At 34.8% G+C, this 72,089-nt stretch overlaps 2 protein-coding genes across 2 annotated transcripts; one reads left to right on the top strand and one right to left on the bottom strand.

Moving 5' to 3' along the window:
• Positions 1-24,061: 24,061 nt before the first annotated feature.
• Positions 24,062-24,436, bottom strand: LOC128211730 (fibropellin-3-like). The gene has a single exon (XM_052916759.1). It carries the CDS (start codon positions 24,434-24,436, stop codon positions 24,062-24,064), a length of 375 nt encoding a protein of 124 aa, XP_052772719.1.
• An 11,229-nt stretch (positions 24,437-35,665) lies between these two features.
• On the top strand, positions 35,666-55,681 carry LOC128212402 (cerebral peptide 1-like). Its single transcript, XM_052917850.1, has 2 exons — positions 35,666-36,307; positions 54,904-55,681. The coding sequence occupies exons 1-2, from the start codon at positions 35,687-35,689 to the stop codon at positions 54,970-54,972; spliced, it is 690 nt and encodes a 229-aa protein (XP_052773810.1). The 5' UTR covers positions 35,666-35,686; the 3' UTR covers positions 54,973-55,681.
• Positions 55,682-72,089: the final 16,408 nt, after the last annotated feature.

Here is a 72,089-nt window from a genome sequence, read left to right as displayed (position 1 = left end):
GATTATGTTTTGCAGTAAAGAATTCATTCTGAAATCAGGTTGAGAGCTTTTAACTCAAGACAATTGTAGAAATGATTTAGTTTTGCTCTCAGATGATTGCATCAAAAACAGCAGGAAGTAAATTTGAATGAAAACAAAAGATACAGGAAATGGGATTGACAATTACCATGTGTTAGAGCCTCTCGTATTTTTTAAACGTTATTAGTATGTATCCACCAACATAAATGGTTAAATGCAACACATGTCGCACAGCACAACTATTTAATGTGGTTAACTCTTACTCTCCAGCTTAGAGGTCGAGATTATGCATTTGCAACCGTTGTTCAGATTACGACTCGTTTAAAGAGTAACAATGTTCACACGTGTTTTGTTCATTGCTGTTACTTTGTTTCTTTTTAATATTATTACATGCCTACAATGAGAATACATGATAAGTAAATAACCAATTTTCATATTGTTAACGTTATAAACGTATTGTAAAGTAGTCATGTGAAATGTTAACAAAGTGATTGTTATAATTATAATATGTTATACACAGTTTTATTGAAAGCTGTAAATTTATTAATTGTAAATAATGTCGACAGAAAATGCGATATTTCGCCGGAATGCGTTAGTAACGCTATTGAAAATTGAATTATTTTATGCTTGGCTTTACACAAAATTCGGCTCAAATGAGGAGATATCAGTGTCTGATAGGTGTTTATGCATTGAAATAAGTAACCTAACCCGTATCAACAAAATACAAATAGAAAACAATACCAACAACATCCGTCTTTGAGCGAATATCTTTAAGAGGGATGATAATAAAATTGTATTTAACTTCACATGCTGCAGACTGTATGCATCCAACATAATAAAATAATGGGGCAATATCATCAACAACTGTACGATCAAATATCGGAAAATCTGTCTCGTGTTTTAGTTCCAGTATTATCATTTATTTCAAAATACATCAAAGTACGACCAGGAACGCAAGATTCGAAATATCTTTCAATACGTCCGTTGATTAAGATGGTACCAGTATGTATGAGCGAGCTTTAATGCTCTTTCATTTTGTTCATAGTTTATACTTCCAAGGAGAAGTAGAATCTTGTGGCTTGTCTTAAAAGTGATATCCAAATAATGGACAGAATGCTAAACATTTACTCTACTATAGGTGTAATAAATGAACTAATTATTAGTGTAGCAAATGGGCATGACCAGATTAGGTGTATTGTTTTCATATGTGGCGGCCATCTTGGACGCCATGGATTATCGTAGACTCTCGCACCTTCGGTATAAATTAAATCGTGTTCCATATGCAGGCCCTATCGAACTATTTGATATATAAAAGTTATTGTTATCAGACGTAGACCGGTCGGGTGCACCAAAACCGCCATCCGTTTGCTATACTTATCTGTCTGCACACAGTAATATAATAAATGTTGATTATAGCTTTAAAATCTGTGTGAAAATAGTGATGATAAATTTAGAACTATTTGTCAAGAACATGTCATATGCATAATTCTGTATTTCACATACCGACTTTTAATGAGTAAACATAGCTTGAATACAAAAATAACATGGACCAGCCCGCAAAATGAAATAATTAAAATCTTACTTATGCCCAGTCACTTCACAACCTGGGCCAGCCCGTTGAGTTATTGATTAAAACCCTTAACTATGTCCTGTTTTATATCACTTATCAACATGATCCAGACCGCCAAAATAAACTATAAAATCCTAACCAATGCCTAGTTTTATGATACCACAACATGAACCAGTCCGCAAATTGATAATTTTTAACTCTAACATAATCTTACTTTTATGGCATGAAACAAAAATGACCAGCCCACCAAATGAAAGAAACAAATCTTTACAGATTGTTAATGGTACCATGCGTTTATGGACCAACCAGTCAAACGATAGAATAGACATGGGAAAGACACATTTAATGAAAGTGGACTTTCGTGAAAAGTTCTAGTTTGTTTCGTCTTACCCCCTTTGGTCATATGGCCTTTTACTATTTTACCACCATGCATTTTTATGCCATTTGCATGTCCTTAAGACTCAATTTGGACATAAATCTCATCAATATTTTCGTTTGTTGATGCGTCGTATATATACTTTTCAGATTCAGGCATGACCGAATACATTTCAACCTTTGAAACAGCCTCAATTACATTAAAAAGAAACCCAATCAAAATAAAATTGAACAACAGTGTGTATGAGTAGCTTGCAACAAGCGCATAATAACTGAAAACTCATTCAAATGACGAGAAGGTGACATGATGTTTACATAATGGAAATACTGAAACACAATAATGTCATTTGGAACATGCATTGAAAAATACTCCAGGTTTGAAAGAAAGTAAACTAGTATCTGATGCGACAGACTCATATTGAAAATGGCTTAATGATAGGCTTAGTTTTTGATTGGAGTGTCTTAAGATTAAATTAATTCCGGAAGCTGTCTTGTATGCAAACGTGTCGACAACTTTGGAAGTGTCTGTGGACAAAACAACCACAAAACACTTTAATGCCTTACAGTTACTGTCTACGAACACGATAACGCAATCGAATATTAAACTGTTTTTTTTAAGCTTGTGTTCGCACTTGTTCTTCTACGGTGCTGGAGTCATCATCCTTGCAAGCTCGCTGGATTCAGAATAGTAGCAATGGTATTCGAAAAAAAATGAAAATACCAAACATTATAAGCGGCTAACAGAAGGGTATCGCTATATGCAGCTCAGTGCGTAGGATTAAAAATATGTTAAGAAAGATTATTGTAGGGTTACAGTTAAGCCCTCAACTCATCAATATTTGTGATCAGTTTGTTGTATAAAGCATTTCACATGAATTTTATAGAACTTTTGTTCTAATGAAGAAATCATTCAAAACACTATTACAAAACGCTCTTGTGATAAGTTTGTTGCATAGAGTTTTTTCATGCATTTTATAGAGTATCATGATTTTCTTTGAAAAGACAGCTGTCATTCCGCCTTGTCACTAAAGCATTGTGTTCAGAGACATTTTGCTAGTTGTTTCTATAATTGATTTGTTATGGTTTTTAATGGTATCTAAATTGAGGCAATTACATGATCAAATATTCACGAGGGGTAAACAAAAACTTCTGTAAAACTAGTAAATGGCTCTCTCTATGTTTCTTTTCATACCTTACAGAAGGGTCATCATAATATAACTGGTTAAATATACAAATATGCAGATAAAAGTCAATATATATTGTGAAACAATACAAAAAGATGTTTGTGGGTGGCATTGCCGTCGCTATTTTGTCACTAAAATATTGACTACAATCATGCTATAATAAACTAGAGCTTAAAACAAGTAAATATTTTAGCATACAATTATATCGAGTCGTTTTTCTGTAGAAAATTCGCTGATCGAAAACATATTATAATTAAAACATTTTTTTATAATAGTGAATGCTTTTGTTGTTACATAGAATATAGCAGGTAAGTGTTGTATCCACTATGCTACGAAGGCTTACCCTAAACGGTTGGAATATTTAAGATATATACCAAACATGGTAATATCACGTGATAACACCGATTAGCCAATCACGGATAAGGAATGAATTCTACTAGGAAGACATACCTAGTAAACTTTTTTTAATGAAAAAAATACGAAATAACTACGAAAAATAAATTAATTGTAAACTATGTGGTACTTCAGTTAGTAAGTTTCAATGCATTGTACACATCGATACCAAGTTTATGTTAGTTTTCGACAATTTTCTCTTTTTTTTTCGCTATTTCATCATACGGAATACAGCCCCTTTAATATCAGTTTTCATAATTTTGACGTATATAAATATTCCAATTTTAAGTTGTAAGTTGAACGTCATAATTATCCTGTGACACTTTCCACTGAGTCGTGATTGCTTAGTTAATGATGAACCAGTCTGTTCTTGGCACTGACCTACCAGTCCACTTAAATATTTGCAATCACTATTTACTTTAATTGCATACTTGTCCATTTGGAATTAGGGGTCATTCACCTTTGGCAAACATTAATTATATATCCATTACGTTAGTTTTTGGTAAAAAGAATCATGATGTAATTTAAATTTACATATTGAAGGGATTTTACTCCCTCGTGTAATTATTCCATTTTGGGGATTTGATCACTTTTTGGACTAAGAGTGAGGTTGTGCACACAAACTGGTTTAAGCCCCCAGTAAATTTACATTTTACTGACCGTTCCAAGGCGGTACCTAACAATCCTTGATAAACATATCTAGTTTTTATATATTATAGTATGTATGCACTGTGCTGTTTGTGGAGTTTTGTGTTGTTCTTCCATGTTTCTTGTTTGTGGTTTTATGTTCTATGTCTTTGGCGTTTACCCAGTGCCATTAAACTGGGTTTATGTTTAAGCTTTTTGCTACTGAGCTTGTTTCTGTAGCTTTTCGCATAAATATTGCTTTGATTTATATCTTAATATCATGAAATAATATTGATTATGAGGTTATTTTCCATTATCATTCAGGTAATATCGAGTAATAATTTCTTATTAGGTGTTTTCATTAACTGGATTTCTTTATGACATTTCTCTGTGGGAAGCTCTCAGGTAATTAATTTCCACCGGACAACAAGGACTTCAGAGTCAACTCAACAGGATCTTATACAACACCTTGTAATTTAACAACAAGAATAACTACAAATGATCACATTTCCCAGAAAACCAGAAGCAGAATATAACTTTATAATAAGAAGATCAACTTGACTAGGAGAAGAAAAATATAACAGGAACGAAGATTAAATACTACACAACAACTGGTTGTCACTGTTTAAAAATAGAGCTAGATCAACATTAGAGCTATTTCAAATGTCTAGATTTCTTATGCTATGAGTAAATGATAATATTTCTAAGTAACTCTGAATCTACAGTCTAAATTCTAAGGCTTACAACAATGGCACTTTTGTCTGTAGAGACTATTCTCAACATGTTAGGAAGAACATCGCGTAAGTTGCAGTAGTATGAATATTGATTAGCTTTGATCTACAAAATCTTGTTCAAATGAGTAAAATTATCAGTTACTGTTTGGTGTATGTTCATTAAAGTAAATAAAGGATCCCATTTACTTTGAAAAATAGGGTAACCGACATAAAATCTGTGAACTGCATTAAGAGAAAAAGGTTTGACTTAATATCTATCAATTGCATTGCTGCAGATTACTTGCATCTAAAATACCAAAAGCAAACTGTATACAGCTCGATACGTTTTAGACAAGTGATCTTTTAGCTTATGAATAATTGGAATAATAAATACAAAACGGCAGTATAATATATGGCTTTTGTACCTGCTGGTCACAACACAACCATGCATGAGTGAAAATAGTTTATATTCTTGTATTTGTTTGAGAATTTGAAACGCCAACATAACGCGGAGTAAAAATTTGCGGCAGGTTTTGAAACTGATATGCAAATAATGGACATGATGTTAAACAGTAACTGTATTATCTGTCTTCAGATAGTAATGCAATAAACGTTGATGATTGTGTTAACATCCATGTGCAAATTGCGGTGATAAATTTAGAAATATTCGTTAAAAACATGTCACATGCGTAACTGTACTTGATTACTCATATCGACCTTTAACGAGTAAACATAATTTGAATACGAAAATAACAACATATACTTGCCCGCCAAATAAAATGATAAAACCCTAACCTATGCCTAGTTATATGACACCAAGACAATATGACAACAGGAAATTACACACATGAAGAACTCCATCACGTGCTGATACAAATGCAAAAATTCCATACTTTAATAAATATTGGGTTGAACCAATTGGGTTCCAATAAAACCATTGCCTTGTCAGCTGACAAACTAAACTGATCCTGGTATTCGTAAATAAACCAAAAAGACCAGATGCTTCGTACCAAAGATCACACAGCCAGTGAACTTACATGACACAGTTAGTAAGTGGGATAACAACAGAATCTGTGAGTGAATCAATTTAAGAGGGATGATGATACACTTGTTTTTAACTTCATATGCTGCAGACTGTTTATATCCAAGATCCCAGAATACTTGGGCAATATTATCAACGACCTAACGATCAAATATCGGAATATCAGTCTCGTCTAATATTTCCAGTTCTTTCATTTATTTATAGAATTATACATGTTGGACCATGGCTTTTGGTTGATAATTGCCCCTGTGGTAGGAATAATTGTCCGAGCGCAATTATTTTCACTGGGGCAATTATCAACCAAAAGTCATGGTCAACCTTGTATTATCCTGTATAATACATATGTTTTGTCATTTGTCAATGATTTCAATAATTTTTAATAACATGATTTTGTGGAATAATGAAGGATATGTCATATAATTAGTATGTGGTCTTAAAGTCTTAAAACTGAGATATAACAAAATGGTTTTGAAAAACGAGTGACTTGAAATCAAAATAGCAAACCTTTTCGTGTTTGTTTTCAGAATAAGCCTGCAATTTTTCCGTTCTTCAAATATTTACGGTTTTACATCGGCTGATTGTGATATTCATTTCAATCGGTGAGCACAGCTAGGGTCGATCAAGCCTAGGAGCAGTTTCATAAAAATCTCGGCTTGAATGACCCTAGCCATTTTGCTGGAATAATTAACATTTCTCAGCAAATAAAGTAAAACAAAACGTTTCAACAAAACATTTCCTTGTCTCACTGCTTTATGACCTTTACCGAATGTAAACATCCGGTACGGTTTCGGGTAGTACTCGTTACTGAAACACGGAAGATGTCATTATTGGTAAAACTAATTTCATTATTATTGCATCGATAGTTCAATTGTAATCCCTTTAAAGCTTTTAATGTTTAAATGTTTGCCTACCAAGTATACGGCGGCCATTTTTATTTTCGTGAAAATGACGTCAGCGTGCACGTTTTTGTCTTCGTCATGCCATAATCGCCCTGACGTGCCGTGATAATCTCACGAGCGGAGACGATAATCATTATTGCGGGAACGAATTTCTATAGTAAAATATTACTATTTATAGTAACATGTGTATTATTTTAAAATATATCACATTACGACCAAGAAAACACGACTGGAAAAATCGTACGATACGCTTGTGGATTAAGATGGAGCCAGTTTGTATGAGCGAGTTTTTATACTCTTGCATTTAGTTCATTATTTATACCTCTGACGCGGAGTAGAATCTCGTTGCTGGTTTTGAAAATGTGATGCAAATGATGGTCAAGATGTTAAACATTTACTGTGTTATCTGTCTTCAGACAGTAATGTAATAAACGTTGATGATAGCTTTGAAATCCATGTGCAAATTGCGATGATAAATTTAGGTTTTGTTTTAGGAACATGTCTGATATATTATTGTACTCTATATCACATATTGACCTTTTAGGAGTAAACATTGCTTTAACACAGAAATAAAATGGACAGCCCGAAAAATGTTAGAATTAAACTCATACTTAACAACATGTATCAGCCCGCTTAATGAATGAATACAACCCTTTCTATGCCCAGTTTTATTTTACCCAACAACATGGATCAGCCCGCTAACTAAATTCATACAACCCTTTCTATGGCCGGTTTTATGTCACCTTACAACAGGTACCAGCCCGATAAATGAAATGATAAAACTATAACTTATTCCCAGTATTATGTCACCAAAACAGCACTTACGAGCCCGATAAATAATAAATGAAAACCCTTACCTATGCCGAGTTGTATGCACCAAACAACATGGAATAAGACGCAAAATGAAAATATAAAGTCCGTAACCGTTGCCCAGATTTACGTCACAAAAACAACATTGACAAGCCCGCTGAAAGAAAATACAAAAGCCTAACACATGCCCATATTTTTGTCACCAAAACAACATTGACCACCCGGCCAAATGTAAATATAAAACCCTAACCGATGCCTTGTTTTATGTCGCCAATACATGTACCATTCGCCAAATGAAAAAAATAAACCCATACATTATCTTACTTTTCTATAACATTAGATAGGCATTTCCGGTGAATTTAGCCGTGCTTGAAAATTCCATCTAGTACCCCCCCCCTCATGCCAGATGAGTCACGCGCTGTGACGTAATACTTATATTTATTTTATAATGCACTTTATGTAACCATTATTATGCGATTTCAATAGATAAGTTCCATAAACATTAACTTGACAAAAATATATCTTCAAAACAAAACAAAGTAACCCTTAAAAGACGTGATATCGTAGGAACTTATTGACGTATGCAGTAAATACAAATTACTGCGCGTCATGACGTCAGTGAACCTCAACGCATGCGCATTTTGGTGAAATGAACAAAAATGCGCTGTTTATGTATTTTCTTCACAAAACAATTTGAATTAAAGTATGCTAGAAAAAATATCTATCATGTGTGTCCGTACCGGATAGAAAAATCCGACCCTCGAGCACGCTGCGTTGCCGATAACTCGGCAAGCCTCGTTACCTGGCAACGCAGGTGCCCTCGGGTCGGATTTTTCTATCCGGAACGGAAACACATGACAGATATTATTAATATGGCACTGACACCAAATGGCCAGCCCAACATTGGTCACATGGTCTTTTGCCATTTTACCAACATGCATTTTTGTGCCATTTGCATGTCCCTAAGACTCAATTTGGAGATAAATCTCATCAATATTTTCATTTGTTGATACGTGATATACTTTTCAGGTATGACAAAGATACATTTTCACGTTTGCAACAGCCTCTATTACCTTACGATAATCCATATCAAAATCAAATTATACAACAGTGTGTACGAGTAGCTTGCAATGCGCGCGTAATAACTAAAAACTCATTCAAATGATGAGAAGGTGACATGATGTTTTCATAATGGAAATACTGAAACACAATAATGTCATTTGGAACATGCATTGTAAAATACCCCATGTCTGAAAGAAAGTAAACTACTATCCGATGCGACAGATTCAGATTGAAAATGGCTGAATGACAGCCTTAGTTTTTAACTGGCGTGTCTTAAGATTAAATTAATTCAGGAAGCGGTCTTGTATGCAAATGTGTCGACAACTTTGGAAGTGTCTGTGGACAAAACAACCACAGAACACTATAATACTTTGCAGTTATTGTTTATGAACAAAAATCGAATATTAAACTGTTTTCTGAAGCTTGTGATCGCATTTGTTCTTTTAAGGTGCTGAAGTCACCATTCTTGCCAGCTGGCTGGAATCGGAAGAGTAGCAATGGTATTCGAATTGTTTTTAAAATACCAACAATTATAAGCGGCTCTCAGAAGGGTATAGCTATATGCAGCTCAGTGCGTAGGATTGAAATATGTTAAGAAAGATAATTGCAGGGTTACAGCTCAACGCTTAATTATTCACTCTTTAATACTGTGTATTAATCAAATGCATAAAGACGCTTTGACGTTTTGGTATCATCATTTTTAAATGTTTTGACTAATGAAAAAATCATTCAAAAAAAAAACTTTTCGATACACTCTTCTTGTTTGTTTGTTGAACTTCATGATTTGCTTTGAAATGACAGCTGCCATTTTGCCTTGTGAAGCATTGTGTTCAGAGACACTTAGCTGGTTGTTTCTATTATTGGTTTGTTTTGGTTTTTAATGGTATCTAAATTGAGTCAATTATGATGATCGAATATCCACGAGGGGTAAACAAACACGGAAAACATCTGTGAAACTAGTATATGGCTTGCTGTATGTTCTATTATTATACCTTACAGAAGGGCCAGCACAATACATTTAAATATACAAAATATGCGGATTTACATTAATATATTCTTTAAAACAATACAAAAATTGATGTTTGTGACTGCTACTGCCTTCGTTATTTTTCATGAAAATATTGAAATAATCGTGCTAAAATCACTTAAAGTTTTAACAACAGGGAACCGTTTTAGCTCTTTAGTAGTGTGTTGCCACGAAAACTAAGTTGTTATTATAGTATTGTTACATAAAACGATAAAACTCCCACAATAAGGCTTAATAATGGATTTTTGAATTGTGAATATTTGGTAATATTGAATTCCTTTGAATGATTAAAAGTGATACTCCTATTTAAAATTATTACATACACATGTAAAACAAACATAAATTTTGGGTGATAAACCTTTTACTACTTACTAAATAATGCATTTATGGAAAATAATAATTACTGATTACACGGTTGTAACCGTCTATTTAATAGCTAAATACGCACAAATATGAAATGACTGGTGGGTCCTAAAATATTTACAGTGATCATCAATCGTCTCATAAGGTAGAAAAGGTGTTTTAGCATCTTTTCTTTGAATTTAACACGGTATCCTTCATCAGAACCGTTATTTTCGATATGAATTCATTCATCCTTATCATTAAATTAAAACAACTGTATGAATTGTGGTACTGCTCGTTTGAGAATAAGAGAGCATGTTTAAACGAGGGCATTTTTTAATGTGGATGTTGTAAAAATTGTAGGCATGCTTTGTACACGCCTAGACTTTTTCTGTATTCTTCGGCATTACTCTTTATCAAAGCATTATGTTGAATCTTTTTCTGTAGAGAATTCTCAGGTGGAAATCATATTATAATTTAAAAGGATATAAACTGCATGCTTTAATTGTAACTTAGAATATAGAAGGATAAATTGCATGTTATATTTGCTTAATTTTATGTTATTTATATCAGTTTTCATAGTTTTGACATAGCCTACCAATCGCGCGTTTTTTTTGCACTTTTCGAACATCGCCGTGATTTTTCCTTGACCTTATAGAGATATTTTAATATTCACTGCTGCATTAAGCAATAATCTCTATTAATTGATTATCATTAGCCGGATTATTTATGGCATTTCTGTGAGGAGTATTACTGAATATATATATATGTCTATGATGTGTTTAGTTTGATGAATACTTGTTGTAAAATGCAAAGTAATATTCACTATTACAGTACATTTTTTTATGATTCAAAGTAAAACAGGGCAGTAATCTTATTCAATGCTGAGCTTCTGAGTATACACGTATAATGCACTGCATTTATGTTTGAAGCATTATTGTACTGTATTTCAATCTGACAGCATCACAAATACTTTAGAGTCAACTCAACATGAACGTGTACAAAATGTTTATATTCTTGTATTTGATTGAAAATTTGTGACGCCAACATAACACAGAGTAGAAATTTGCGGCTGGATTTGAAAATAATATGCTAATGATGAACAAGTTGCTAAACATTAACGGTGCTATCTGTCTTCAGACAGTAATGTAATAAACGTTGACGATAGCGTTGACATCCATGCGCAAACTGTGTGTGATCAATTTAGAAATATTCGTTAAGAACATATCACATGCTTGATGATACTCTTTTACTTATATCGACCTGCACTCTCACAGATATATCATTTTTACAACTTTTTTTTATTTTTTGTCTTTGAAAGAGCAAGTTTTTGCGTTAATATCTGCAAACCAATTATATAAGATTGCTGACAAAAAATCAGATCGTAGATTTTCATATTTCTGTTCGAAAATTAATGTTTTATTGCTTAAACCGTTACTAACGGTTTAAGAAAAATGCATAAAACATCAATTTTTGAACTTAAATATAAAAATCTGCGATATAAGTATTTGTCAGCAGTCTTATATAACTGGTTTCTATGGATTTTCGCAATAATTGGCTCGTTCCAAGACGAAAAATAAAAAAAAGTTGTCAAAACATTCAATGTGAGAGTGCAGCTTTAACGAGTAAACATAACTTGAATACGAAAAACAACAACATGGACGTGTAAATGAAATAATAAAACCCTAACCAATGCCTATTTATATGCAATAATTCCATACCCTTATAAATGTTGGGACGAACCCCCTCCAATTCAACCAGTGCAATGTCAGATGGTAAGCTATACTGTTCCTGGTGTGTGTAAATAGTCACTTTTAAGACCAGGTAGTCATTTCAAAAGAATACATAGCCAGCAAACGTACATAACAGTACATAATAAGAGGATGTTAACACTACAGACTTCTTCTAACTAGAACATACTATGAAAACACTTTTTTATCTGGCGGGGAATATGACATGCATAGATAATGACATCATTTCTGGATCAACAAGTATTTCACTAGGTCTAGTATTAGATCTTTATGGATGTGCTTATAATATCTGGGCCATCTACGATAGTGGGTTGCATTGTAATAATGATCATGTCTGATGGAAAAGAAGCTATAGTTTTCATCCATTTACCCAGATAACATAGTTAGGGTTTCCTGAATACATGCTATTACAATTAAGATATTAGTCATGTTCGACAAAATATGCAACACTGCTGTTTTGTTTTAATGCCTAAAATATTATTCCTCTTTAAATGCCATATATGCGATAATACAATGAACACTACAGGGACAAGCCCAGCCGTCGTGCGTTTAAAACTAAACCAAAGCAATGGCCCCAACGACAATGTATGAGAGACACAAACGTATACACCACAACATACACAAACGTATACACACAACATACACAAACGTATACACGCAACATACACAAACGTATACACACAACATTCCTAAACGTATACACACAACATACACAAACGTATACACACAACATACCCAAACGTATACACCACAATATACACAAACGTATACACACAACATACACAAACGTATACACCACAACATACACAAACGTATACACACAACATACACAAACGTATACACCACAACATACACAAACGTATACACCACAACATACACAAACGTATACACACAACATACACAAACGTATACACACAACATACACAAACGTATTAACACAACATACACAAACGTATACACACAACATACACAAACGTATACACCACAACATACACAAACGTATACACCACAACATACACAAACGTATACACCACAACATACACAAACGTATACACACAACATACACAAACGTATACACACAACATACACAAACGTATTAACACAACATACACAAACGTATACACACAACATACACAAACGTATACACACAACATACACAAACGTATACACCACAACATACACAAACGTATACACACAACATACACAAACGTATACACCACAACATACACAAACGTTTACACCACAACATACACAAACGTATACACACAACATACACAAACGTATACACACAACATACACAAACGTATTAACACAACATACACAAACGTATACACACAACATACACAAACGTATACACACAACATACACAAACGTATACACACAACATACACAAACGTATACACACAACATACAGAAACGTATACACCACATCATACACAAACGTATACACCACAACATACACAAACGTATACACACAACATACACAAACGTATACACACAACATACACAAACGTATACACACAACATACACAACGTATACACACAACATACACAAACGTATACACACAACATACACAAACGTATACACACAACATACACAAACGTATACACACAACATACACACACGTATACACACAGCATACACAAACGTATACACACAACATACACAAACGTATACACACAACATACACAAACGTACACACACAACATACACAAACGTATACACCACAACATACACAAACGTATTAACACAACATACACAAACGTATACACACAACATACACAAACGTATACACACAACATACACAAACGTATACACACAACATACACAAACGTATACACACAACATACACAAACGTACCGTAAATGACTGGGTATAAGACGATAGGGGGTATTAGACGCAGGGAAAAAATCTGTGAAAAATCCGAGAAAAAAACTTTTAATCTATGTTTTTGGTTAAAAGACGCATAGAAAAAATGTCAAAATCGTCCGGCATTTTCAGCCACCATGTTGTTGACAGTGACAAAAAAATTTTTTTTTTCGTGAAAATGGCGATGGTTATCTTTAAAACCATACAACCATACTGTCGAGAATGAAAAGTTATGTTATGCAAAAAATATTTTGACAGTGCCCAACTTTGCTTCTTTATATGTAAGTTTGATTATTGTTTAATTCAATTTATTTTTCAAAATAATATTGAATACCGTAATTCACAAGAGTTCGGACACTATAAATTAATTATTTTTTTCGCTCTCCGAATACATAGAAAATTATCATTTTTACATTTTATTTACATGTTTGTTTAACCTGTCTTTTTTCTTCATGTTTGCTTTTTACCACTTATTAATTTATCCGTAGTAATCAATGGTCATAAACTTATTTATTACGCCTATAAGTGTAAATCCTTCTTGAAGTTAATTAAAACACGATTTTATACATGCACTGAACTGAATAAACACATTCTATCGGCTTCAGATCAAAGAGTCACACTGTGTGACGTCACATAACTTACAGTTATACCCACGAGGATCTCGTGGAGAGCATGGACATTGCTATGCAGGATTAATGTATAACTGTACGATTATTGCTTCATATAGTCTATAAGTGTGGTACAAGTTTGAAAGCTTATTGGCAGATCGTTTTACAAACATGCCATGTCGATGTTTTCTTAATCCCTTGATTGCCCTTGTTGTTTGTTTAATCCTCAAATAAATATATCACACTTCCTTTTCAACAGGCAATAAATCGTTTAGGATGGGTAGTAACTAATTAAATTGTCACAGTGGTGTATACGGTTAGGTAATCTAGCCAGGCATTGTAAAGATAAAAATCAATAATCTTCGTCTGTGAAACTTGGTAACTATGAAAGTTATGATTGATGTCCTTTGGGTGTCCGAAAATTAGGTACGCAAAATAAATTATTAATTAAATTAGGTGAATTACGGTAACTTTAATCGAAAAATATTTTTGTTGAAATTATAAACGTCTTACGATATACCGTATCCCGATCTTCAACTGCCGTTTTAACCCGTATATACTCGATCAATATGACGCTAGTAACATCCCTTTCTACATAAATCTAAACAAACCCTCGGCTTGAAATTGACCTCAGAAAAAAAGTTCAAAAAATTGTTACTGGGTATTATACGCAGGCATTTTTTTTGCATCAAAATCTGAGGGAAAAAAGTGCGTCTAATACCCAGTCATTTACGGTATACGCACAACATACCCAAACGTATTAACACAACATACACAAACGTATACACACAACATACACAAACGTATACACACAACATACCCATACGTATACACACAACATACCCAAACGTATACACACAACATACCCATACGTATACACACAACATACACAAACGTATACACACAACATACACATACGTATACACACAACATACACAAACGTATACACACAACATACACAAACGTATACACACAACATACACAAACGTATACACACAACATACACAAACGTATACACACAACATACCCAAACGTATACACACAACATACACAAACGTATACACACAACATACCCATACGTATACACACAACATACCCAAACGTATACACACAACATACACAAACGTATACACACAACATACACAAACGTATACACACAACATACCCATACGTATACACACAACATACACAAACGTATACACACAACATACACAAACGTATACACACAACATACACAAACGTATACACACAACATACACAAACGTATACACACAACATACACAAACGTATACACACAACATACACAAACGTATACACACAACATACACAAACGTATACACACAATATACCCAAACGTATACACACAACATACCCAAACGTATTCACACAACATACACAAATGTATACACACAACATACCCAAACGTATACACACAACATACTCAAACGTATACACACAACATACCCAAACGTATACACACAACATACACAAACGTATACACACAACATACACAAACGTATACACACAACATACACAAACGTATACACACAACATACACAAACGTATACACACAACATACACAAACGTATACCCACAACATACACAAACGTATACACACAACATACCCAAACGTATACACACAACATACACAAACGTATACACACAACATACCTTAACGTATACACACAACATACACAAACGTATACACACAACATACCCAAACGTATACACCACAATATACACAAACGTATACACACAACATACACAAACGTATTAACACAACATACCCAAACGTATACACCACAACATACACAAACGTATACACACAACATACACAAACGTATTAACACAACATGCACAAACGTATACACACAACATACACAAACGTATTAACACAACATACACAAACATATTAACACAACATACACAACCGTATACACCACAACATACACAAACGTATACACACAACATACACAAACGTATACACACAACATACACAAACGTATACACACAACATACACAAACGTATACACACAACATACACAAACGTATACACACAACATACCCAAACGTATACACCACAACATACACAAACGTATACACACAACATACACAAACGTATACACCACAATATACACAAACGTATACACACAACATACACAAACGTATACACACAACATACACAAATATATACACACAACATACACAAACGTATACACCACAACATACACAAACGTATACACACAACATACACAAACGTATACACACAACATACACAAATATATCACACACGCATCCCTATCAGTGGAAATCCGTTTGTTCGATTTCGCCTGGCTCGATTACCTCGTTTACTCGACTTTGAAATAAAGGACCGGATAATCACTCTATGTAATCATTTCCGCTTGGCTTGATATTTGCTTGAGATACAAGGTATTTTGGCACACTATTTGCTTGATCTATATTTTATCTATCAGTACAAACATCACGTTTCTTCTATTAACACGATTTTCGAAATAGATATTCTCAAGGTGCTAGAACTCGTAAAATAATTATCAGTAAGCCTTACTAATTACCTCTTAAATTCTTGGCACGTGCGAGAGCATGCATATGAAATATCAAATAGATATTTGGTTAGCATAAAACACGTGCATTGTGTTTTCGTAACATGGTCATCATTATTAATAGATGGATCTCATGTACCAAAGTATTATAGAAATAAACCTAGGACAAACTTAACGTGAGGTGGTTCTTTTCCATATATGCTCGTATAATTTCTTTTCAACTTGAGTCAAGTCAATATTTGTTTATTGTCGGATATCACGCACCATTCAAACGTTAAAACATAAGCTATGTATAGCTTTTTACCGACATAATAATATTATTTTAAAATATAATAATGATTAAAGGCAGCCAAGCGTTAATGCTTCTACCAAGCGAAGTAAAGTACAAGAAAGGTATTCACTTCTTGTACAGTACATTTGATAGCATAATCAGGGCTAAAGTTACAAATGATTTACAAACTAAAGAGACACAATGAAACACATTTAGGCTAAAATCACTTTTGTTTCGCAGGCATTTTCTTAAAGAAATGCGGCGGGAGTACTCATTATTTTATTTGCCCATATGTTTTTTCATCCTATTTTGAATTGAACACATGATAAAAACAGTGTATTTACACATTTCATTGTACAAATGGCTCATTTTCATTATAAATATAGTGTCTAACATGCATTTAAAATTGTACATGGTTGTTAAAATTGATTATTGTTTATGTAATACAGCCTTAATAATTGTTATGTTCAACCTCAACTATCATTCTTTTTAAACTATAATGTTTTAACTGTTTTTGATCAACAATATTTTTTTTTTGTTACACAACACTCATGTTAAATCATTTATGGCGCACGTTGACATATTATACCTAGCTTTAATGAAATATTCTGTACATGTGTACAATAAAGAATGGAATACAAAAGTATTAATTCATAATTCTCCAACCGTGTTGAATTATGTGTAAACATAAAAAAGTAAAAAGACTAATTTTTCTAAAAAGATGAATGATGTTGTTGGACTAACATAATAGCTATCATAACAAATTTCAAAAATCTGGTTTGAATGGTTACATTTATATTAAATTTTAACCGTAACAGTCTTCAAATTTAAATTTAGAATGATGCGGAAAATTGTCCGTGACATCCCAACTTTTGCCCTACACTGTATTTGGACGCTTAAAATTGACATTTTCTTCCGTTTTTCAACTCACGATTTTTTCTCTTTGATCAATATCATGACGACGCTAATAAAAACAATGGAATACTGCGTTTCAATGATCCAGACTGTTTTTGAGGTTACACTACACTAAAAACCGGTTGTGATTGAGTGAAAAAAAGATTTGTAATAATAAAAAAATGCAATCTGAAAAACTGAAGCGGGTGAAAAAACGAGGGGGCTGCCTAATAAACGAAAGTGTATTTTTTTGGCCTTACATAGTTCATGAAATATAAGACATCTTAAATACGATCAATTCGATCTTAGCCAGAAATTGAAAAAAAAACAACATTTCTTGTTGTATTATAGGGGTTTGGCCGATTTCGCATTTGAGTTTTGTCATACAGTTCTGTTACATAGACATGAATAGTCTTTCTATATTTTAAAAACGAAATCGGTTGCATTTCAGGTTCTGCACACTAATTGGTTACAACGGTCAATATATTAATAAAACAGTTGCAGTGTTGGTGAAGATGTCAGTACCAGAAGACCCATAGTTTTTTTGTAAAAACAATACCCTTGACTTCAACTTGCTTCTTTGTAGACCCCTATACAAGACACTCTTTAAACGATAGATTTATCTCTGAACCTGGAAAAAGGAAATTATCTACAAACACAATGCTTTACAAGTCAGAATGACAGTTGTCTTTCTAAGGCAATGCATTAATCTTCTTAAAGTCATATAAAGGTCTTAACAACCAAAATTACTGAAGAATGTATCGAAATAAGGTTTTGAATGATGTCATCATTAGCCAAGGTGTTTAAAAATAATAAATTACAATCTGTACAAAGAAACCAAGTCTGTTGTATGAACTTGATGTAAACATAAAACTATTGAATGATAATTTAAAGCACTTGAACAAATCCCAAAACAAAAATTTATTAATATATATTTGAACCTCTATGCACTGAGTTGCTGCAATCGATATAATTCTGATTGTTGGAATGTCCTGTATTTTTGATGCAGTTTCGAATACAACTGCCTCCATTCTGAATCCAACCAGCTTGCATGTAGGACGAAGCCCACACTTGAAAAGTAGACTGATGCAGAAAACCAAAGCATACACACACGTTTAAAGCCATATTCGTATTCGATTGTTAAACTTATGTTTGTAACACGTGACTACTCCGTAGTTGTTTTGTCCACATACACTTTCGAAGTTATCGACACATTTGCATAAAAGACCGCTTCCTGAATTCATTTAATCCAAAAACTAATCCTGTCATTCAACCATATTCATTCTAAATTGGTAGCATTGGATACTTGTCTACTTTCTTTCAGACCTAGGTTATTTTTAACTGCATGTTCCAGATTGTATGACTGTGTTTCAGTATTTCCATTATGTAAACATGTAAACATTATGTCACCTTCTCGTCATTTGAATGAGAGTGTTCAGTTATTGCGCGCTTGCTTGCAAGCTACCCATACACACTGTTGTACAGTTTAATTTTAATACTGGTTTATTTAAAGTAATTGAGGCTGTTCCAAAAGTTGAAATTAATCTCGGACATTCCGGAATATGAAAGTTTTAGTATCTTAGCACGAATCGTTCCTGTGATAGTTGGTTTTAACCTACATGTGAAGCTTTATTACCGTGAAACAATAACGTGTAGGCCCTTAGCAAACTTCTCCATCATCGTTTATTGTTAAATGTCAAACATATAAAATTTCTAAATATTGATGCAATTCAAAAACGAATGCAATTTCGGCGCTATATTACACTCGTAATTTGGTCATATTTTCTATGCAACTGCAGTCTAATAATCGTCTTATGGTATGGATTTAACTGCCGTTTAATTTTATTTCCTCAATTTGACAATTATTCCAATTTATTCAGAAATATTGTTGTATAACAAGGGCAGTAATGTCAGGTGCTTCCATGCTTCCCGGTTCATTGTTTTGAGTGGAAAACGTCCTCGATTCGGTAAGTATTGCCACTGTTTTCTATATGTTTCAACGATAATTTTAAGATTTGTATAAGCTCGTCTGTTTTACAAAGATATTTAACGTGGAATGGCCATTGCCTAGGTATTCTCATCATCTGAGCGTCATCGTCGTGCAATAACTTGACTGTTAATACTGTTAAAAGTATTTATAATAAATGAAACTCGGTATTCATGTTTTGTTTTACAATACGTTCATGCGTATCTCGTTCAATGTTGAATGTTGTTCGACCTTTATTGGACTAAAAAACGGACGTGTATCCGATAATATTTGGTAAGTAATGTAGACCTTGATGCGATTAAAATCGTTTTAATATTGGTCGCATTTATTTCTATGATTTAATGCTGTACGAATGCATGAAGTGCGCTAAAGTGTTTTGTTTATTCAGCATCGATACACGAAATAAATGCGATCAATCCTTAAATGAATTTAATTGCATAGAATTTGTAAAATCTCCTGCAGTTAAAGAAAGATTTATCCAAAACATACGTTTGTACAAAAGAAAAAACCCTGATTCTTATGGCGTCGTATACCATCGATTAAATGACGTCGCCCTTGGCCAATAAGAGCGCAATAATTTAGATAAACAATGATACTAGGCAAGGTCAATATTTTTATTATAAGGTATGCCTTTACATACTGTTTATCCAACAGTGAAATTACAGCACATCGTATTAAAACAATCCATATCATGCTACTATAATTTTATGCACACCGAGCTGAGTCTGATCACGTATTATGCTAATGCTTTGTGTTGAGTGCTTATTTACACACTGATTAGAATGATTAACAAATTGTATCTAGAAACGTAGAGCGTTTATACAAGGAATTACTCAAAGGGGGCATATCATAAAAAAAACATTCCTACAAATTTAAACACTTTTTAAACTTCCCACATCACGTCTCGCTCGATGTATACACACGCTGTCTCGACACGCAGTCGCAACGGAATCGTGTTTACACACCGAAATCGACGCGATTCGTCAGAAAAGGGTCCTATCAAAATATTCTCCAGACATTGTACATGTATCATAACCTTTATCGATATCAAAACCGTACGACCCTTGCACAGGCCAGATCCTTCCATTTCACAATTCGCAGTTTTAGAAATGTTTTAATGCAACTATTAACATGTTGAAGATATGCTAAAAGAATTTCCACACCTAAACTGTCTTCAGCAATTACTTTGGCGATGATATGCCATTCGAGAACATCTTATATACCATATTTCTGATAACCAGGTAAATGCTTTCACATTTTCAAAATCTTTTTATAATATTGCACCGTTTCTCTCTTTAATAATTATTGTCTTCAAAATAAGCATCATCTGTATTAAGAATCATTCAGTATTAATTTCGTTATGCAAACCTTCTGTATAAATATGTGTTTGTTTTTGACAGGTGACGAATGTATAACGCATAGTTTCAACATCGTGTTCGACCTTAGTTCCGAAATTAAAACTATCGACAGCAGTACCGAGACTCACGAGATATACAGTTGTACCCAGACACACAGGTTATACAGCTGTACCCAGACACACGGGATATACAGCTCTACCCAGACTCACGGGATATACAGCTCTACCCAGACTCACGAGATATACAGTTGTACCCAGACACACGAGATATACAGTTGTACCCAGACACACAGGTTATACAGCTGTACCCAGACACACGGGATATACAGCTGTACCCAGACACACGGGTTATACAGCTCTACCCAGACTCACGAGATATACAGTTGTACCCAGACACACAGGTTATACAGCTGTACCCAGACACACGGGTTATACAGCTCTACCCAGACACACGGGTTATACAGCTGTACCCAGACACACGGGATATACAGCTGTACCCAGACACACGGGATATACAGCTGTACCCAGACACACGGGATATACCGCTGTACCCAGACTCACGGGATATACAGCTGTACCCAGACTCACGAGATATACAGTTGTACCCAGACACACGAGATATACAGTTGTACCCAGACACACAGGTTATACAGCTGTACCCAGACACACGGGATATACAGCTGTACCCAGACACACGGGTTATACAGCCCTACCCAGACTCACGAGATATACAGTTGTACCCAGACACACGGGATATACGGCTGTACCCAGACACACGGGATATACAGTTGTACCCAGACACACGGGATATACAGCTGTACCCAGACACACGGGTTATACAGCTCTACCCAGACTCACGAGATATACAGTTGTACCCAGACACACGGGATATACAGCTGTACCCAGACACACGGGATATACAGCTGTACCCAGACACACGGGATATACAGCTGTACCCAGACTCACGGGATATACCGCTGTACCCAGACTCACGAGGTATACAGTTGTACCCAGACACACAGGTTATACAGCTGTACCCAGACACACGGGATATACAGCTGTACCCAGACACACAGGTTATACAGCTGTACCCAGACACACGGGATATACAGCTGTACCCAGACACACGGGATATACAGCTGTACCCAGACACACGGGATATACAGCTGTACCCAGACACACGGGATATACCGCTGTACCCAGACTCACGGGATATACAGCTGTACCCAGACACACGGGATATACAGCTGTACCCAGACACACGGGATATACAGTTGTACCCAGACACACGGGATATACAGCTGTACCCAGACACACGGGTTATACAGACACAGACTCACGGGATATACAGCTGTACCCAGACTCACGGGATATACAGCTGTACCCAGACACACGGGATATACAGCTGTACCCAGACACACGGGATATACAGCTGTACATAGACTAACCGGATATACAGCTGTACCCAGACATACGGGATATACAGCTGTACATAGACACACGGGATATACAGCTGTACCCAGACACACGGGATATACAGATGTACATAGACTAACCGGATATACAGCTGTACCCAGACACACGGGATATACAGCTGTACCCAGACACACGGGATATACAGCTGTACATAGACTAACCGGATATACAGCTGTACCCAGACACACGGGATATACAGCTGTACCCAGACTCACGGGATATACCGCTGTACCCAGACTCACGGGATATAAAGCTGCACCCAGACACACGGGATATACAGCTGTACCCAGACTCACGGGATATACAGCTGTACCCAGACTCACGGGATACACAGCTGTACCCAGACACACGGGTTATACAGCTGTACCCAGACACATGGGTTATACAGCTGTACATTGACTCACGGGATATACCGCTGTACCCAGACACACGGGTTATACAGACCCAGACTCACGGGATATACAGCTGTACATAGACTCACGGGATATACCGCTGTACCCAGACACACGGGATATACAGCTGTATCCAGACTCACGGGATATACAGCTGTACCCAGACACACAGGTTATACAGACCCAGACTCACGGGATATACAGCTGTACATAGACTCACGGGATATACCGCTGTACCCAGACACACGGGTTATACAGCTGTACCCAGACACACGGATTATACAGCTGTACATAGACTCACGGGATATACCGCTGTACCCAGACACACGGGTTATACAGACCCAGACTCACGGGATATACAGCTGTACATAGACTCACGGGATATACCGCTGTACCCAGACACACGGGTTATACAGCTCTACCCAGACTCACGGGATATACAGCTGTACCCAGACACACGGGATATACCGCTGTACATAGACTCACGGGATATATCGCTGTACCCAGACACACGGGTTATACAGCTGTACCCAGACTCACGGGATATACAGCTGTACCCAGACACACGGGTTATACAGCTGTACCCAGACACACGGGATATACAGCTGTACCCAGACACACGGGATATACAGCTGTACCCAGACTCACGGGATATACAGTTTTACCCAGACTCACGGGATATACAGCTGTACCCAGACACACGGGATATACAGCTGTACCCAGACTTACGGGATATACAGCTGTACCCAGACACACGGGATATACAGCTGTACCCAGACTCACGGGATATACAGCTGTACCCAGACTCACGGGATATACAGCTGTACATAGACTAACCGGATATACAGCTGTACCCAGACATACGGGATATACAGCTGTACCCAGACTCACGGGATATACAGCTGTACCCAGACACACGGGATATACAGCTGTACCCAGACTCACGGGATATATAGCTGTACCCAGACACACGGGATATACAGCTGTACATAGACACACGGGATATACAGCTGTACCCAGACACACGGGATATACAGCTGTACCCAGACACACAGGTTATACAGCTGTACCCAGACATACGGGATATACAGCTGCACCCAGACACACGGGATATACAGCTGTACACAGACTCACGTGATATACAGCTGCACCCAGACACACGGGATATAAAGCTGTACCCAGACACACGGGATATACAGCTGTACATAGACTAACCGGATATACAGCTGTACCCAGACATACGGGATATACAGCTGCACCCAGACACACGGGATATACAGCTGCACCCAGACACACGGGATATACAGCTGTACATAGACTAACCGGATATACAGCTGTACCCAGACATACGGGATATACAGCTGTACATAGACTCACGGGATACACAGCAGCAACCAGAATCATTTTGTATAGAGCAGTACATAGACCCACGGGATAAACAGCAGTACACGGATATATACAATGGCAAACAGGTACATCCGCCTAAGGCAGACAGGCCTATCTTGTGAGGTTCCCATCATCAGCAGCAAACAGGTAAAGCGCTCAAACAATGAGTTCTTTATGAAGGACATTGACGCCAGCTTCAAGGGGCGTACGATGCGCAGCGCCAGTAGCTCGGAGACAGAGCGCGTGGCGAAAGGTTTGGCACAGCTGATATCAAGAAAAGAGAAACACTCGCTCGAATTTGACAGTCAAAGTTGTGGCTCATGGCCTGATATTAAGTTAAAACATATACCATCAACATCATCGATTGCATCGAAGCGATCGACTTCAGGATTTCCTCACAGAAGTCAAGGTTTCAACAGTTCAACGTCAAGCGAGCCTGAAATTGCTGCAACGTTTGTGATCCCAAAGAGGACCACGCCAGCCAGGGACAAGAAGATGCACGCTACAAACGAGATCATTCACAGCTTGCGGAACACAAACCCGACAGGAGTGTATGGTGCCATTGTGCGCGAGTCGGACGGCTCGAACAAGGCACCGCAAGTGCTTGTGGGACTAAGAACGATGGGAGATATAGACCCATTTGTTACTTGTTTCTCTGCCCCTGACAACAAAAATGTCGACTTCTTCTGAGTGTAGTTTTACAATTTACTGACGGGATATAAATATATTTGTCTTAAACACATCGTATTTTGACATATTAAGAAAGAAACATTAAATCTGATTTCAAATTGTTAAATTCGTAATGTACAGTTTGGTTTTCCAGTAAGTAGGTGATACGCATTTTCTAGACATCAACAGATATATTGATTATCAGTTTAACGGTAATAGATGGTTTAAAAAGTTGACAAATCTCATTCGCGAAAACCTGTAATAAGCTATACGGAAATATCAATGTACGCACAAACCTTCACTTGCACTGAACAGCGATACGTATTAGAGCCGTCCGTAAACATATATACGATGTTCGAATGCGTGCGTCACTTCATGATTGTAATATTGGACTTATACTGCGTTTGTTGTAAAATTGTTGATGATTAGAGAACGGTTGCAATAAATATGTAAGAATATTATGCACCAGTTAATTGTAACCAAGGCCCCAAGGTCCGGGGAATAGCGGGGACATTGAATTTCGGTCCAGCCAAGCCCGGGAAAAATCCCTCCCTTGCGGGAACGAACATTCACCCGTCACTACGAAACCACATGGAAGGTAAAAACACGGCCCATTTCCCCGGCTATTCCCGATATACCCCCGGATCAGGGGGATGGGAGGGAGGGCGTGGTTACAACTGCCTGGTGCATAAGAGAGATGGATGTCCGATACGTGGATGCTAATAAACATTGCCTTGTTAACGTCGTCTGCTTCCGTCTCTGTGAATATTCTTGCACTAGTGTTTATGTATTGTCAAGGCGCATTCTCCCAATTGTTGTAATTATGCAGTTTCCGTCCATCATAAAACTATTGTAGAAATTGATCCATTATAAGATTTTTGTTTTGTGTTTGCTTTCTAAATGGTAAATAGATTGAGCCAATTACGTAAGCGGATATCCACGTGCGACAGTATAGTAATGGTTCACTAAATTGATGGGGTAAACACAACTTAAGGCAAAACTTAGACTTCCTTCTTTTTAATACCTTACAATTACGCCAGTGTAAGTGGCGTGTGGAATATCACCTGAAAAATTATATAAAAAAATAACCTATCATTAATATGACACTTAAAAACTTTACCAAAATAAGTGTTTTTGAATGACTTTTTCCTGTTCTGTGCGATAGCAGTGGTTAGCGAACTCGCATCGCACCAAGGTGTCCCAGGGTTTGATTACCGGCTGGGGCGCTTGTGGGATTGGTGTATTGCACTTTTTGCTTCAAAAATCTTAATTATAAGGGATTTAATTCCTGTACCTCTAGTACTTTTAATTCCTTTTCGGTAATTCTACGCTTGCTTTCTTTTATTTGGCGCTCACATTCATTGTTAGAATTTAAGTCGCAGGAACGGTCGTCTTATATTTGTTTAGCCTCCCTCCCGCCCTTCATGTACTGTATTGATAATTATTGTAATTTATATAATTTATTTGTTATTACATGCATTGTGTTTTATTTATATTTCCCCCAGTTAAAGGGTTATTTGGCTGCTATTGTTCTGTATCATATGTGTGTAATAATTATGCAGCCTTTTTTCGGCCAAAATAAATTATATTTCCACATCATGTGTCTTAAAATTTCCCGACATAATTGGTCACTACGCTCACTAGTGGAGTTTCTCTGAGGAAAAAATCTAAAAAATAATATTATGCTAACAATAAATTTCCAATGCCTGTATGTAATTTGAAAGGATAAAAAATAAAAATCATAACAAAGTGCATTTTATAAAAAAAACATTACGAAATACTTAAAATAGTTGTAAAAGTTAATAAGATATAAAGATGTAGGATTTAGTACTTCTATTACAACTATAATGGTGTTTTTTCTTCTACATATTACCATTTTTGAAGAGATCATACTTTATGAATGATTTCCCTTATAGAATTAATTTCTAATGAAAAACGAGTTCTGAACTTATTGTTGCACTTTAATGTTGTTCGTTTTATTTTCCCCTAGCGTGAATACACGGCGGGTAATCATTGGAGCCATAACATTTTGTTGTGTTGAAAATACTCCAACGCGTCTTCCATTATAGTGCCAATGGGTGGAATATGGATGTAAACAGTGAGAATGGTATCTTATTTTTCATTTTTAGAGGTTTATACGAGTTAATTTAAAAAAATGGAGAATGTAGTTCCACATAGGAATGGCCATGAGTTGTTTTAAATGTAAAAGTTCTGAATAAAATTTAATATCTGATCGTCTAGAACTTGCATAACTTGCTAGACGTTAGTGTTGACAACGTAAAAATATGGATTTTCTTGAGAATTGTTCTATTTCTTAGGTTTAAGCATTTTCTTTACATGTGTATGGCTTTTTTTTATTGACAAAAGGTTGCCGCGTTACAAATTTTAGAACTTTATTTGTTATACTTGCTGCACTATGCTCGATTTTCTGAACGTTGTGGTGCCTATGAATAGGTTGTGGTGCTCATGAATAGTAATTTAGTAGAAAACGAATTGTGAAAAAGCCTGTAGCGATTGCATAACATGAAAATTAACATTTAACTGAATTAATATCATTTTCGATCTTTTTAATGTATGACCTACTACCACGCAGCTTCGCGGACTTAAAGGTTCATTTGGTTTCTAATAAATTAATACTTAATAGAAAAATGATCGTCGTAATTCTAATTCTGTATTTTCAGGTATTATAAGGCAAAAATATAACGATTGTGTTTACATATTTTCATATGGGTGTCTTTAAAGGGAAAAGGAGGCGGGGCTATTCATGTCGAGAAAAAATTACCCCGTAGCTCAAATTTTGCAAGAAAAGGTAATTTACAGTCATTCACCTTGCCATCTCAGAAAAAAAGATCCATAGACCCCCCCCCCCCCAGGTCCGGTGAACAGTGGGGACTTTGTCTTTCGGACCAGCAAAGACCGGGTAAAGTCCCCGCCCTTCGGAGACGGCCTGCTGGTAAAATCCCCGCCAAATGCCCCCACACCCCAGGGACCCGGGATAAGGACCCATTCCCCGCTATTTTGGCGCGAAGACAATACGACCGCATTCACCCGGCACTGCGGGGCCACCTGGAAGGTAAAACACGGCCCATTTCCCCGGCTATCCCCGGTATACCCCCGGACCTGGGGGTTGGGGGAGCGTGGTTACAATTGACTGGTGCATAACATACTTATTATACAATGAGATAACTGGGCTTTGATTAGTAGGAGCGCGCTCGGGTCCAAAGTAGGCGCTTCTTAAAAAGTCCCCGTGTTTTGGGTGTGGATAAAATGAAAGAAGAATGGGTGGAGTGAGCGTAGCGAACGAGCCCTGCTTAACCATTAAGATACATCTTCAGATTGCCTGACTTATTAAGAATACAACCTCATTGGATGACACATTGTCATCGCAAAATCTGACTCATGGAGTGTGAATCGGATGAGTGGCAGTAGGCGGACCTTTTAAACAACCGTGAAATTCTTAATGATAAGTCTAGTACTAAAGAATTGCCTATTTGCAATTTCATTGGCTGCGCATGTAATTTGTATTCTAAAGTACATCAACTGTTCATCCATACATTCGTTCCAAGCTACGGCTCGGCGACGGAGCCTGCCTGTACATAAGTGGTAAATGGTCTGATGCCATTATATTCAAACTGTCCTCGACGATATAGAAAGTACTCATGGTAACAGATGTTAACTCACTATCTTGTTATCGATTATTTTCCCGGCCGGCATAAAATTCGGAGCTCTTCGGCCATTTTTATCGAAAACAACCTCGAATGTGTATGGACGGTTAACAATGTCAGAAATCGGGTCTTTGCTGCCCAGTATCTTCATTAACGATAGAAGGTAATTGTTCATAATAAGGTCAGTGTGTAAAATCGACTAAATATTGGCACTTCTTCGTCCTTTATTTGCTATATATTGGCCTTAAAATTCCCCGCTTATATAACATTCCCTAACGCAGTTTACTTAAATCGCGGTTATAGAAATGCACCAGTCAATTGTTACCGCGGCCCCCATGTCCGGGGAAAAGCGTGGACTTTGACTTTCGGTCTAATCCCGAGTAAAATCCCCGCCAAATGCCCCCGGGGTACCTAGGTCAGGCCCATTCCCCGCTATTTTTCGGAGCGAAAACAAAACCACCACATTCATTTGGCACTGTTGGGCCACTTGAAAGTTAAAATCATGGCCGGCCCATTTCACCCGCTATCCCCGGTATACCCCAGGACCTGGGGGGAGGGGCGTGCATAATCAAGATCATGAAGGCATGTATATAAAAACTGTATACATAGGCACAACTATTTTTTTAAACATAATCACAATGAAGCTTTCCTAATATGAAGAACTGGCAGTTTTCTACAAAGAATTAAAATAAGTAAATGTAAGACGGCAGGAAATAACATTTAATTTGTATTTTCTTATAGGTCAGGAAATATACTCTTTTCTGGTATAAAAGTCAGATCCGTACACATAAAGAACTCGACTCATGAAAATTAGACAACATAAAGAGAAATTGAAAAGGAAATACATAATAAAAGGAAAGAAAGGACTATGCAATAAACAAACATTTAAGGAGGTTCATGAGATATATATCGCAATGATATAGTATATATATCACGCCTCCAACAATCACGTTCTATTTAATAGTTAAATGACATGAAATAACTTCATAATTGAGAATGGGTGGAGTCAGCGTAGCTAGCCAGCCCTGCTTAATTATTTAGATATTACTTCAGCTCAACAACATTGGCAGGTACATTGTCAACGCAAAAACTGACACACGGAGTGTGTGTATCGGATGCATGGCAGTAGACGGGCATTTAAACAAGAGCGAAAGTTGAAACTCTTAAAGGGGCGGTACTCCGTATGATAAAATAGCGAAAAAAAAAAGAAAATTGTCGAAAACTGACATAGACTTGGCATCGATGTGTACAATGCATTGAAACTTACTAACAGAAGTACCACATAGTTTACAATTCATTTAAGTTTAGCAGTTATTTCGTATTTTTCCATTAAAAAAATACTGGGTATGTCTACCAAGTAGAATTCATCCCTTATGCGTGATTGGCTAGTCGGTATTATCACGTGATATTACCGAGGTAGGTGTATAGCTTAATTATGTCATCCAATAAGAGTAAGCCGGCGTAGCTCAGGGGATACGACGCTGGACTGCAATTTGGGCGACACGGGTTCCGGCACAATTTTTTTTTTTGTACATTTTTGTACATTTTTTTACAATTATGATATCAAAGCGTGACACATTCTATTAGACAATTGTCCTAAGACTCGTTACAGAAAAAAACTTTTTTTTGTGCCAATCTGGTGTACAGTCCCTTTAATGATAAGTCTGTTACACAACACATTGATTCTTACTATATGATGTATCTCATCGCTAACGACACATGTAGCTTTCGCATTTTGAGCAGAATTTTTCTAATTCGAAATCATAATGGGATTGTCTACCTCGTAAATCCAAGTTAGTTAAATAGCGTCTGTATATTTATCTGTACTCGTATTTAAAATTGAATGAAACTGGGAAAACATTGTGCTATCCTTAAACGGTGAAAGTCAGATAAGACAGCAACATGATTGTTGCGTTGTTCTTATAAGCATGTTAAATGATGTATTGTCGGCCTTCTTTTAGCTCGCATTGACACTTCTATGCTTGTTTTGAGGATAAACTGTAAATACAGATTTTATCGTCTGGTATCTAGTCCCTTTAATGATTGCCTATCTGCAATTTCATTTGATGAAAATGTAGTTTGTAAATATATTTAGTGTCCGGTCCGTACACTGTACACCGACAATTTCTTCTATACAGAGATCGGGGGCAATCATTTTAAAATGCTGTCATGAAACGTCTTAGTAATAGCTAGTTAAATTTCTCGCATACTGTTAGATTAAGTCGGCTGGCCGGTCACAGCCCAGTGCCGACGTCATCGTTTTCAGAACCAAAATTAATGCTTACTTTCTAAGTGTTCAGCTCGAAATGTCACGCGAAAGCCTATATATTAGCCAGTGCGAATGCACAAGCTACTAAGTACTTAGTACCTCACTGAATAAAATCAATATATTACTAAATAGACATTTGGCGATTGCTTCTGATACTAAACTGAAATTTGGCGCTAGAAATCAGCTCAATGGATATATTTGTTGAAACAGATGTGAATCTGCCCAGAGGCATGGCGCTGAACACTAACTTAAAACTGTTTATTAAAGTATTCACATTCCATCGTGTATGAAAAAAACTTGGTAAACTTGGTCTTTCTTTTTCTTAGTTGATAACCTATTTATGTCTTTCACCTAATACAGTTTTCTCTTTCTCCGCCAATTACATCATAGCAAAATATTCATGCGATACAAGAAGCATGTAATTTTGAAAACTTCTCTTCATTATAACACTTGATATCATTGTTGGCACGATTCTCTGATATTGACCGTAGTCGTACACACATCATGAAAGCGTCAACGATTTTGCAGGTAGTTACCAAGCTGTGAACAAGATAACGTAGCTGGCGTTGATGGTCAGTTCATTGCACATCCATATTTCATACAAATGCTCAATATACCAGTTTCAAGCGGTCTTGCTTTTTATATTTCAGGACGAATGCGAAAACTGATAATATTACACTTACAAATTAGCCCCATCAACAGTGTTACATTAAGTCAATAGTATTCTGCAGCCTAAATAACTTTACTACATCATATAACGTTCTGTATGCATTATTTATAAGGATATAGACGGCATTTATCTGCAGAGAGACCATTACCCCAGGCTAGGATGACGTGACCATGGTGTCTTAACATTCTCATTGTTACAGTAAAAGATCTCCCACGTAACAGAACAATTTGTGGGTGGTTGCCAATTTGACGTAAGTGACTTTAAATGCCCGATAAGCGTGATTTGTTTTTGGAGTGTGTCTCTTCTTTACTTCTGTTACATGTCCCACTATTTGAAGAGTTCTGTGGACTTTAACAACATCAGGAGAGAGTCAGTGTGGTCCGCTCCAGTGCTAGATGTACAGGGCATTCAAAAATACTTATTTGACATCTAGTACAGAATCAATTCGAGTATTTTTTGAAAGAGTTATAAGGGATCATTTACGTCGGGGTTGTTCTAAATGTCCTCATTTACCCATTTGCAATGTAGAAGTATCATGTTCATTGATAACCATGAAACCCCAACAGCCTGTTATACTGTATTAAGTTATAGATAGCGTTTATTTTAGTATTTTAAACGAACAAGTCGGCAGTGATCGAAAACAAATGCTAACATTTTAGTGTTTAGCGGAAAATGCCTCGCGGACGCCATATCTTAGCCAGTGCACTTGCTCTAGCTTCCAAATAATTCATTTCTGTTCATGGAATGTCAATTTAGTCTCAAAATAAAACATATTTACCAGTTAAAGAAAGGAAAATTCAAAATATCGTGTTATGATCAGTAATTATAATTATGAAAAATATTGACACAAATTATTTCGGTATTTACAAATAAGGGTGAAGCAAAAGTAGCGAAAGCTGAATATATTTCAGTTTTATAATATATAATATTTAATCTTTTGATTTCAATAGATATTTGCAGATTTGTGTTATCTTTAAACCCGTTATTGTCAGCCGTTTGGTTCACTTGAATTGTTTCAGCGTATAGCGTCACTTTATTCCAATAGTTTGCTTTTGAAGGAGGATTTTAGTAAATATATATTGTAATTTTATTTTATTTTGTGTTTATTCTATGTATTCCCAGACTTAGTATAATGATGCTTTTCATTATGAAAATCTATTATTACACAGTTTTAAACTTTTTATTTAAGGCAGACTGTGTGATATTTGTATAGTTTCAAACAATAACTTCATCGTATCTTTAAAAAGATTTTGCATTACGTACACTGAATTGCATTCGTTCGTCTGCAGAGTTGAGATCCCTAATCATAATTTGATTTGATTTGTTACAGTCAAATAATAAGAAAAGTCAGCTAAGATTGTGTAAATATATATTTGAAGCATTTATTTAAGATGATTGACAATCAAATCGTTTAACGTTAATTGTGTTGTCATTTTTCATTGCTATATTTTGTATATATTGCATATATATAGTTTCGCTGTACTTTATAAAGTCCACCCTCTCGATACTATATCTAACTTTACATTTCATAATTTAACAAATTACTGTGTGTGGTAATTAAAAAACAATTTTATTGTGATACAACCTTAATGATATAATGATGTTATTTTTTTCTTCTTTCTATTCCACGTTTTATTCTAAAAATAAATCACGTTGATCATTTGTTTGTTTAACTCATAATATCATGTAACGAGAGGCATGTATATGTTTAAGTTACTTTAATAATATTTTGAAACTTGAAACTTGAAACATAAAAGTACTTTAAGTTTACCAATTAGTTTTATCATTATTTGTTTTATTTTTACGTTCCCTCAAGTTAATGTAACATTCGATAAGATTTACCATTTACGTGTTCACGTAATTCGGGATTGTTGGGATAAGAGTGAGGTTGAAACCCCATAAAATTTCCATTTTACTAACCGTTCCAAGGCGGTACCTTACAGCCCATGTTTTATTTATCATATATCTAGTGTGTTGTTTGTGGAGTTATGTGTTTTTGTTCAGTGGTTCTGGTCTGTGCTGTTCTTTGTCATTGGCGTCGACCCTGTGCCATTTTAAAACTTTCGACTACTGGACTTGTTTCTGTAGTCTTTCATATAAATATTGAAACAATAAACATAATTGTAAAAATAAAATAGAAGAATAAAACATGCAAATACTATAACATACTGTATAAGTAATCTTATTACACACGGTTTTTTTAAATATGTAATATCTAAATGTAGTAATAAAAGAAAAAGTAATATAATCCTCCAATTATACTTATATATTTATCTGAAAGTGTTATGTTATTAACTGAATAACTCACTTAATATATTGAATTAATGACTAAACGGAAATGTGGCAGTTGTTTTCGATACTAAATGGAAATTTAGCGGTTGCAATCTGCTTAAAGATGCACTCTTACTCCCAAATGAGATTTACCACAATTGATATAAATGTTTTAATATACCAAAGAGGATGAATAAATGTCGAAAACAATGGTTCTTATGAAGGATACCGAGCTTAATTGGAAATAAAGGTGCAGAAAACACGGTATTGTTTCCATATGAGACGATAGAAGATTACAGTTAATCTGTCCGGGGATCATATTGGCGGATGCATGAGCATGTACATACTTCACGTTTATTTCAATATCAAAGACTGTATGACCATTGCATTAGAATAACGACGACATCTTTCCCTCCCCCCCTCCTCTTTTTCTAAACGTTATTGTGTGACCAAGACGGCCTTTTATATCAACTGTGTTTAAAAAATTGAAAAAAAATGTTAACAGTCTTCAGACAGACACTGTATCTTTCATTTTGAAACAAGAGTCAAAGGGAGCTGAAATCAGACATAAATATATGATATCAAATAATGAAATAACACTTTGATATGTTTCGCTGTTTTGAAATCTAGTCTGCTAACACTTCCAAATCAAACGTCATCGCGTACAGGAAAATATATATGTGTTGTAGTGCTAAATCGCATTATATTTCACTTCATGAACACCAAAAGTAAATATTACACGTGTGGCGTAGCTTTGTAGCTTTTGGACTCACTCCGAAAACATGATGCAATCTTACACTGAATTAAACAATCATCCTTTATTCATTTCCCGGGTGGCATTCATGCTTGTTTTGTCAGCATGCGTGGGACAACGCTATGAACTCCTTTAATCATTACTTGTACTCAATACCCGTTTTATGATGAGTTCATGATAGGTCACCGTGAACAGCACGGAGGTCCTTAAACATGGAATTGCAAATAGAGGAAGTGAAGTATTAATCGAGAGCCATCAATCGGCAGTAATAGTAAATGCAGGGTCGGGCAATCGCACTTTAACTCGGCGCCCAATTGCTCATTTATTGAGGGAAATTCCAGGAAATTGAATTCTTTTAAACCTTAAGATCGCTCCACCTATAATTACCAATGCTATTTCCATGTAAGAGATGATTACTTGTGACAACGGGTGTGATATTCCCTAACCATTTTATTAGCACAGACCTTAACTAGCGGTGTAAAACAGACTTCCATGAAATCGTTTACTGGCATGAAACTTACCAATAAAACAGATTTTATGACTGTAATGCAATTTGTAGTTAATATAATAAATAAAATGTTTCCCTACCTACGACATTGCGTACACACCAGAGTATTGCAGTAAAGAGAATCCATCCTCCGGAGATTCACTTACAAGCGACGTCATTGGATTTTAAGAGAAACTTCGCGCGCTCTTTCAGCGTTCCGCCACGCGTATATAAGCGCTGTACTTGTTGGCAGTATTGGCTCTCATATAATTCGCGTTCCGTTCTTATGTTCAATATACTTAAAAAAAGAAGAATGATTTCAGAACTTTTGAAAATAATTGTCGTCATATTTTGTTCAACACAGGTAATAACAGAAGCAGACGAACTATCTGTTGATTCGCTGGAAAAGCGCGCACCTGGCTGGGGGAAGCGCTCCCCGGGAGCCGCAACCGAGCTCGGATACTTACAAACCGTCCTCTCCGATCTCTCCCGATATGAAGAAAACAGCCTCGGAGAGAGCCCAGAAGCTGATATGGAGAAGCGCCGCCCAGGGTGGGGAAAGCGGGGATTCCCCGAAGGTGACTTTGAGAGTATGGACAAACGCCGTCCAGGGTGGGGCAAGCGTTCGTATGAGTATGACATTGACACCATGGAAACGAAACGAGCACCAGGGTGGGGAAAGCGAGACGACGGCCACAGTTTTAATGACAATTTATTTGAGGATTCTTCTATAGACAAACGTAGGCCCGGGTGGGGCAAGAGAAATGTTTACGAAGATTTTCAGATGACCAAAAGACGTCCTGGATGGGGTAAACGATCGCCGGGATGGGGGAAACGTTCAGGGTCAACAAACGACTGCCAGAAACTGGTCCACGATATAAGAATATTACGGTTAAAATTAGCTCAGGTGAGTTTCTGATTGTAGTGTGTATGTCGTAAAATATCGTTTTAATAGTTTGATGGGCGCATATCTTGAGGTAAATTATCACAAGACCTTCATTACCTGTCTGAAACGAGTATTGCCTAACTTAATCACTAAAATCAATTATGGCAGATTGTTCATTAACCGAAATAAATATACGGACAATTTGAAAGATACTGCCATCTAATTGGACGAAATATAAAATTTTAAAAATGAATGGTTAAAATAATTTATGGCTGCCTTATTAACCAAAATAAACATACTAATATTCCAAGGAGATAAATGAGACTTTTAAAGATAAATTAAATATTAGTGTAACGCAAACTGACTTAATATTATGACATCGCACTAAAACTCAAGCGGTTCCTGCACGTTGCTTTCCACGAGTTTCCACGTGCTCGCTCACTCATAAAAAATATAATAATTCATTTTTTAAAATGTTCTCATTCACCTTCAGCGCCTAAGACTCAAGAAGCAGATTAATACAAGTCGAAATCAGTAGTCACAATTCCTTAACACGAATAATCATAAAAGACGGTGAATGTGGCAAAACACACGATAATATGATGAAACATCGGTGTTTTAAATGTATTAACTTTATAAATTCTGTGTTTATTTAAAGTAAATCGACACGCACTTGATAACATTTGTGGTAGAAATCTGTTGGTATTCCAGCATGTGGCGTGAGGGGAATTAAAGTAAATTGGAAAATACTTATAAAAGCGTTCAGCCTGTTCAACCTTTTCAAAACTAGATATAATTTCTATGATTCCGGCAGACCCTGGTACACAGCACGGAATTGTGCATGTTTAACTGGATCACAATAAAGGTCTCACAGTCGCAAATGTCAATCAAACGTACTAACAATGCAGTTCAGATTTGTTGGCATATCAGAAGACTTGCTTCGGACATTTTGCAAATGTAATGTTAAATATCATGGTCAGACAAATTGACCAACTGAAGGCAATTTGTTGATAGGAATAGTCTGTGAAACCATCAGATTTCTTAGATGTTTCAATGCAGTCTATAATAAAGGCAAGGTCTTTAATATATATATATGACTTTAACAAAAAAACATCGTATTCAAATTCATGTTCAAGTTTGTTTGCATCAGATTGTTTGGCTTATCACAAGTGACACTCGTATTAAAAATCTAGACATAGACATGTATAACAAACATAGTTGTTGAGTGATAAACCTTTAACTATTTACTTAATAATGCATTTATGGAAAATATTAATTACTGAGAACAAAATTGTAACCGAGTATTTAATGGCTGAAAACGCACAAATATTAAATATCAAGTGGGTCCTTAAAGATATACAGTAACCAACTACCGTCTGACAAGGTAGAAATGCCGTGTTTTTAAATGCACATTCCTTTCAAATCAAGCACGGTATCCTTCATTAGAAACATAGTTTTCGATATTTACTCATCTTTTTTGTATATTAAAACAATTGTTTTAATTGTGATAAGTATAATTTGGTTGTAAAAGTGCATCTTAGTGATAAATATTGAGACTCAAAACTGTTATATAAAATTTTAGATATTTTTTTTTCCCAGTAAACATCATGACATAACTAGGTTTCTTCTCCCTTGAACCGAAAGAGTCTTAATGTGAGATTCTGTGCTGATTAAACCGTTTTAATCTGATGGAATTTCTCTTCCTAGTGGTATAAATGGCCCATTGAAACAAATAGAAAATCCTGATAGGCATTTTAACCTTATTATTATTATTTATTCCATATCCGTATTGTTTTATTTGTCTGAGCAGCTGTTTTTGTCCTTTTACAGTCACAATAAAAGATGGATACAATTACCATTTTTACAGACATAACATTGATAGGGGAACTTCAAACGAATGAAGAAATGATTTATTACTGAATGAAATACTAAACGAAATACTAAATGAACAGCAATCTCTCTGCCTTCACCATTTTAAGTGAATCTTTATATGTTCTGATATATTCACCGTCGGATACGTCCGATGCACACTACGCTATGATTCGTTGTGTACTGTAGGCTATTTGGCAAGGAAATTCTCGTAATATATAAATCATGAATAAATAATGAGACAGTTTCATTGGTTCGGCGAGGTAACAGAGGTTTTCCCTTTGAAAATTCTGGCGAAAGCCGGGAGTGAATCGGGTCCGTCTTTTATGTTCAATAATATTTGACAGCAGTCAAGACCATTCGGTCATGGAGGCTACTGATACTTTATAGTCATTGAAAAATATTTTATTTTTATATGCGAATTCTTTGGAAGGTGAGTTGTCTCCCCGATCTCGTGCATATTAATTTAGATGAGATTTGGTCAGTCATTTGTCCCACGGTATGAATGAAGTGAAACGGAAGAAAGTTTGTGGTTGTCGAAGATGATAAAAGATAAACAATAGAACAATTACTATTTCATTGTCGACTGAATGTTTCTGGGTTTTTTTTGGCTTAAAAGCACAATTATGTAATTATATATACAGTTACTCCGACAATCATTTAATTTAGATCAAGTTCCTTCCTTTAATAAACGCTCTCCTCCGATTTCATAGCAGCTCCAACAGTTAACATAAATGATGTTTCCTTCAAGGGCAACACAATACTAAAAGCATGCACAGCTATCTGTTTCAGTAAAATGCATATATATCATACATACCTCAAGATTATTATCCTTTTTTTTTAATTCTTTTTTTATTACTTCTTTGAATTACAAATGTATAGGCAAAGTGCTTGCGTCATAGTAAAATGCAAATGCAAATTTCAAATGCATTTATATCATATTCATTTAATTTTAAAATGCCGACTTATCATTTACGAGTTTAAAAACTGTATGATAATTGATTAAGTAAAGAGTAATCGATTTAGATCAACCATGGCCGTCCAGCCACCTGCTTTTAATGTTCCAAATCGCCCCTGTACGTATTTACCCTACAAAGTACATGTATCGTATTTTGTCCTGATTAGATATCATGGCCTGAGGAACACGGTAGCAATATATATCCCTGTTATTGTCCATTTGTAAGACAATCCCTGGCATAGGCTACTCCTTTACGATAGCTAGTAGTCTTTTCTATCAAGCATTTATTATAAACAAAAGCAAAATATGGTTCAATTGTTTTCTCCTAGTTTTATGCTCATTGACATATTTTGCCACTGTTTTCTTTCTTTTTCAACAATTGGATCAAAGACCATATAAGGAATGAAATTCGGGCTTAATGCCATTATCGGGGTATGAACGCAATTTAGCTGGTCAAAGTGTGTGGAGTCCGAAGGACGCCACGCGTACTTTCACCAGCCGAATAGCGTTCATATACATCAAGCCCGCAATTCATTACTTATATTTACACCAATTCATTATTTCGTTCATGAATTGTTAAAAAAATCCTTCATTATATTTCAGTAATCGTTTCTTACCCATTCTGTAAATAGAACGATCCAATTGTAACAGGAAACATTTTATCAAATGACGTCACAATAACGCGGTAACAGATCAACCACTTGAAATCCCTTTTAAGCCTAAAATTGAAACATTCATGGCAACAAAACATTTAACATATTATAAATAAACACTTTCTAAAATGTTGATTTATATTTTACGGGGCCTACTGACACAATACAAACAATAACAAGATCAACAATTTTCATGTATATTGTTATGCGATGAATTGCGATCCGAACATATCCGAAGATGTTGCGTTCATCGGATGATAACTGCAATTGCCGAAAGGCAGTTCATTTAAGGAATGGAAGTTGAGGTGTAAATATTAGTGTTAATAACATGTAATATCACTTCATGATTATGTACACACTCTTTACCACCCCGGGGTGCCTTTGGCAATGGAATATAATTTTACTAATAAATCCGACAACTGTACTCTCAGTATTTCTGAGGTCGCGGGTGTTTCAAGCAACACAACTACTGTAACCTACTAGGTGCTCATTATAATTGTACAAACCTAAAGAGGTTTGTTTTTCGTTGACTTTTGGCTATACTAATCGTATTTGTAAATGAGCAGTATAACTGTGAAATACTTCTTAATAATATTTTAAGTTGGTTTTTAAAAGCAAATCGTTATGTATACAAAACCAAACTATAAAAGTAGTTTACAATTGTTTCAGAAGGCTCCACACCATTAAATAATACCAATCGTCTTCCGGGAGGGACGTAAAATTTGGGTTCCGAGTGACAGTGCTATAAATTGATGCACGTTAAAAACAGAGAAACCCGAACCAGAGTTACATTCTGTCTGTGCACTATGCTCCAAAACCTTATACGACTAACAATATTACCGAATCATTCACCGAATGAGCCTTGATATGACAGAGGAAATTCACCGAATGAGCCTTGATATGACAGAGGAAAATCACAAATAATGTTTCAGTATCTTATCAATAAACCGCTTACAAATGACCTCAAAAATCTCTCGCCTAGAAAGTCCTATCACTCTGCATGATTATGATACTGGCAAAGAAAATCGGCCAAAAATTCTACATTTGCACGTACCCCACCCACAAATGCTGAAAACTGGGTGTGCATCATCCAACGACAGTTAATTCCATTTCTGTGGAAAATGACAAAATCTCACTTACAAAAAGATGATTATCCCTTTTGTCTGTGCAGTTTTGAACATCCAACACTTTATTTTTTAATATCAACATGAATCAAACGAAACATGCGTCGATTGTTTGTAAACACTCGCGATCTTGAACCATGACCTGTGTACTGTAGTCCGTGATTTGCGGAATTATTGTTACATCATCCAATAATGTTTGATGACTGATCCACGTTTATGCGCTTTTTTTAAAAAATTGATATTGACGTATTAAAGTGCAATTATAAACATATTGATTGAATAGAATTAAGAAGTTTTGAAGAACTATTTTTTGGGCACATAGGGTACCTAGTGTGCCGATGATAACAGGGAAAAGGTACCTGTTAATTTAAGGTAGTTGATCCGTGTTTTGATTAGAAATGTAATAGGACAAATACAAGACTAGGATTGTGTCGTGGATAGAGAAAGTTTATCCGGCTCGGCTACGGAATTTATCCGGAGAGCCGAAATTCCTCCGCCTTGCCAAATAAACTCCTCAATCCACGGCAATTACCTTAGTATTCCTTATATATCGTTTAAGGGGAACAGTCGAAATATAAGGAGAGTTTAACCGGTAATCAACGTAACTATTTGGATTGACGATACACACAAACACGCCTAAGTAAAAAATATTCGTAAAAGTGAAACTGAAAGTACAAAATACTAAAAGGAGTGCGTTGCACTTTTTTAAATCTTCATTTAATCGTACTTAGTTTCAATATCTATCTGGCTGAACAAGCTTAAAACAACAACTGTGTTGGAATTCTGAATAATCTTATAACTTAAACAACCAAACCATACTTAACGCTTTAGATAATAATACCGTTTAGTTTTGCCTAAATAACATTAGTGAGGGTGATCATCACCAACGGAACAAAAATAGTACACGTTTACATTTTATTTCAATGCAAGAGAACTAGAATAACACAGCACATGTACGCCCAAAATGCACCATTTCGGACTTTAAATTTTTAAAAAATACGGGAGTAACTCCCCACCCCCTGCTTACACTTTCAACCAAATAAATTCGATTTGGAGGATGTACGCCCTAAAGACTCTCCTCCGCTTACATTAAATCCTGTTACCGCCCCTGATAGTTTAGCTCAATAATACCCAGTAAACTACAGGACTGACATACAAAAATGTACAATGGGTTTTTAAATGCACAATACTCATTTCCAACATTTAAATACACCATAAGGAAACACACACAGAATACATCATTGAATAAAGACCAGAAAAAGTAAATATTGCAACAAAAACATATTAGTTTGTCGATCTCATTGGCTCAACCTTTTTAACTTGAATCTCTTGCAAACACAAAATATCGGAGCAAACGCGTGCTTTTTCCCGCCATACCCAAGGTCTAAGTCAATTGGCATCTGGAACTGGACTCATTTGTCCCTCCCCCCACACTTCATGAAAATTACAGTGATCACAGAAGCTCGATACCAATTAGTAGCATTGTTCTCTATAGGCATACAAGTGTGGGCAATTGCAGCTGGGAAAAGTCGATATGGACAGCTCCTGTGATGACAGAAAATCATACAGCTTGTAGTTAATTAGACTAATTATAAACACAGATAAAGTTTACCAAGTAGTCGTTTCAAAGTAATGGTAGTGAAAAGCATATCTTTATAAAACGCCTTGAACAAATGGTAACTAATTTGAACCTTTCTAAATCTGCGACACGGCTTTTTCTGGAGACAATGAAGTCCATCATTTCTTCAAAAATACACCTTCCTTTATTTTCATTTTTCCAAACTGACGCACTTTATCCAAACTTTTACTGGGTTGGATTTGCTCCAGATGTTGGTTGTCAGTCCAGTACAATGTACATGTAGTTTAAAGGCAATTATATACGTGTAACAAGCCGTTCCAGTCATTGTAGGGTTAGGGTTACAGTCATTGCAGGGTCAACGCATTAAAAATGGCTATTGAACCTGGGAAAGTAACCAGCACTAACGTCTTTCAAAAGTATTGGTATTTGTATGAGTCTTACCCTAGCTAGCAAATTGAAATTTAAACAAACCACGTTTTTGTCTTGTGTGTATTATGTTGCCGTGTGCTGTTGTTGAGCAGTGCGGTCGAGTGGCACGTGAGTCAATGGTCAGCCAAATATCACGTGATACAAGTACAAGTTTTATATAAAAAAGTTCATTATATAAAGACATAGCATTTGAAGCATAAGGGGAGAACGAATATGTGTTCGTAATATGGACAGAAGCTTTTCTCAACGTAAGAGCAATTCATTTGCTTTCTCTGCACCTTTAGAGGAAAACTATATCAGGAATTGTATTCATATCGATTTCTTAATACGCTTTTTATCAATGGTTATTATTTTTTAAGGGAATATTTTAAATGAATTGCTTGAATCCCAAAGGCAATAACAGTATCATAAAATGCATGATGAAGGGAGTAAAAGATCCCTCAGTATATTCATGTGTTGCATAAAACGGTATAGGTACGTTATAACTAAATGCGCAGTACCAGTATGTGGTCCAGGATTACCTCTTTGTTCAAAATTGATATTTTGTGTGAGTCTGAGTGATGCACATAATTAAGAGTTGTTATACTTTAAACTCAGTCCAATGCCTGCACTCAGCGAGAAATCATAAATATATCAGAGATTTAATATTGTTGCTTGATCAGAACATAGCTGTCTAATGCCTTATGCAAAAAAGTAATTGTGCTTAACTTCAAAGTGAGTAATGTTTCTCACGCGATATATCGTTGATATTGTTTTTATCAGTTGGGTTTGAACTGAATTGTTAAGAAATGTATAGTTCTCATATACGTGAGACTTATATACTTAGTGATATTGAATTGACTTATTCCGCCATGTCTGTTGTCGTGACAGTGAAACGTGCTAAATGTTGACAAATTACTTTCTATTCAAGCTTTCATGAGAGATCAGCAGAAAACAAACAATGCAAGGTATCAACATGCACATGCTTTATTAAATGGAAGTATAGCCATGACAAATTTAATCTGTATTATTCTCTTGTCGGGATGTTGCCCTTCAGTCCGTTTTATAACAGCCGTGTACATCATTGTGTGTTACTATAAAACATGGAACTAATATTTTTGTATTATGACAGCATTTTATATTTATATGATGAAATAACGCTTCTTGACATTTCTAAGCAAATGTTCTATCTCTTATATTGTCGCCACAACATCGAGTATTAACTTCAAACTTGACATCTCGATTGTATACACTGATTCAAGAAATGTAGACTAAAGGCAATAAGTAGCTCAACATTCATAAAAAAGATTCATGGCAGCCGTACTGCAAATAAATCATTCAGAAGAAAATGGCATAACATATCAAATATATCAAATGAAAAATAAATTAATAAACTTGTCATGTTCGACATCTGTGAAGAGATTTACCGCAAATGAAATACATTTTTATTAAGTGTATGGCGTATTTGAAATGAAAGACATAATTTAAAACAAGCACTACACGAATAAACAATGGCGCTTTAATAAGAATATGTTAACATCTTGTTCGAAAGCGTCGGCCTTGCCATTGATCAAATTTAAAACTCAAATATAGAACGTTATAATACATCAGTATGTTCTGTGAAATCATTTCCATCTCAGTCCTATTTAAAGATGACGAAGCTGGATATGATCTACTTTGTTATTATTTTAAACGACTTCCACTATTTACTACCATTTTTCGCGAACATGCAAGGCATATTATATTGCATCGAATAACGCAAATACAATTGTTCACATATGTTTACGTACAATGAAGAATAAAGAATTATTATCATCAATTATTATGCAAGATTAAGTGGGTTTTCTTGAAATATACTCACAAGGGCTTTAGGTCAGGACCATCGTCTTTAATGAAATAATCAGGGATGATCATAAGTTTTACCAAGTGGGAATATCACCCCAATAGCCTACCCAGAACAGAACAGAACAGGTCAGGACAGAACATATGGTTCATTTATACCTATACAAAGTACCAATATCATAGCTTTTAAAAGGAACCAATAGACCCCCATTTAGCCTATCCAGAACAGAACAGGTCATGACAGAACATAAAGTTAATCAAGACTTGTACAGGGCATTAAGCTGATCTTCATTTTCATATGAGTTTGCACCTGGGATATTTTAATAACCCTAACTGTTGTGCTATCCAGTTATGTATGGTCAACGGCCATGTTCTCACTTATTCTTCATTTACCCAAGACTTCTTTAATCCGGCATTCAATTAATAAATCAATCTGTTGTTGTACTCCACGAACACTATTAGCTTAGTAATAATTTGAGCAATATCAATATAAGAGAACGCAAGTTTTTTTATACATCTTAAGTTATCACTGTGTATTTCGTGTTGGTCTTTTTCTTGTTTGCGCGCTCTTTAACTCTAGTTCATTGTTGGTTTTACAATGTGTTTATCAAAGACAAAACAACACACAATCATTGGATTGTTATTTGATATGTATGCTTTACATAATATAGCATTTTAACCATTATTACCTTTAAACTTCATTTGTTAATATGCATACTATTGATTGATGATATGGTCCTTATGGACACAATGATTTCATTTAATTAACATCCTCATAAACAGTTTGCTTGTTATTAAAATGTCGCGCCACTATCTGTGTAAAATCTTCACGAACAATGAAATTTGTACATGTTGACCGCGAATATTGTAATATTTAAAGCTTAAGTATTGTGTTATGTTGTGTTTGCGTCTTAAACTTGCATGTAAAGAGTGAAATGATTAATGTCGTGCTGATAACGGCAAAATATTAAACAGGGATTCTGGTCTGAAAATACAGGATAACAACATTGCCATAATTAAATGGGGGCGTTGGAATTTCATTGGAGTATAAACTATAATATTTTTGAAATTCAATATCTGATAATATGTATATAAAAGTAAAACTCAAATAATTATATAAATACTGTGGTTTTGTGCGTCCTATTTTATTTTATTCTAGCAATAATACTTTCCTGGGTGTTGGAAATGTACACTGATACATTACGATTTTTCAAAGAATACCTTACCAAGTTTTTTATGTACTTGTAGAATGGTTATTTCCCGAGGGCTTTTGAGTAATCAATGTGTTTGACGTCAACATAAGTTCGTATTTATTCGGCGGTTGTGGTGTTGTATTGAAGTTCGTTTTTCAGCTGTTACCTTGACGACGGTACTCGCGGAGGTGTGGATGTTGTGGGAAAAGTACTATTATGTGCTTATGTTACATTTCTTCCTCAGTAATATTATTATAAAGATTTAATGACAATAGTAAAATTGCTGAAGTTTTTTTGCAAGTATTTTTGACGCATAGAAATGGCATGTGTCCTAAAGTGTTATTGTAATAAATTGAAGTTGAGTTCATTTTTGCATCGCATACAGGTCTCTATGTTCACCGGCAACGTTCTCACTTATCCTGCGGTCAAGTAATAAAACATTAATCTGTGCTTATACTCTCCGAACAAGATTAGCCCAGTAAACACAAACGGCTGTTCTCAGTAAAGTTAAAACTAAAAGGTATGTTTTACGTAACCCACTCTCCCTAGGGAGAATCAAGAAAACAAGTAACACAAATGAGTTATATAAACTGCTTCATTTTTTGCCATGTTGTCAACATTTCTTACCTATTTCACATGTACAATGTATACAAAGTGTCTTCATCGCGTGGTCGTCTTTGGTTTGCCTACGGGTTGAAATAATCTATATTACCTTCTAGTTTATGGAATAAAGACTTCAGGCTTTGTGAAGAACAGATCGTGGATATGAACTGATACAGACGTATGGCAGTAGTTTTTTAAGCAAATCTTGATTGTGACATGAGTATGAAGAAACCATGAATAAGTTCTACAAAATATATGTTTCGACGCGTGCATAAAAAAGAAACATAAGAACAAATGGTGTTAAAAATAAACGGAATATATCTCAATAACTCAGGTTTTGAAGGTGAAGCAGACAAAACAAATTATTCTTCTATGATAAGACCGAACAAACGCATTGCTATAATAAAATGGGGACGTTGAGAATTTCTTTGACTATAAAAGATACCATAACAGATCAGACTTTCTATTTTGTACATTGTCTAAAAAGCTCAAAGTATTATATTATCATGTGGCTTTGGGCTTTGGTACAATGTATTTGATTTCATTCTAGTGATGACATTTTCCTGAGTGTTTTAATTGTACACTACACAGTATTATTTCCCAAAGGATACCATAAAACAATGGTTATTTTTTACAACGGCTATGTTTCATAGACGTCTAAGAAATCACTGCTTTCAATATCAGCATATTTCAGCATTTACGGTGTTTGTGGCGTTTTATTGTGGTCTATCTTTACCTGTTTACTTGATGACGGGAATTTCGGGGGTGGATGGAGGTTATGGGGAGAAATCTCGTTTCATGTGCCAATTTAGTAAAATAGAAGAACAAATTGCGTTGAACAATGACACACTTGAAACCCACAGCAAAAAAATGGGAAGTACTTTAACATACAATATTATTTAATAATAAAAGACACAAATAGCCATACAAAGAAATCTTAGACTTAAAAGATATATAAAAAAAATCTAATACATGGGACACCGATCGTATAAACATCATACGATCGGGTGTGTATGCAATATGTATGTGTGCGTGCGTGTGTGCGGGTGTGGGAGCGAGTGTTTGTACGTGTGCATGTGTGAGAGCATTATTGATTCTGAATATATGTATATCAAAATACATAGATACATAGTTAAAGAACACTATGGACTATTAAATAGACGGATGAGTGAATTAATGTCGTTAATCATATTTACTTTGAATAAGATTAAAACTTTGACTGGAATTTATCTTCTATATCTCTTTAAATAAAACATGGACAATAATCTTCCTAGACATTTGAACCATTTCTTGAATGGAGCTACAATGAACTGATATTTGTTTAACAATATCTTTGTCGGAGCATCTTATAGGTCCACAACATCATCGTTGATATGAACACAATCAAAGCACAGCATAAGAATTTCATTTTTGAAGGTAAAATTAGTTATGGGTTTTGATGTGAAGTAAGCCATTTTGTACATTTACAGTTTCACATGAAAATAACATATACAAATTTGCATTGCATCTATTTAAATATTCTAGTCAAAACGTCGTGTTCGAGAGAGTAATTCTCATTACCCTTTGGTTCTTGATTTGCGATGTGAAATCGATCACTCTTAAATGGCTTACGACAATCGCATTAACGTTTAGTCCCAATAGCATTGCAATACGTCGGAAAGTACCAATCTAAGCAACATATTCTTATTCAATTTGAGTGTATGATGCGCTCCACATAAATGTCTATTTAGTTGTTATAGCCAATAAATGGCAACGTTTCGACAACCAAATAATCTGCAGGAGTAAGAAAGCTGTGTTTTATGACATGCTTGCCTTAAGTTTGATTCAGTGAAGCTATCACGAGTCATGATACTGTCCATATGCCTGCCATTGAGTTATGTTTAATGAGTGTTGGAAAACCAACGAGTGGTCAAGACGAAGCCCCTCAGTGCATCATTTCAATTTAAATATTCTTTCGGTTTCTTTTTCTATTGTATTAGTCGGCGTACCTATATGTTATTTTGTTTAAGAAATACGCAGACCTTTATATTGATGAAATGTTGTTTTTTGTCTATAATAATATTAATGGTAATTGATTATTAAATATTTAGGATTCAGAACGTTGGTTTGACTACGAATATTTTAACTGTCAAAATATCAAAAATGAAAGAACATAGCATGAAAAGTTTGAGAGGAGATCAAATATGTTTCCGTAATATGTACAAAAGCTGTTATCAACGTGAGAGCATTGGATACATTTTTACATTGGTAATTTGATCGATGGATAACAAAATGTATCACATTGTTTCTTACATAATACTATATATCTGTTTATGGTCGTCCAACGTATATATAGTTCACAATCAATTATAAAATGGTACTCATCATCGAAACAATTTCATAAATGATTATACATACATATATATGACCATAGTCACAAACCAGAACGTCGTTAAAACTTATTTGTAAGATTTCTGTCATAAATATTTATTCACTTTCTATAGTGACTTCCTCTGCATCTTCCTCTCGAGATTAAATTTATCGGGATTTGTATTTAACTCAATTCCTTAATATGCTTGTAATGAAATATTACTAGATACAAGATAATATTTTTAATTCATTGCATCAAATCCAAAGTGCAACGAAGATATCATAAAATTCATGATAAATGGAGTAAAACATAACTCAGTTTGTTGATGTGCTGCATTTGACGGTATGATACGTTATAACTAAATGACAAGTACAGGGCGCGGACAAGGATTCCCTCTCTATATTTAAGATTGAGAATGCTGCTTCAGTTTAAGTTTGTGTTTGAGTCTGAGGAGAAACGCGACATTCCGTTTTTAGTGTTTCAATGAATTGGGTTCGAACTGAGTTTTAGCGAAAAGTAGGGTTGTCATATACATGAAACGCTAGAAATGGCAATTTTTCAATCTTAAGCATGCCTGTTTGCTGTGAAAAGTATAGGAAGATACATATGAAGTGTATATCCTTTAGGAAATATTATGCATTTCACTCAACTCAATGCATCAAGTTGACGATTTGAACTCCACAATATTAATTGTTAACAATAGACTAAGACTCTTTTACGAAAATTATTTTTATATAGACAATCAAAAAGGGATATGCTATTAAATCATATCTTCAATTTGAAATTGCATCAGAAAACAAAAGAAAATATGTAATAATTAAAAAGTTTTGTAACTGTTATTGAAGGACGTATATTTAATGATAACATTACCTTTATAGTAGCAACCACTCTTTTCTATTGATTCGAAGCTATTTACTATATTTGCAGAATTCGTAGTTGCAAAAATGTCAGGCTTTAACAAATAAAAAATGTCAAAGTGATACCGAACTGACGGATTCCGTAACGTTTCTGTCTGCTGCAGTGACAGTGAAACTTGCTCCATGTTTTGACAAAATGCTTTCGTTTCAAGCTTTCATGAGAGATAAGTAGTAAACAAGTTATTGTCTTGAAGGAATGTTGCGCTTTGGTCCGTTTTAGACAGCCTTTTAAAACATTGTGTGTTACTATAAATATGCGGCTAATGCTATTGTATTATTAAAGCAATATATATTTATATAATAAGATAACGCTTCTTGACATGTCTGAGCAGGTGTTCTATGTCTAGAATTGTCACCACAACGTCGACTAACTTCAAACTTGAAATGTCGATTGTATATAATAATTCAAGAAATGCAGACTAAAAAAAATAAACAGCTAAACATTCATAAATAGATGCATGGCTGACGTACGTCAAATAAAACATTCAGAAGAAAATTGCATAACATATCAAATATATCATATGAACAACAAATTAATAAACATTACAGTTTTTGACACTCATGGACTGATTCACCGCAAAATAAATAAAAAAAACGTTTTAAATGAGAGCTTTAGAAGTTCCTTAGCAATTAAAAGAAACAATGATATTTATGAAATTCAATTTCTAATATATTATGTGTAACAGTATAGGTCAAATAGTTATATAAATACTTTTGTTTAGTGCATTGTATATTATTTCATTCTGCTATAACACTTCATGTTTGTTGCTATTGCATACGGATATATTACTATTCTCAAAGAATACCTTAACAAGTTTTCATTTATTTTTACAACTATTATTTCCCGAGGGCTTTTGAGTAGTCAATGTGTTTGACGTCTGAATACGTTCGTATTTATTTGGCGGCTGTGGTGTTGTATTGCGCTTTGTTTTTAACCTGTTACTTTGACGACGGTATTTGTAGCGGGGGTGTGGATGTTGCGGGAAGTAATATTATGTGCTTATGTTATATTTCTTCCCCATTTATAGTATTATAAAAGGATAAATGCCACTATAAAAATGTTGTAGGTCTTTGCAAATATTTTTTACGCATAGACACAACATGTGTCTTAAAGTGCAATTGTAACACTTGTAGATGAGTTCTTCTTTGCATCCCTCCCAGTTATCTATGGTAACCGGCAACGTTCTCACTTATTCTTCAATACCCCAATTCCTTTACAATCCTGCGCTCAAGTAATAAACATCAATCTGTGCTTATTCTCTTCGAACAAGATTAGCCCAGTAAATACAAACGGCCGTTTTATTAGTACAACCTTAAAGGTATGTTCACGTTACGCACCCTCCCTGGGAGAATCAAGAAAACGATTAATACAAATGAGTTATATAAACTGCTAAACTTTGTTCTTCCATGTTGTTTACATTTCTTACCTGTTTCACTTGTCTACAAAGTATCTTCATCACGTGGTCGTCTTCAGTTTGCTACGGGTTGAAATAACCTATATTACCTACTAGTTTATGGAAAAAAAGACGTGAGGCTATGTGAAGAATAGATCGTGAATATGACACAGATATTTGGCGATTGTTTTCTTTAAGAAATTCTTGATTGTGACATGAGTATGAAGTAATCTTGAATTAGGTCTACAAAATCTATTTTTCGACGCGTGCATGAAAAAAGAACCACAAAAGCAAATGTTGTAACAAATAAACGGAATGTAACTCACTAACTCATATGCTGGAGGTGGAGCAAACAAAACAAATTGTTAATCTATTAAATGACTGAACAAACTATTTTGATATTATAAAACGGGGGCGTTAAGAATTTATTTGACTACAAAAAATATCATAAAAGATCTGACTGTAATTTCTGTTTTTATATAGTCTTAAAAGCTCAAAGTATTATAAAATCATATTAATGTTTGCTTTGTGTTTCATTACGTTCTAGTAAAATATTTTCCTGAGTGTTTAAATTGTACACTGATACATAATTATTTCCCAAAGGATACCATAAAACAATATTTTATTTGTTACAACGGCTATGTCTCATAGACTTGTAAGAAATCACTGCTTTCAATATCAGCATACTTCATACGTTGAGTGTGGTGTTTTATGGTGTTTTGTCTTTACCTGATCCCTTATTGACGGGAATTGTGGGGTTGAATGGAGGGTTTGGAAAGAAATGGCGTTTCATGTGCCAATTGAGTAATATTAAAATTACATTATTGGAAGGGAAACATGCCATAGATATCAGATGCATAACCGGATATAGTTACAATTTCTCTGTCTTGAAAGAGCGATAGTTTTAGGTTCTATAAAAGTGAAGTATTGTCGGCCTATTTTGTCTTGAATATTGCGATATTTAGTACATTTTAATACAGTTATTTAGCTTGCTGGCCTTTGACTGATGCATAAAACTGAATCATTGCTTTATCCATAGTTTGAATGAAAATACATCATGGCAATATCCTATTTGAATGCACTTTGGTATCTGCCAAACGTTTACAAATATTTATGGATGGTATTTTGCAGCCAAACTATGATTTAACTGCTTATTTTTATCATCCTGAAACATGTGTATCTTTGATTGCCTCTAGATGATTTTTGTTTGAGCCCTTGAGTTGTGCCTCTAACCAGGGTTTATGTTTGAAGCTATTACTACTGGGAGTGTCCCTCTGGATTTCTTTGTATTATCACATACGGAACGGGATAAGAAATAAATGTATATTTTCCTTTAAAGTTTGAGTCCGAACATATACATTATTATATTATACTGAAATTTGGACAATTAAAATGAATAAATTTTGTTACGAATAATGTATCAAATACGAAGAAAAGAAAACTTAGAACAAAACAGAAAAGAACAGAAAGTTTAATAAGACAAGGTGCCTCGTCCTCGTAACCACATGCTTAAACACAAACATGTTAATTGAACAGGTAATACCATATATATGAAGTATTATTTTCAACTAAGATGACCATAATGAACAGAAACAATATTAAACTACCATATTCAACATTGTTCGCCTTAAACATGCTTCTTTAACAAACAAAGATAACTATATATATTTTGTCTATTATCTTAGTTCAAGAACTCTAAGAATTTGTAAACAGACGGATGGGTACAATTATATCGTTTTAAATATTCTGTTGAATTAAACATGAACAATACCTTTTTCAGACAATTGAACCAGTTCTTGATTGTAGTTATAATGAGCTGATATTAGTCTTTTTTTGTCGGAACATCTCATAGGTCTACATTATTATTATTCTTGATACGAACACAGTAGATTAAGTTGTGGTTGTTTAACGTCAAGAAGCCATTTTTGATCGTTGACAGTTGCACATGCAAATAATATAGACAAATTTGCATTACATCTATTCAAATATTCTAGTCAAAACGTCTCGTTCGAGAGAGTAATTATCATTACACTTTGGTACTTGATTTGCGATGGTAAATCGATCACTCTTAAACGGCTTACGACAATCGCATTAACGTTTAGTCCCAATAGCATTGCAATACGTCGGAAAGCACCAAACGAAGCCAGATATTCTTATTCAATTAGAGGCTATGATGCGCTTCACATAAATGTCTATTTAGTTGTCTTAGCCCATAAATGGCAACGTTTCGACAACCAAATAATCTGAAGGAATAAGAAAGATGTGTTTTAAAGTCATGTTTGTCCTGTTTGTCCTGTTGTGGCTATGATTTAGTGAAGAGATCACAAGTCCTGATACTGTCCATATGCCTTGCATTGAATAATGTTTAACGATTGAGTCAAAACGACGCGCCTGATTGCATCATAACTATTCAAATATACTTTTCGGTTTTTATTTTCTTGTGAAGATCGGGATACGTTTATGCTACTTTGTATAAGAAATTACACAATCTTTAATATATTATTAAATTTTGTTTTTCACTATCATATTATGAATTGTAGTTGATTATTCAATATTTAGTGTATAGAGTGATGTTTTAACTTCTAAGTTTTTGAGAACGTTATCATTGATTTAAGGATTTTTAAATTTTGTTAGCCGTTTTCTATTTTTATATAAAATATATTTACTTCGCTTTCTTTTATTATGTTGATTTGGAGTATAATTGTATCACTTCAAATTGTTAGCGTCAAGTCCATATTGTACGAGACCAAATATTGAGTGCGATGTATCTTTAAGCATGCAACGACAAGTGGTACTCCCCAGAGACCAACCGACTAACACTTTTGATGTAAAACAGTATTTTTCTTGACAAAGGCATTTAAATTTCTACGGCAAACCTTCTGTTTCGCCTGCGTTACTAAGTATATTTGAGCATGCGCGTTAGGCTTCTGTAAATACGGAATCATTTAAAAATGTGATACGTTTTTTTTCAGATTTCATATTTTATGTTCAAATCATAATCAAAACACTTTAAACGGAAATATCAGGGAGATGATGAAGCAAACAGGATATGAGTTGATTAATATGTATGTCATTCTACAAAAAAGGCTTTTTCTACTATAAAATATATACTTATTTTAACTAGTTATTAATCAATATTTACAGTCATGTTCAAATGATTTATTTCTCACGATGTATGCTTGCTACTAAAAGAATGTATTGTACATTACATTTGCAACACATCAAGAGCATGCATATACTAAAATTAAGGATTTCTACCGAAACAAATATATATATATAAATAAATATATATATATATATATATATATATATATATATATATATAAATATAGATATAGATATATAACGTTAATAGTTGTTTCGTTAAAAATTTGTAAATTGCACTGTTTACAATTCGATATGCAGGAGGGTAAAACAACGTTAACATAAAGTTTTGAACGGAAACTATAACTTTTGCAAATCCCGTCTGCAAAACATTTGTATACAATGTAAATTATCGTTTTCTCAATTACCAGTGTAAACATAAGTAACTTTTACGCAACATATCTTTCAAGTAATATTAAACTGTAGGTTTCAAACGTTTTACATATTAATAAGGAAAAAAAGTAAATTCATATATGCATATATACTTCGTAGGTATATAAATATAGTAGTGTGACGAGAGAAATATGTTTTTGTACCTATATGCTCGTATTAAATCAACAAAGTTACTATTGTATATTTTCAGATGACCGAAGAAATACCCGAAGTTTGTAATCCTGCCATTTTTGAGGGGAATATCAACGGGGAAAAGTAGCGCCACATATCAACACGTGCACGAGAAACACAACCATATTATACCGAATTTAAATAAAGTGCAAGAACCGATATAATCACTTGTCTACAAACCATTCCTTTCTTTATAAAATATATGTTAGTCTACCTCAAGTGCGTTCTCCCTCTTATCCATCAAGAAATGCGTGAAAACAGCTGTGACCCATGCAAGAAATACTTTCATATGGAGTCGGCGGTGGAGATCCTTTTATTCACAGCAAACAAATACTTTGGACAACATGCCTGAATTGTATATTTCCGAATTGTGTAGGGTTTGCATTGAAGAACGTCATTTATTCATTTATTAAAATGTTAATGTATAATATGGAATGTTCACATGTGCAATGTTTTTGCCAAATACAGTGATGTCAACGTTTCCTTTGGCTATATAATATGTACAAGAATATATAAATATATAAATGTACAAGAACTAATACAATGCTTATGTCTTCTCTGAATTGATGTCACAATTTGCCAATGTAAACAACATATATATTTTTGAAATATTTGTTTGTATGTCAGATAAATCAGCTTTAAGCAATTATAATAATTGTAAGAAAATTTATATCATACATTTCGTATTTCATTACTAACGGCCAGTTTTTTGTTTGAATGTTATCTGAGATATAAGAGTTTAAGATAGTTACAATGAAACACATTTTAATTATTTTTTTCGCTTTTACTGTAAAGAACAGGCAAACCAAATACATATTTGAAATTAAAAATGTGTTTTAATTCCTTGCTAGTTGTATAATATAGCTCCGTGAATCAGTAGATTTCTATGTATACATGGTAATATATATATATAAGTTAAATTATTACAACATATATCAACGATTTATATAGCTAGAGTTACATTGTTCGCGGGAATACGTATGACATAGATTAACATAATTTCAACACTTATCAGAGCTTCCCAATACATTAAGCCTTTTTTGGCAAGAAAACATTTGTCAAAGATCAATTATTACGAATAGAAGACAAGGACAATTCTGCAATTATTGATGAATAAGTACCATTACTTATAAAGAGGTATTAATTGAGGCGAAAATATAATTTATACACAGTTCAAGTATCATACATATAAATGAGAAAACTAGATATTCTTGGCTAATATGAACAGTGACCAATGTTACTAACGAAGAGGGATATATCAAGGAAACTACAAATGCCAACCATTTAGACATCGCCAACGAGAATGCCTAATGCATGTCACATTCAAAATGTCTTTGAAACACCATGATAAGTAGATTACATTGTTTATACAAGACCGTGTAGGGTGGCAATGACTCTTATATGACCGTTTCCATACAAATAATTTTAAGGGGTTTATTATCATTACAGACTGGAGGGATCTAAGGATATAAATCATTTTTGATTATGCCACAAAGTCGATCTCAATGTATTTTAAGGTTGGCTTTTTCGCAATTGTAATACATTCATTCTTTCAGACTTGTACGAGAGTTCTTAAGAGCAACATTTATGATCGAAGATTTTATCAGATTTTGTTTTGATCAAATGTACACATAAGCGCGACAAGGTAGGAATAATTCCTGGTGCCAAAATAACTTGACACTATCCAGTCCCAATAAAGTGTGGGGTTTTAGGGATCGTTCAAATTTTACAACGATTTTTGCATTTTTTGATACCCAGATGTGAATTCAAGTCTATATTTTCTATTTGTTTTAAATGAATAGCTTTCCTTATCTAAAAACACCAAGAACATTTTGCCATTGACAAAGAAACATACACAGATATTGATACTGTTAAAAATGCAAACAGAATTTCAACAAGTAACCGAAAATTTGAAACGTTCTTGACATTCATCAATCACTTGGTATTGCGAACGCCCTTAAACCACTTCCAAGAGAATATCAAGGAATTTAAGACACTCATTTTTGTGGAATAAATGAAGCCTTATTAAGAGTCTGATAGAATTAAGCGTATCAGACCTGCTCCATACAACCTTGTAAACCTACGTTACTTACGAAAGGATTCAATTTCTTCAAAATGTATTTTTTATGCACCCATTGCTCATTTTTTTCCGTAAGGCGGCTAAATAGATCTAACTCTAGAGATATTGAAACCTTAACTGGCTTCCAAAATATAAAATTCCAGGAGATCAACAAATTACCACACTCAACAAGATTAAAGGTCGGAAATTACACTAAGATCCATTTTGAGCTACAAATATAATTGGAGATCGTCCCACGACAGTCGGCGACACCCAACAAGGACGGCATCATCAATTAATTAGCAATTATAATTTGTAGATTGTGTTACGAAGTAACTATTCTGTGCCCATCCTTGGTCGACAGCGAGACAGAGGCGGCTACTTGAATTGATTCTACAGCACGATAGACTAATGTCATTAAGGTTTTGATCAACATAAACTAAGCAAAAGGCCTTTTTATAACGATTATTTCTAATGATCTGGATTATTTGTGTTTTCTTATCAATTATGTGGAAAACAAAAATGTAACATGTTTAAAGCGCAACTAAGGTCAAATGGGAATAAATTAATCACCTTTTGATGTCAAAGACCTCTGAAATAGAAATAGAAATAGTAGACCAGTATGATCCAAATGGAACATCAGGTAAGAATCAGAATTAAATCATTTCGTAGGAAAAAGTAGGGGAAAACTAGACATTGTCCCACTTACCGTGTGAAGAGACAGAAAGTAAGTGTGAGCCTTAGGGAGTTATAATCGTAGACAGGTAGAAAACAAATACCAATCACGCATCAAGCAGTGATGTGCAACGTGTGTACCAAGTTTTATTTGAATATATCAAACAGTTTAAGGTTACATTATTTCGAAAATAACATCGGAAATTATTTCGGCACATGTGATGTTTGTTCAGTATACACTCGCCAATTTACAGACAAAATGCGTTCAGTCGAACCGCAGATTTGGACTTAAGTAGTGTCCAAATCAGTGTCGAATGAAAGCAGTAAATATCATTTATTGTTAGCTGAAGAATGAATTTTCCAGTAGGCTTAACCTGACAAAAACTATTAAACGATGAAAATACCCAGCATATATTTCAGGTAATACAATAAAAGATAAGTGGTATACTGGCCTTATTTTACGCCCGGAACTAAGACAGCTTTATAGACCGTCGATGCCCAATCTTAATAACTCGGCCATCGGTAGACTACGAGATAAACCTCGTAAACTGTAATAAGGATATATACGAAGATGCGATGAGAACGCCGGCGATTAACACCATTTTTAATCTGTGTAAAGAAAGCCAATTGTTATGTCATAAACAACAAGGAAATGGATTGTGTGGGTACATTATGTGTGTGTGTTTTAGAAAATGTATGTATTGTAACATCAAAGAGTGTTCGCATTTGAATATTAAAAAATCAATATTTAGATGTTTTTCTTATACATAAAGCACTCTGTTTCCACGAGTAATTTCGTTATCACTCAGAAAATGTACATGGCAGTAATCGAAATAAACATGGTTCATGGCATACATAAAATAATACATCGGATTGAATGTATGTATGGACCAATTGTCGTCAGTTTCTCAATCCGAGTAGGAATAGCCTACGAAATATTTAAGCTTTCCTTGCCATTGAAACAAAATTACTATTAGATCTTTAAATAGGTAAGGACTGTTTGGGGACTAGCCACCCAGCGAGTTAAGTCGGTAGATTATCACACAAAGCGAGTGTAATTAGAAACTAAAAAGCCGAGTCAGCCAAGTTGGCAGATGACCTGTCTTCCAATAGTTCTTGTTCACCCACTTGTTCACAGCAGATCATGCTTCACATACAGTTCACCTTTCCTCCTAGCTGTGGATTAACCCGCACATTTAAAGTTTTCGTATGCATTTTATTTGTCTTTATCAATTACTCTTAATATCTTTCATTAATTCTTATTTCTTTATTTTTTGTGAATAAAAGTATAAAACAAAATATCTAGTAAGGTTGCAAAATCTTTACGAAAATGTATACCGGACCCTGTCACGTGTTTCAATAATCCTTAAAAAAAACCTTTTTTGAATAACAATTTATCTCTGTTCCAAGTTGTATGGTTACTTTTCACACTAAAACCCCTGTCTCCATAAAATACAAACAAGTATAATACCAGTAACTTTCAGTATTGATAAACATGTCCCTCATTTGCTTTTTAAATATAAGACAAGCAATAACTGACATCTGTATGCAATCCAATGTAATTTTGAATTTAATTTAGATTTTGCTTTTTGCGTTGTTGTTTTTTAATTCGTCACTTTGCAAAGCTGTTCTAAGTGGATTGATAAGTTTGGGAGACTTCACAATCTTTCTTACGCGTAAAGATTTATCGTTGAAGATTTGTCAATACAAAATGAAATCTTCATTTTCAAACAAATACTGAATGTCCCTGTCTTTAATAGTAAAATCACAATAAAACAACTAAAGCATTACTACTAGTCTAAGTCACCTGCGAAATGAACACTTCATGAATTGTCCATGTAGATAAAAAAAAACTTTTTTGAAAAGTTCTTAAATTTTATTTTATGAACATGCAGGATTCAGTACTATTCCTGTGTCATCATGTCGGCTAGCGAGTACTATTCCTGTGTCATCATGTCGGCTAGCGAGTACTATTCCTGTGTCATCATGTCGGCTAGCGAGTACTATTCCTGTGTCATCATGTCGGCCAGCGGCAATTCTTGACGTGCTCTAAAATGATCTGCTGTGTGAACAACCTTTCGGGTCAATCATATTAAACAAACAAGACGTAATACTACTGTACGCGAAAGTTAAATACTCCTATCTATTTAAACCTATGGCTTTTGAGGAAATGTAGCCATTATCATTATTTTGAGACCAACTGGTTCCATACACAACGAGTACAAATGTGAAAAAATGACACCAGAACGTATCGGGGGGGGGGGGGGGGGGTAAATTTCATTTATAAGCAAATACCAACAATTAATCTAGATCTAAGTAAACATGTCTGTCCCTTTTACCTATTTCCGCTTCAACACTTTCTGTAGATTCTCAAGTTTCAGTGCCAGGTGGCAAAGTTAGTGTCAGGCATACCGGTAAGTTGACTTACACGCGCCTTAAGAAAGCAACTGATAGTATATCGCTTTCCTCCTTTCAGTCTGAAATGTCAAAATGTTCAAATGAAATATAATGATGTTCAATTATGAATGAACAAATCATCAGCCAAAATAACTCTCTAATTGCAGACACAATCTCACATTTATGTAGAGTCGCACAAACAAACAAAAATGTCAAAAGACTGTGAAGATCATAAATCAAAATTGTCACATATTTAGCGACTTCCGAAAAATCGTCTTTTTGCGACGAAATTAATCTTTAGCACCCTGAATACAAATTTCAATTAAATTAGCAATATTATAATATTTTTGTAAGAAAAAAAATAACTAAGAAAATAAATAGACCTCGGACTCAAATTCAAACCGACGAATGACATACACTTTCCAAATCCCAGCATACACAGAGGATCATTTTATCGAATAATAGGGTAAATTCACCAATGAGTTAAAATAAATTTTGTTCAAAAATATGTTTAAATGATTGGTAAACACTCGCAATGTTGGCTTCGTGGTCGTTGACCTACAAAATGAACAATGCCCCCATTATGTCTGCAGTCTGAGCTTTCCAATAAACCAGATGCCTTTGCAGCGATGATGAATTCCGGTTAACTTCCGAATACATTTTCATAGTTAGCGTAACTAGTAAAAGGCAATACATTACAGGGGCAATTGATTGATAGGTGAGTTTAACATGTTAGGAACATCATTATTTACAACTTTTTTTTATAATTTTGCGCTTTTTTTGGTAAATGTCAATGAAATCATTTACGTTCATACTAATCTTCACTTCCCCTTATAAGTGGGTGGGGTAAATGATTAATATCTTGTAGTAGTTTTCAAAGGCTTCAAATAAATATTGTTTGTTATGAATTATGTATAGATTTTAGTTTGTTTCGCTTAATATAATGTCAAATTTAATAAATAATTTATTGCCATTGGAGTGTGATTGTGTAAACATGTATACTTTTAAGAATATTTGTTTAATTTCAGAGGTGTCCATTCTGGACATTTAATTCCTCAGAGTAGTTGCCAGTTTATACAAATGATCTGCTATAGTGGTTTTACAAGATATTTAAAAAATTGAAACGTCAGTGTCTTCCTATTGTGTGGCTCAACACAAGAGACAGATCCGGTCCAACAACAAATGTAAACTAAATAGTGTTATTAATGTGTTTGAAAACTACAGGTTTGGAATAAAAACCAGAAATCGTGACAATCTAGACATTATGACACAGGATTCCAAACGACATTTCAAATGCTGAATACAATCCAGCAAAAGGGATTTTTCCAAGCACCACAGGCACGCCGTGCTAATGTAAGGGGATCGTGGATTCAAAGCTGCCGACTAAATAAGTCTTATTCATCTGTAATCGTATTTTGCTGTTAATGTGCTGTTAAACCAAGTCTGTACAATATCTTAGTATTTGCTGCCAATCTTTGATTTGACGTTTGTTGTATATATTTCGAATCTTGATTAATTATGTTCTTTAAATATTATTTCACCAAAAGCAAAACAAGTCAACAAAAATAGTAAAATTGTTTGCATGTCAGCTAACATTTTAGCTTTTGCCAAATTATTTTAGCTAGCTTGCGACATAAGCTGAACTGTTAAAAAAGACCCCGAGCCTGTTTCCTGGGTAGAAACCAGTACTGATTTCTTTTTTAGGCCATGAGAAAGTACCTTGGTGGAGCTTGAAACTACAACCTTGGATTAGAGGCGGACTCCCTATCCACCAGACAACCTTTCACCTATTCACATTTTAAAGAGCCCAATTCACAATGTGGCATTTCCAAGGATGTACCCAACTTAAAGATTTTCTAGGCTGTAAATTTGAACTGAAAAAAGTTATTTCTTCTAGACTCGGTCCGCAAATGTCATCGGGCACTTATTTTCTAGGTTGGCATTGCAGTTGTGTGTATTCAATGTATTTTAGGTCAATTTGCAGTAAATGGCATTTTTGAGTACATGCCAGTGCCTGAAAACCCCCATAAAATACTTCAGAAATAAAAAGAATGAGATTTTCACTTCAAATATTTCAAAAGCCTGTACAATAAATTCAAAGTATTCACAAAATATTTTATGCCACACCAATTTAAAGCTCACAGATAGACTGTTATGACACCTTCGTTTATTTTTTGTCTTTGAATGAGCCAGCTATTGTGAAATTGTCTGGAAACCAGTGATATTAGACTGCTGACAAAAGATCAGATAACAGTCTTTCATATTCAAGTTCGAAAACTGACGCTTTATGACTTTAAGCTAAGAAAGATGAAGACAATTTGTTTAGTGACTATCACTCACAGATTGACATTTTAAAAAATATAATGTCTCAGCATCGACTGACTTTGGTATACATTCCTTCAGTTAAGTTATATAATGTTACTCTTATAGAATAGATCAAACTTGTTTGGAAAACTTCTCATAAAGCGTTAGTATCGCATTAAGCTATACATATGTGTAGCGTTTAGTTAAAGAATCACCTCCTTAACTAATTTGGTATCAATTGGAAGGCTTTTAAGAAATGACCTGGAAGAACTGTCAATCTGTGAGAGTGCAGCTTTAATGCTTTGTTTAAACATTCGGAATGAAGTTTTCTTCGATTTTACACTATGTCTTAAACCTCAACCTGGACCAAATTAAAGAACTGATGAAAAATAAATGTTTGTCATATTTAAATTCTACTACAATATTGTTTTTATGCATTCATTCTTTTTTATTAATTGTACAATACGATTATTTTGGCTAAAACCAAAACTTGATGTTTGCATTATTGTTTGCATTTTGAAAATAGCACAACCGTAGTACCTCATCTGTCGGTTTTCATTAGAAAATGAATTCAGAGCTGGAAGCTTTTTGGTTACATACTGCCCTCTAAAGATAACAATTAAATTAAAATTAAAATGTCTGCCATTCATGGGTACAGCAAAAATATCAGCATTTTTTATTGTTTCTGCATAACCAACAATTGAAATTATAAAATTTAATCTTTAAAGAAATGTGTGCTTTCTAACAGGTTCAAACCCACTCCGCCAGACAACTAGCATGGTAATCTTTAAGTTACATAGCTAAATTTGTAAACCATCATTTAAATGTGCCAACAACTGATTGGTACCGTAACTCACACCTCAATATTGGTGAATTAATATATAACTATGTCACTGACAAAGATTATATTTGGAGGAATGGTATGTAAAAGCACTTACATACGAACCATAAGAAAGTCTAACATATAATCAATATATGTACATTCAGATTCAGACTTATAAAACTTTAAAGAAATTTATTAAAGCATTTGTGTTCTTAATATTTGCCACTGAAATGTTAAATTATGTTTTACTATCTCAGCATCTGTCAAATGGAAATATTCTTACCCCACCCACTTTTACACTATTTTAATATTTTAGTGAAATATTTCAATTATGAAAATAACTCTTACGGACAAATAGATGGTAATAGTTACCAATCATTCTGTTTTTGGTCTAACATTACACTTTGTTGTTTGAACCAGGCTTTAGTCGGCCATGACGGACTGTTTTCCATAAACCTGAATTATTTCAATTATGTTGGATACTAGCCGAGGTGCTCCGTTTGCATCAATACCATGTTAATCCCTGAAGTTGGGTATGGGTAAATCAGGGCAGTCACGTTTACAATTATTTTTTCAAGGTTATATTTGCGTAGAGCTGCAGCTACTTTATTTGACGTCATTGATTTGTTCCATCTTGCTGTAAACCGTGTTTTTGAGGTCCATTCTTGTTTAAAAAGAGTTGAGATTTTACAGTTATGATCTACTTGTAAAATATTCCATCAAATATAAATTATATTAATTACGTAGGTATACGTAATTCTGAAACAAAGGTCGTTAACTTGTGTAAGAAGACGAATGTCAAGCGACAAAGCCTGAAGTGTATGCTTTAACTGACTGATTATACAGTGTGTGTATACCACGCGATAAATTGCTTCATAAGTGCTACGTCGAAAGGAAATATTTTGCTTTGAATGAAGACTTTAAACAAAGATAACTTTACTATTTCTTCACCATTTAAAATGAAACATAACACAGTCTACACCGCTTACAGAGAATCGCCTTCGTTCTTTTACGAAAGTTTGATTGAGAGTCAATCAAAGAGTTTGAAAACAGGTTTGACTAATCAAACTCCGGTAAAAACACGAAGGCGGGGTTCTTGTTTTATTTAAAATGGGGAAGAATACGAAAAAATGACTTTTTTATGTTTTTATTTTCTCCAAAATACTGCCTTCCGACGTAACATATATAACGTAATTTATCACGTGGTACTCACAAACTGTTATATCAAACTACTTAGGCCAGAACTCAGCTTTACAAGCAAGTGTCGTATTCTTGTAATGGGTTTAATATAATGTCACCCAAGCAATAAAATCAGAAGGCTGAGTTGGATTCTATGCGGGTGAAATGTTGCAGTTAAGACCTTTTGGGTATCGACCGTAGTTCAATTATTCAATGAAAATTACATGGAAACGCCGATAAGCCAAGCATTTAACAAAGACCCTATTAAATGAGAAGGGCTAAGGTTAAAAAAACAAATGGGAGTATAAATTGAACGAGTTTAAGTACTTTTTTTCGCTTGTATTAGGAGAAGTGTTCCTATATTTCTATGAAAAAACTACAGAAACTAGTCCAGTAGTTGAAAGCTAGAACATGAACCCCATCCAATGGCCCCGGTCAAAAGTGATAAAACAACACTGAACAACAACACAAATATACACAAACCAGAAACACAGAATAACAGCACAAACATCCACAAACCAGAAACACAGAATAACAACAACAAAAATCCACAAACCGGAACAGGAAACATCAACACAAACATCCACAAACCAGAAACACAGAATAACAACACAAACATCCACAAACCTGAAACACAGAATAACAACACAAACATCCACAAACCAATAACACATAATAACAACACAATCATCCACAGACCAGAAACACAGAATAACAACACAAACATCCATAAACCAGATACACAGAATAACAACACAAACATCCACAAACCAGAAACACAGAATAACAACACAAACATCCACAAACCTGAAACACAGAATAACAACACAAACATCCACAAACCAGATACACAGAATAACAACACAAACATCCACAAACCAGAAACACAGAACAACAACACAAACATCCACAAACCAGAAACACAGAATAACAACACAAACATCCACAAACAAGAAACACAAAATAACAACACAAACATCCACAAACCAATAACACTGAATAACAACACAAACATCCACAAACCAGAAACACGGAACAACAACAAAAATATCCACAAACCAGAAACACAGATCAACAACACAAATATCCACAAACCAGAAACACAGAATAACAACACAAACATCCACAAACCAGCAACATAGAACAAAAACACAAATATCCACAAACCAGAAACACAGAACAACACCACACAAATCGACATTCGACACAAATAGACCATATAAAACTATCGATGTTCATCCACATGCCAAGTCAGGTGACCACAGATGTCTCAAGTTAATGAACATATTATCTGAGTGTTTAACATTAACCAGGCAAATAAAATGATCAGGACCACACGTAGCTGCATCAACACCTATGTAGCAAATTCTGTAACACCATTAAACAAACATCAATTTATCAAATAAACTAATTATCAATTAATTGTATTTTCTTCATATCTTAAGCAAAACATTCAATTCCCAATAGTCGTACCACTTTCCTATAGATTGAATTTCATTATCAGCAAATGACATACGCATCTCTTTGTACATCTCGGAAGTTCGACAATCTCAATTAGTATGTTAATTTCATTTTTTCAAAAGAAGATTCTTCCATTAGCCAGTGTTTTATTCAAAGAAAAGTCCTGGTACATTGTTGCTTCAGTGGCAAAAAAGGTGGAATTTGCTGAACTATTTTAGTAACAATTAATTGATAGTGATCAACTGGGTGTTTATAACTAAGTAGCTTATGTCAAGATTAAGGTTAGGACTGCTTTATGGATAGTGCAACCTGATTTTAAAAGATAAACAAAAATATGTTCAGCATAATTAATCGATAAAGGAATGACTTATAGTGCTGAAAATTGGATTCAAGCTAGCATATAAACAACCAAATCATTGTTCTTAAAAAACGGGTTTTATTTCCTTGCAATTTTTTTAAAATAGATCGGTGATTTAATCAATAGAGTTTAATATGTATATGACAATATAACAATGGAAATACTAGAATATACCAGCAAAACTGGCTACAGTCAGGTTGTTCGCGGTACGCGTATGTAATCATTTGAAAATAAATTAACTCTCTTCAGAACTGCCCCAGACATGTTTGTCATGAAATTAACTTGCCAGAGCAGTATTGTTACGAATAATAAAGACAATAACAGAGCTGCAATCTTGTAGCATTTGAAATATGGGATCACTTAAAAACATCGATCTGTACTACTTTAGCTAAGATTTCCCATGATTATATGACGACACAGTAAAAGAAAGAAAAAGCTCAAATATTATAAAACGGGCACAGTAAGCAACACGCATAAAGGTATTTATCTAATTATCGATGAACAATTCTCAGAATATGATATGATAACTTTGTTAATGAAGACGTACAAATATAGATAATGAATGATAAAAAGCACACAAGAAATATTGTTGGTAAAAAAACTACAATGACAAAATAATCTAACGTTGCTAAGGCCAAAGTTGTAAAAAAGTATCACTCTGGAAGTTTAAGTGATTCATATTATTATCTGCAGAATTTTTACTATTCAATGTTGAAAACATTTTGGCTAATCACGTTGTAAATTTAACATAGTTCTGAGCAATTGGTCCAATACCATACAATCTTTGAGCTCATTGGTCGCTTGAGTATTTATTGTAAACTATATTCTGTACTTGAATTGAATGGACATGTCGGAATGCCGATTAATTGAAAGCTGCTGCTGATAGAGAGAGATGAGAAATAAAAGATGAAAGGTAAAAGAAAAGTTAATTCAGTATCTGTCAATATTCATTATGTACTACACAGTTGTATTCAACAAGTTTAGGTAATGTGTAAATACACGATCCTTTCGCGAGCTTAACTTCTTGGACGAATTGAATAATATGAGTCGAGTGTCAGATTAGTTTTTATTACATGCTAAGGCAGAAAGTCCAAACATGTTTCAACTGCTAAAGAGCCGAACACCAGATATTTTGAAATATGACAATTCCCGAGTTGCTTGCATTTCAGTACTATGTCCTGGAATAAGTTAATGGTATTGGTAGTATCCATTCTTTTGAGATGATATCAGGTAAAACTCACAACATAAACAGTGAAGTTTTAAATCATTGGTGAATTTTGTTTTCTTATGAATCTTGACGTTTGTTTGAATACGTCATTATTCTATTAAATGTTAATGACGTCATAAATAAATAAATTGATACATTATTTAACTTCTTTGAAAGTTTTTAAGGAATGCATGAGGAATTACAATCGTTTCTTCTAGTAAGTTCAATATCTGTTGAATTACTTTATTTAATTAAAGATTTCTTAATTGAAAATTTTCAAGAAGTCATTGGGTAACTGGCTAATCTAGAACAATTTGTATGTGTGTATGTGTGTGCGTGCGTGGCGCGCGCGTGCGCGTGTGTCTGTGTCTGTGTTAGTGTGCGTGCGCGTGCGCGTGCGCGTGTGCGTGTGTGTGTGTGTGCGAAAGCGTAAAATATATTTTGAGAGTTCCAAAATATATAAATGAAACATAAGCGAAATATGCAATGACAAACCGGACCCCAAGGGGGATAAGGGTGAAAATGAGCATTGTTCAGACCAAATCAGACATGAACAAATTGTCATATGAAGCATATAACTATATTGATTGTCTACACCGGCCCTAGGCATATTTCCTTTTTGTACTTTAGAGGTAATACATACAAATTTCTATAATTAATCATACGCATTAACCCGTTAAACTGTCTATGAGTGTCCTCCCTTCTGTTTACGTTTCGGGAATTTTTCAAAACATGGCGTCTCTTTTAAACAATCACGATCCACCATATCAAGATGTTTTTCATGAGAAGATCACCGATGACAATGATAGCACGTGTCTCTTAACGAGAAAATGGGATACTGTGCAGGTTTATTTTTCCTAGCAGGTAAATAACTCTAATTTGAAATTTCATTTCAGACGTTTGTTCCGAGATCAGTACGCTACTGATAGTGAGTGACATGCTGTTTTAAATAAATACTCATTTTCAATGTATCCTTACATTAGTTAATATTAAATGCTTCCGGAAATAACATCGGCGAAATTGAAAATAAAAAAAAATAAAAACATGTATACAATTCCAATAGAATGGGTGATTATGTATATGTATTACAAACATCGTCATAACATTCTTTGGAATTATAGCCGAGTGGTTATGGGCTGGTTCTGGAATTATATGGATTTGGTTTAATTTCGTGCGGGTTTGAGTGCTCGTTCTGACATTATAATTTTTTTGGGTAAATGTGCGTATCCACCATGTCGAGACAGTTCCGTGGTTTTCTAGCGCGAATTCGCCAGATAATTCCCGATGCAGTGTTCACCCACTGCAAAGCTCACTGCCTAAACCTGGCTATTATCCATGCGTCCGAGGAGCCACTTGCCAGAAACATGATGAACACCGTTCAAGAAGTAGCATTTCTGGTTAATTACTCGTGAAAACGGCTGCTGCGTTTTCAGGAATCCCTCGCGAATGATCATGTAAGCAGAGAACAAATAGAAAATAGGACGAAATTATAGTCGCTTTGTAGAACACGATGGGCAGCCAGGTCTGACGAACTTTACACTTTCAAGTGCTCGTAAACGACGATCTTTGATAGCTTAGATTACCTCAACGTTCACTATGGTGATGCAAAAGCCGGGGCATACTGCGATCACGGAGTTCGGCTTAAACCTTGGTCTGGTGGCTTTCGAGCATGTGATGTCATGGTTGGTGTCGTTATCACAGACACTACAGAACAAAACCTGTGATCTGGTTGATGCCGTGAGAGAAGCGCGAAGTATGGGATTACCTGCATAACAAATCCGTCGACATGGCCAATATAGTTAGTGTTGAACCATCACGCCCAAGGGCATGTAACAATCGTCGCCAGCAGCATTGACAGAATTCGCCTGCAGACACTATATCAGAGTACTGGCGGGGGAAAACCTATATAACTTTGTTGATCACCTATCGATGGAATTAACAGACAGGCTAATTGAAGATGGCGACATTAACTGATTCCAAGAAAAATCGGTCACCTGAATGATGTCATAGTGCAGTCATTATATGTAACGTTTTAGCGTGATCTACCAGCGGAATCTCTGGAAGAGTTCCAGCGTGAAGTTTGTTGTTGGAGAAATAGGTGTGATAGCGACGGTCTATTGTATGACACTACAGGTGTATGTATCAACATGCCTCCACATTTTACTGTAAATGCCAGTTTCGACGCCACTGTGGAACGTTCGTTAAGCACCATGAGAAGGGCGAAGACATATCTACGGTCAGCCATGACCACCGGTAGATTATCTAGGCTTGGCTTAATGAACATCCACCATTATCGAGACATAAACATTTATTTGGTGATAGATGTGTTTGCAAGAAGAAAAGGAGCGACGACTAGCGCTTCTATTTTGCGGGTGGGCTTAAAAGGAAGAACTTAGTTTGAATCCTCTGACAGGTGGATAAACATGATTGACCTGATCGGTTTCACGCAAAATTATAGGATTTTAGAATGTAATAGCCTGTAGAACAACTGTGTGGTCGGTGAAGACAAGATATGGCTGACCATTTTCTCGATATTTATTTTATCGTATTGCATTGCAGACAATTCTTAAAATTTACTAGTAATTCATAATATATTTATAATGTATTTGCTAAAGTGACGGTCCATGTTAGAAGATCCAAATGCTTCAAAAGTGTTAGGGTTATTTGTTTTATTCGGCACATTATGGTATGACGTAGGCCTACATAGATATTATGAACTACACGCCAAATGTCATCTAAGACTCTAAAGACGAAAACTAAAAATCGGTGGGCTTGGCTTTGCCCCAGAACCCCTTACAATTGGTGCGTAATCCCATTTAGGACCCAGCTACGCGCCTGGTGCGTGTGCGTATGTGTATTGGTTAAAATGCATCAACGATTGTATACATGTCATTTCAAAACCTCAGTGCAATATAAGTTTTCACGGGGGTTGACTGTATTCCTACCCGAATAGTGAATTCCTTGTCCCGCCACAGCAAGTGAATTGGCATTCATCATCCACATTGGTATTTCGAAAGCCTTAAACAACTACACATAACGTCACTTCCAAGTGGATAGCAACGAATTTAAGACACTTTCATTTCAGGGGAAGAAATGAAGCCTTATTTTTGGTTTGATAAAACTTAGCGTTCTCGGACCTGCTCAATTTAACCTTGTTAGCCTACGCTACTTACAAAAGGATCTTATTCCTTCTAAATACCTTTAATGTGCACCCATTGCTCATCATTTATCCGTAAGGCGGCTAAATAGATCTTACTCTAGTGATATTGAAACCTTAACTGGCTTCCAAAAAATAAAATTCCAGGAGATCAAGAAATTATCACACCCAACAAAATTAAAGGTCGGAAATAACACTAAGATCAATTTTAAACTACAATAATAATTGGAGCTCGTCCAGCAATGGAATTATAATTAATTTGTAATTATATCCTTGACTTGTAGGTTGTGTTACCAATTGCAAGTAACTCTTTCTGTGCCCATGCTCGGTCGACAGTGGGACAGAGGTGCCTATTTTAAGCGATATTAAAGCCCGAAAGAATAATTTTATTGCGGTATTGTCTACAAAAACTGAGCAGAAGGGCCTTTTGGTAGTAATAATCTGGATGTTTGCTTCTCAAATATGTTTGAGACAAATGCAACATATCTAAAGCGGGGGTATCCATCTTGTAACGGTCAGTAAATCCGCAGAGGCTTTACAATATCCCGAGTATACTTAAATCATGTCTGAATTTATATTTGATATAAAATGTGAAATGAAAGGCATTATATTGTTTCATTTTTATACATATTTGTACATGTATTTTTACAATATCATTATGCTAAAGCGAAAACTTTTGTAGGATAGATTACTTTTCATCAGAATATTTAGCAATATTGAGCAATGCTCCTCTTCAACATAATATATCAGAGAATGCGAATTAAATCAGAGTAAAAACATTCTTATATGGAACTTACTGTTTTGTGTTAAAATGAATTGAGTTTTAGATTGAGAGATGACTAGCGGGACATTTGGGTTTAATTTCAAGTACTCCATCTCACACTCATACGACTGTGGGTTTGAATAAGATAACAAAAATGACAGTGTATAGTTGCATGCAAGCAATACTTACCTCTTGTCGATACAACATACGGAAACATGCTGCTGAGTCATATTCTATATAAACATTTTACATAAAGGTGAAATTACCTTACACAAGTAAGAAACGATTAAACTTCGCAAACCCAAGCTTTAGTAAGTATAACGCTGTTTTTCGGCAATAGCTATTTAACCTTAGCTTTGAATAAGGTGTTAAGACCAATGACTTAGATTGTAGGCCAAACAAGTTGTATTTAATTAATTATGTAGACGAAATAAAGGAAATGAACCGTTTCGATTGGTCTATAGTTGTGTCGGTGAGCCTATGAGGGACAATAAAAAGATATAGTTTTGAAAAGATTTTTTTTCTGAATTCTGACTTCTTATTGCTTTCCTTAAGAAATAATTGTTTGTTTAAACACCCGAAATGTTATATAAAAGTGCAAACTATTAAAAAATACAGCATGAATTGTTTTAGTTATTAATCGTCAATATAGACTTATTCCCCCCTTGCTAGCCACTCGTATTCTCAAGTAATCTCTAGTAATCTCCAGTTATATGTTTATGCTTATAACAGAAATATTTGGTAAATTAATCATAAATTATTTATAGGAAACAAGCGACGGACCCTGTTTTTTTCTCCCAAAAATTAACCTCTAAAATTTTC

Source organism: Mya arenaria, chromosome 12 (genome assembly GCF_026914265.1).
Source record: "Mya arenaria isolate MELC-2E11 chromosome 12, ASM2691426v1".
Taxonomy (NCBI): Eukaryota; Metazoa; Mollusca; class Bivalvia; order Myida; family Myidae; genus Mya; species Mya arenaria.
Note: the sequence above shows the minus strand (reverse complement) of the source record. Positions and strands in the feature narration are given on the sequence as shown.

Bases quoted from the DNA above. Each gene is read 5' to 3' on its own strand.
- LOC128211730 (XM_052916759.1), bottom strand. From the start codon at position 24,436: ATGTACAGCTGTATATCCCGTGTGTCTGGGTACAGCTTTATATCCCGT.
- LOC128212402 (XM_052917850.1), top strand. From the start codon at position 35,687: ATGTTCAATATACTTAAAAAAAGAAGAATGATTTCAGAACTTTTGAAA. The intron at 36,308-54,903 runs GTGAGTTTCTGA...GTATATTTTCAG, and splicing joins TACGGTTAAAATTAGCTCAG to ATGACCGAAGAAATACCCGA.